The following is a 72,089-nucleotide window of genomic DNA, read 5'->3' as shown; positions in this document are numbered from 1 at the left end:
TTAAGAATGGTGGTGTGCTAGCTGACTCTTGAGTATCAGCCATTATTTTGCTCCACCCTTATGACCAGAAGCAAGAACTGAACGTATATGGAGGCCTGACTCTCAGGGCTGTATTTCTACAGTCATCATCTGCTGCTGGGTCAGTTCCATCCACCTTATCAGTCATGCGTCAGTCCAGGCATCAATGGTACCCTTTCTTTCCTGCTTCACAAGTCCTGCCTTAGCTACAATGCAAGTGAAGTAGCTACAGGAAGGGTCCCATGGAGCCTGGAAGAAAACCTTTATTTATTCTCTCATATAAATCATGAGAGAATTCTCTCAAAATGGGCCAAACAAGGAAACCATTATATATTATATACGTATATGTAAATTATATAAACATATGTAAATTGGAGACATAGGAAACATGTTATAAAGATTATAATTTTTTAACCTTTGTAGGTTGTTTTGAGAATAAAGGTTAAATTTTCTAATCATAATTTACAGCCAACTGCTAAATTATATTGATGAACTTATTATTGTTGTCATTGTCTTTGCAATCAACATCTTACAGACAGACTAGAATTGAATTAAAAAGGACTATTTCTATCCCCCCCAAAAATGAATGAACTCAGGAAAATAAGAGGAGATATTTAACTACAAAGTTGAAATTTTTAAAATTCAAATTCTAGGGGAAAAAATGTTTGCTTTAACCATATTCTGGTGTACAACTTACAGTTTGGGCTATCTGGATGCCATCGGAGGGAAATTTTGCTTTCATCTCCTTTTTAACTAGAGGGTCATCATTAGAAGAGGCTCCCTACAGAGGCACAGGATTAAGACTCTTATTTTGTTTTTGAATAATCATACAGAGATATTGCAATAAACTTCCCTGCAGTTTTCAAACCAAGGTTTTAAAAGCCTACTCAAAATATGGGGTATTTTTACCCATTTTTCTCTAGTGCTTAGCAATTTCTTCCTTAATGCCCCTTTATGAATTTTTGTGCTAGCAAAAGCCTTTTGAACAACGTACCAATAGCCAAAAGGCGAGAAGGATTAATTATCCACTCTGACACCTCAGTGTGCATCCAGAAAGGAATCTGCCAATAGGATGTCAGGAATATTTATAGGAAAATCCTGATATTTCAACTAATCTTGTTGGAGTCTGGTATCATTTGGATACAAATATTTAATGAAATGTTGTGATAGCTGAAGTTGTGTTCCCACAACCAGTCGTGGCTGTAGCCCTTTTTTAGAAAACTTTTTCTATCTGCATAAAAAGAGTTGTTCATTCCAGTCCAAGACGTAATGGTTAGATATCAAGATTTCAGGAACTGCCACTCAACTTGCAGTTAAGCCAGTGCCTGTAGGACTAAGAAATCAGGCAACATGTTAAAAGTTTATAAGTCTGCAGTGGCTGGCCTCCTTCGTAAGACCAGGAAAAGGTTTACTAGAAGTAGGAGGTATGGAAACTCCACCTACTCTTTATATTTAAAAAAAAAAAAAGACTTTACTGTTGTTAAAAGTAATAAGTGGGTAGAAAATGAAATGAATCAGACAAAAGATGCCCAGTGCTTATACAGTATTATAGTGTCTAATACAAATGGACACGGAATAACTGCTAATTAACTTCCCCCACCCTAAATTGCTTTTGAGTAATGGTGAATCAGCCTCTATCCTGTTACCCTGTACAAACTCCAACCTATATGATCAGATAAGGAATGGTATTAACTAACTCAAACAGGGAATAAAATCAGAGCTTCCTTGACAGGTTTGACGTAAATGAATAGGAGAATTTAAGACAATCAATTGTCTAAACTTTTCCTTAAAGAGAAGATGGATAACTTATCTCTTTGAGCAGAATAGAAAACTACATACGCTTACATTAATAAACAAGGCTCAGATAAGGAGTCTGATGAGATTACAATTAATAAAGGGACAGAGACACTGTCCAATGGCTCATTAAGTGTGGACACTACCAGCTAAGTCTATTGCTTTTCTAACTGCTCTCCTAAGAGTCTAACAACGTGAGCAGTGACTTTCTAGCCACCTTAGAACTAAGAAGTCACAGGCAATTATGAATGATCTCAGTGGGACAAATCAGTTTTTCCCCGATCATTCATTGTGACTGTAGCTGTCCTGGGAGATGACAGGATGACTTCCTTATTGCTCACATATGCAGCACTAAATAGAAGACATTAAAGTCAGGCAGGCTTGAGCATCCCTAATGCCTTCGGTACTTTCTCTCCTAACAGGAGATTCAAGACCTATTCAGCAACAGATAAATCCTAGGGAAGGGTTATTTAAATTATTGAAGTTTTTTTTTTTTCTTTTTCCTGATGTTTTTAAAGGAAGCTTTACTCAGTGAGTGGATTGAATGAACTGGGAGCTATAGTCACTCCTGCTAACTCTGCTATTTCAATTATGAAAAATAGGGGCTTTCTCTCTGTCTGCAATAGGAAAGTGTCTGAGACTTTTATTCATATTGCTCTTTATTTAAACTAAGAATTTTGGAATTCAGCATAAAAAACATATAAGTAATGTGGAGCCAAATTTTTCAGTGGTCTCCATTAAATTTTATATGTTGGTTAGCACTGATAGCTAAGATTACAATAGTTAATTGTGGACAGATCTAGCTAATTGCTCAACATAATAAAATGGCATGTCATCATTTAGTACCTTCATTTTTACAACAAAAATAATTGCTTGTATAACAAGAATGCATACCTTGGTAATTGACCTATAAATTATCTTGCTTTCCAGAAAAACACAGTATGTATGAAACAGAACATCAGTGTTGAGTTACAATCAAATTGATGTCTTCATATCACAATGAGAAAAATGTCATAATATCTAAGAATTATTCAAGCATTACTACATTCCTAGGACTGTCCAATGTTCTTTCAATATATTAACTTACTTCATCTTCACAATCCTCTATTATTATCAAATTAAGTTTAAGCACAGAGAAATAAAGTGACTTGTTTAAGGTCACACAGACAGGAAGTTATAAAGCCAAGGTTTAAACTTAGACTTTCTGAATCCAGAGCATATTTTTTTTTCAGTCATTCATCACCCATTTATGTATTTATGCATGAATGTGGGTCTTTATATTGCATTATAATTTATATACAGTGAAATACATGGATATTAAGTACACAGTTAAATGAGTATTGAAGAATGTGTACACCTGGGCAACCACCTACCCAATCAAGATAAGGACTACTTCCATTACTCCCAGAAAGTTCCCGTGTATCCATTGTTAGTCATTTCCATAGCACCATCTCACCACCAGAGGCAATTACTCTTCTGATATCTAGCATCATAGATTAGTTTTGCATGTTAGTAATATTCATGTAAATGGAAGGTTGTAGTATGTACTATTTTGTTTCTGGCTTCTGTCACTCAACATAATCTCTGTGAAATCCATCCATGTAGTAGCTTCCTGTCTTTTTCACTGCTGTGTAGTATTCTGTTGTGTGATTATACCTTAATTTGTCTATTTCCTTGTTTCATTTTATTGCAGAAGAGTAGTCTATTATATAGTTGTACCTCAATTTGTTTGTTGATGAAAATTTGGGTTGTTTTCAGATTTCATTTTTATAAAAATAAAGATAAAGTTCTCTTAACATTCTTGCACAATTTAGGGGGACATACTTTCTTGTGTGTTAAGTAAATTCTTGTATGTGGAGTGGAATTGCTAGGTAATATATATTTAACCACATAAGAAACTACCAAGCTGTTGTCCAAAGTGGCAGGACCATTTTGCACGCCCAGTAGCAGCATATATGGGTTCCGGTTGCTTCATAGCCTTAATAATATTTGGTGTTGCGGGGACGTCACTGTTGCAAATTGATTCTGCTGAAAACATGGGATAACATACATGAACATATAAAAATTATGTCGGGGAATAAACAGCTGGTGAAAATAGCTTAACTTTAATCTTTGTTTAACATCCTAATTCCAAACCTTTGATTGATATCTCTTGCTTAGTCATCCACAAATTATTTTCTTAGCCCTATCTGTCTTAAAAAAAACCTCTAGACAAAGAATAGAAAAAGAATAAAATTGGGGACCAAGTTATGGAGCCCAATTTAGGAGTTATTTCAAAGCTACTGAGTTAAAGCTGTACAAAGCATTTCTATCTCGACGCGTTTTGCACAATCATAAAATAAAGCTCAAATCAACTCATTCTACTAAGTTCCAGAGTAGAAAATCAACCATTATAGCATAAAGATACAGGTGGTAAAAATATACATTTGAAAACTTTCACTTCAGAGGGAGACCACATGAATGCTGATTACTCTATGCAAGCGGTTTGGCAAGTAATATACTTGACATAAGGGCAAAACTGTGTGGGTGTTCAGATTTCCATGAGGCTTTTGGTCATAGGTAATAAATAATTGTCTCAAACTCGTGTTTGCTTTGAATACACCTAGATAAATTTGGCTAGAACATATACTTTTGCAATTATTTCAGGAAGGAAATGACAAATAAATGAAATCTATGTCCTTAAGTCAACCAATTCTACCCTGTAAGAATGATGCATAGATTGATATAAATGGTTTTCTAATTATGTGAGAAAAACACTATGATTTTTCTTTCCGAGGCTCAAAAGAACATAATTCAGTCTGGCAGCTAAAATTTTGAAGTCAATTTGCAAAAGGCATTTAACTAGCAGTTAATAATCAGTGACAGGCTCTTTGAATCTTTATAATATCAGTAATAAAAGTTTTTTCTCTTAATTGACCATATTGTAGCATCTTCCTTTTTATAGAAAACAGTCACATTTTAGTGATCTTGTTAAAAATAATGTTTTTATGTTACACACACCAAAACTTCCATAAGAAATTAACAAGTTTTAATGAATTATATATAGTCTTCTTAGGGTTTGCTGCAAATTCTTAAGAGTACCAAGAGAATAAAAATGACAGACAGTTTCCTAAAATCTGATTTTCTAGAATATGTCATTTTTTTATGGTCATGCAAGTAAGTTTTAGTACTTATGAATAGTGTTTTAACAATTAACAGTTTAATTAGCAAAATAATGTTTCTGAACAACCAAAGAAGTAAGCCTGTTTTAAATATCTCACTTGCCTTTTAAATTAGAAAACCTTATTATATTTTCCGTATCCTGGGACACTCACTGCATGAACCGCACCCTATGGACCTTGCTAATTAGCCCCCAAACGTTTCAGCGATTGAATCTACAACTGCTGACTCAGATGGAACTCCAGTTCATCATCTTCCTCATTTTCTTCCAACATTCATGTTCTTCCGTGGCCTTATGGACATTTATAGTTTCTATGCAGCCCATGTTTATCACATATCATGACATATGAAGGCAGAAAGCTTTTCTTTTTAAAATAAGTAACATCTCTATCTTATATACGTTGGTGTGAATGAAATATGTATTGTGAAAAGCTGATGACACAGACAGTAACCTACCTTTGCATTACCTTTCAGTTAAATCAGTCATTCTTACAGACTGTAGCTGCTACATGGTTCTGTTAGATTTCTATTTCATTGCTGAAAAGTCCTTAAAGATACCCACTTTAAGCATTAATGGAGAGTTTTCTTAAAAAAATAAGCCCTATACAATTTTCACCCATCTTTTCCATAGCAAAAATTCTACATTTTTTTTTAACATGTTGAAACAAGTGAGGTTTTTGTTGGTTTGCTTGCTGGTTTTTCTAGAGACCAAGAAGGATGATTGGCAGGGAATTGTTTTAGCAATCTTTGACAATGGACTGAACGAGCCTAGTGTCCTGTCTGTACCAGGATATAACTAGTGGTTCAGTGATCAAATTAACTGCCCCAGGGATTTTGTGTAAAGATAAGTTTCTGAAGGTCATTCTCCATTGATTCTGATTCTGAAAGACCCAAGTGAAACCTAGGACTCTGCATTTTTAACAACCTCCCAGGCAACTTTATAATCAGGGTAGTTAGCAGCCATCTTTGAAAACACTGAAAAATCTGTAGTATCGGCACAAGCAAGATCGAGTAACCACAGGAACTGACTGGCTAAAGACAGATGTAAGGGGCTGGCTCAGAGAGGTTGCTGTGATGCTCAACACCAGTCTGAATTCTTCCTGCCCTCTATTTCTGGTTCACTTTCCCTTGGCCGCCCCTAAAATTCACCCTTCTCTTGTATCTTGAGTAGGGGAGGGTAAGTGGCGAATGTCTCAGGCAAAAAGAAGCACCCATTTTGTGATAAGGAAGTGGTTATGACTATTGGTGGATACACAGATACATACGCAGGTTCGGGGAGGGGTGCTGAAGTTGAGAAAGGAGGCAGCAAACACCCCCACCTGGACTGGTCTGAATGGAACGGGCACAAAGGCAGGGGGTATTGGTAGAGGAAATCCAGTCGTAGTAACCCTCGAATTGGGTCCCTGCTCTGCACAAGTCAACAGAAAAATACCATACAAAAGGAATGAGTTCTGTTTCTACTTCTTATTACAGCCAGCATTTGACCACAGTTTGACTCCTTCCAGACCTCCCGTAAATTTCAGGTCCTGTGATTGCAAAACTATATAAATATATACCTTTAAAAGTGGAAATTCTTAAAGGGACTCTAGCCTTCTCCTGAATCTGTAACCATCATCCCCTTGATTTTCTTACTCCCAAGTTAATGCATCTGCCATCCAATTAGCAGCTCATTTAACTATACACCTGAGGCTTTTGCTTCAGAACTCTTTTGAAACAATTAGCCCTCTACTGAATAGTGTAGTGTGATTATAATTAGGTGGGAGACACAGAGAACCATGTGATTAAGCCTTTGTGAAAACTCCCTTAATGGAAGTGGGGGTCACAATAAAGAGAAACAAATGAGGATAGGATAAAGGCAACTTGTTTTTAAACCGTGGGATGTTCAGTACACAGCACTCCTTACCTTACTTGCATTACTTATATCAATGCGTCAAAAATAAATTTCCTTATATATCACCTCCCGAGTACCAGGACCTTTAATGTTTTGTTTGAAATTATCACATATTTTGGTCAGATGGAAACCTGTAAATCGTGCTACCTCTGCATTTCAATTTTCTCTCGAGTTGGCTGAGATTATCTGTAATAAAAATAGTGTAGTTTTTATAAAACAGAGTGATTTTTACATATAAATATGAATCTAATTCCCCTGTAAGTTTTAGAAATTAATCGAAAAATGTGCTTATATTTTCACATCTATGTGGATATTTTATTCTGACCTTTTTTTTTTAATATTAATCCTTTCTACAGCAGTGCTTCTCCAACTTTAATGTGCATAAGAATTGTTTGGGGATGGTTTTAAAATGCAGAATCTGATCTATTAGCCCTTTAACTTTGCATTTCTAACAAGCTTCTGAATGACGGTCATGTTGCCTGTTCAAGGACCATGCAAGGCTCTGTCTGGAATGTATCTCTTAAGTAGCCAAGATAGGTTTTCATTGAAGAGAAACATTCTTTTCTAGTCTAAATTTTATATTTATGAATTATGAATTATCATTGGAACAGACGGAGGCTACGTTAACAAAGAAGACACAGATGAATTCTAGTCTTCTGCAAGTTTCTAAACTTTACAACACATGGTATCTTCAACTGGCTTTAAATTTTTCTGATACATGAAAAAACTTATTATTCTTGCTATTTCAGATGGAATGTTTAATTAGAACTCATTTTAAAAATACAAATAACTTGACCATTCATCCTCTCACTCTGAAGCTGTAATCATCTTAATTGCAAAACCCATGAAGTATTTATCTGATCATTGAGGTGTGGAAATGGGTGAGGATAGGCCCTTTTTAATGCCCTTAAATTTGCTAGTAGTCGGTACACAAATACATCTTCTCTAGAGAAGAAGCAACTTAAATGTGCTAATTTGTAAAGGATAGGACATTTGACTTGGTTAACTGGCTGATGCAGGAAATGAATGGCGAGAGAAAGAGAGGAGAAACCCACACATGGTCATAAAAAGGGAGGGGTAAGAAGAGGAGTGAAAAAGAGAAGCCAAAAGTGAGAACCAGTGAAACAGAAAACACTGGGGGTGTCTGACCCCGTGGGGGCCCACAAAGACGTGCACATAGGAGGTGTAGGGATTTAAGAACTTACTCTACTTTCTCCATCCTGGAGAAATAAAAAACCAAGGGGAATAAAACTGTTTTCTTCAGTGAACAGTAGAGTTTAGGGGCAGAGCTTAAATTTCTTTGGAAGTGAAACAAATAGAGTCTGAGAAGACACAATTCAAAGAAAACCAAGAAAACATGGGGCTTCCACTGGGGAGGGACAGGATTTCAGCATCTGGGCAGAAGCTTTCCAACCCTGGGAATGCGGGGTAAGAATGAATGACCCTGTGCTGGGCGCCCCTGGACCATGTCAAACCCGTATCAGTGCGTATTACATAATTTATTCCTGGAAAATTATGTCGCTGATAAAAGTGTGGACACTATGCAGGAAGAGACATTCAGTGTTACCCAGTCCAGTTCTTGCAGGTTGTAATTTAGTGAACTAGGTCCCCCAAAGGCTAAAGGACTGATCTAAGTTCATATTTAAGGCAGAGCTGATTCTGAAACCCAGTTCTCCACACTCTGAGCCCTGACTTGTGCCACAACATCAAAAACCCATGCACTGAGTTACACTCAGGCATGAGATGAGGCAGATTAAGGATGAAGAAGAGAGAACCACTTTTGCAGGAAACCCCTCCAACTCCCCCTGCCGTGCCAGACAAGACAGCATGACCTGACTTGTCATCTTATGTGGCCTTCAGGGCTCTCAAGGAAGCTGTAATTAAACAGATAGAAATACAACAGTTAAGATGAGCCTCTATCATCCTCTTTTTCATCAAGATCTCAGTCAGATTTTAAATCATATTATATACTTGATAGAGTCAGATATAAATTTATACACGTAAACACTTTTGCTATTACTATGGGTAAATTTTTCTTTTGTAGACAAAGACTTTTTAACAGTATGATCAGCATTTTCAGTAGTAGAGATATGTGTTTTATTTCATAGAACATTCTTATTTTCAGAACATATCTTAATATATATGCAGTTTAGAAGAGTTCTAATCAACAATTCAAAAAGCAAAGCCTTGTTCTAATATGACATAACGGTGCCTAGAATATGGTAAGTGCTATGTAGCATCAGCTATTACTATCATAAATCAGATTATCTAACTTCTTTGCTTAAAAATCTGCTGCCTTCCCTATACCCTCTTAATGAAATTAATTCGCTGAATTATGTCCTCAGAAGTGTTTGCACAGTTTAGTTCTGCTGATCTCTTGAAACCTCTCACTGCCACCTTCGACCTCACTACTGCCTGGCCACATGAACCTTCCTTCAATCCCTCCAAAAATCAAGTGCCTTTGAACTTCAGGATCTTTGTAACAGCTGTGCTCCAAGTATGGAGAGTTCTTTCTGTCATGCTCATCCCAGCTAAATCCTACTTCTAGTTCATATTTAATAAAATAAAAACAAATTTTCTCAGAATATACCATTCTTAATGGCCAATAAGGACATGAAAAGATGCTCAATATTATTAGTCATGAGGGAAATGCAAACCAAAACCGCATTAGACACACTGTATACCAACTGGGAGGGTTAAAATAAAAAAGACAGATAACAAGTGTCACTGAGGATGCAGAGCAGTTGAAACCCTCATATATTGTTGGTGGGATTGAAAATGGTGCAGCCATTTTTTTTAATGGCAATTTTTTAAAATATTAAATGTAGAAATACCATATGATCCAGCAATTCCACTCCTAGGTATAAACACAAATGAAATGAAAACTTAGGTGCACACAAAAACCTGTACATGAATATTCATAGCAGCGTTATTCATAACAGCCAGAAATGGTTAACAACCCAAATGTCTATCAACTGATGAATGGTTAAACAAAATATGGTACATCCATATAATGGGATATCATTCAGCAATAAGAAGGGATAAAGTCCTGGTACATGCAACAATGTAAATTAACCTTGAAAACATTATTTTAAATGAGAAAAGCCAGTCACAAAGGAAACATAGTGTGGTTCCATTTACATGAAATGTCTAGAGTAGACACAGCCATAGAAGCACAAAGTAGAGTAGTGGTTCCCTGGGGGGTGACAGGGGTAGGGGTTGGGAAGCAACTAGGTACTGGGGTTTCTTTTGAGATGTCAAAAATAGTCTCAGATTCTGGAAATGGTTGAATAACTCTGTGAGTCTACTAAAAAACACTGAAATGTGCACTTCAAAAGGGTAAACTTCATAGTATGGGAATTATGTCCCAGTAAAGCTAGGGTTTTTTTTTTTAAGATTTAAAAAATACCCCATTCTTGAGTTTGGGATTGGCAGATACAAACTACTATGTACAGAATAGATAAACAAAGTCCTACTGTATAACACAGGGAACTATATTCAATGGCTTGTAGTAACCTGCACTGAGAAAGAATATACATGTATTATATACGCATAACTGAATCACTATGCTGTACCCCAGAAACTAACACAACACTGTAAATCAACTATACTTCAATTAAAACAATGTTTTAAAAAGTACCCCATTCTTTATCACGGTAGCCATTCTAACAGACCAGGACCACGTCTGATTTTTCTTCCTTGCTGTGTTGTATCACCTCTGCCTCTTATCATGCCAAATACGTAGTAAATGATCAATATTTACTAAAGAAATTAAAAGGATTCTGATTGGTATGTATAAATGACAGTGATGATGTTTATGACATTAGGAAACAGCTATTAGCTGTTTGTGCCTAAATGAGGAAACTGAAGTTAACTTTGGTAACCTTGAAAGCCAACTCTGTTTCTACTTACTTTAAAATCAAACTCATTTGGCATTATCTGACTCCTGTAGCAAGTGAGGCTATCTACAACGTTCATTTCTGAACTAGCTTCAGAGAAGCAAAGAATGTTCTTTGCAGTCAGAGAGTAATCTGAAGCGTCATCGTCCTCATGACACTATTGACAAGGACTTCTCAGCCTCAGTCTTCAGGCAGGGTTTTGGCCTACAGAACACAGACATAGCTGGGTCTTTGCTTTCCATCAAGGTGTCCTTTGTTCTTTCACATATTTACTCATTCAGCATCTATTGTGTACACCCTTTTTCTAGGTGGTAAAAATATAAAAACTAAAATCGCCATATGTGCCCACTAGAAACCAAAATATGTCCTCAGGAGGCAGATAAAGGTTTGAGATCAATTTTAATAGAGTGTCCTGCTGGAGTGTGGAGGGAAACACTTGTAAAGAAATGCCTTAGTGGTGTTGCCACATCTGCCACATAATTCCAGCCAAGTAGAGTATGAAGTACCATTCGTTTACCATGTAAGACATTTTAGTAAAGGCCTACCGTGCACCAGGCACTGTCCTGCTGGAGAAATGGCAACAAAGGGACATGACTGCAACCCCTGCCCTCACTGGAGTAACAGTGCAGTGGTGGAAGGTGAGTCCAGAAGTTCACAAGGTAAAACAGACAGTATTCCAGACAATGATAAATGTTGAGGAAAAAATTAAGCAGGAGAGCAAGGTAGGTGGCGGGGACAACAAATTTAAATAATGCTCAGGGAAGATTTTAATGAGAAGGAGATATCTGACCCAAGAATGGAAGAAAATGAGGTGGTGAACGTGGTGAGCTGTGTCGGGGAGTGCCTCCAGAAAATGAGGGCAAAAACCCCGGTGTCAAAGGAACAATCAGGGAGGCCCAGGTGACTGGCGTAAAATGAACGATGGAGAGATTAGTAGGAGAAAAGGGTCAAAAACTCTAGGAGGGGGATTCAGTCCCATGGGCCATTATACAGACACTGACTCTTACATTGAAGAAGATGGGACGCCCTGGAACATTTCAAACGATGATTAGCTTCATCTTACGATCTAGCAGATCACGTTGTTGTGCTGGAAACAGGTGATGTGGGGAGGGGCTGTGGTGGGCGTTGAAGCAGGGAGACTTGTTGGGAGGCTATGGCAGTAATCCAGGTGGTTTACTATCCAGGTGACCTGACCGGGGTGATAGCAATAGAAGTGATATAAAATGATGGGACTTAGGATACAGTGTGAGGCTAGATCCAAGGGGATTTGCTGATTGAGTGAGTGGGAAGGTTATTGGTGACCATAACAGGAAAAATTTTAGTGTCGTGGAAGGGACAAATGTCTATTCATAATGAGTTTAACAGAGATGGGGAGGAAACGAATCAGACAGAGATTATTACACTTCTGAAAAGTTGCTTTAAAAAGACAATAGATGGAAAGGAAGTGGGGTCAAAAGAAGATTGTTTTAATAAGGAAAACTAACCAATTTTTAATATTTATGGGAATGATCTAGCAGAAAGGGAAAACTGATGGGCGAGGCAGGACATAACAGCCAAAGCAACTGACTAAATGAGAGAGGGTGGGAGCTCATGCACAACAGAAGCAGCTGTCAATCAGGAGCCAGGACACGTGCACCCGAGTTTCACAGCAGCACTATGTGCAGTAGCCGGGACATGGAGACAGCCTAAGTGTCCATCAGCAGATGACTGGATAAAGAAGCTGTGGCATATTCATACAGTGGAATGCTACTCAGCCATAAAATAATAAATAATGCCATTTGCAGCAACATGGATGGACCTGGAGATTGTCATTCAAAGTGAAGTAAGCCAGAAAGAGAAAGAAATATGATATCATTCTCTATGTGGAATCAAAAAAAAGACAAACAAACTTATTTTCAAAACAGAAACAGACTCACAGACATAGAAAACAAACTTATGGTTACCGGTTGGGAGAGGGGATAGGAAGGGATAAATTGGGAGTTCGAGATTTATAGACACTAACTAACATATGTACAATAGATAAACAACCAGTTCATACTGTATAGCACAGGGAACTATATTCAATATCTTATAGTAACTTATGGTGAAAAGAAATATGAAAACGAATATATGTATGCTCATGTATGACTGAAGCATTGTGCTGTACACCAGAAATTGACACAACATTGTAAACTGACTATGTATATATATATCGAGAGAGAGAGAGAGAGAGAGAGAGGGAGACAAAAAAAATCAGGAGCCAGGATGATGGATCCATAATGAAGACGGGAAGACAGAGGATGTGCGCTGTGGTGATGTAGGTGAGGAAGAGTCATATGGTTTGGGAGAGTTGTTTCCTTTTTGTTCCTGTTAACTCCTGAAACAGGAATCAAGGTTTTCATTGGAGAGCACAGACAGTGGAAGCAGAGGTGGTCATGTGAGGAAAGAGGTGAGGGTAAGAAGTAGTCATCTAGGGGTGAAGAGAGGGAGAGAACTCAATGTCCAAGTATGGCAGCAAGTGGCTGAGGTTGTATGAAGGACATGATTGACAGACAGTCAAGGATATGAGAGGCCAGAATATCACACATGGTTACACTGAAATCAGTCAACAAGAATCATAATAAGAAGAGTATTATAAAAGACTGTAAGCCAGAGCTAAAAATCTTCAAGTTTTACTAAACTGTTTGGTTTGATTTTAAACTTCTGTTTTTATTTTTATTGAACACTCAATCACAATTTTGAAAATGTTTCTCCTTTCCCAATTACTGTCTTGCTTTCTTTTATATTTCTTTAAACAATTAAGAATGGGACTTTATGACCTGCCTGTGACTAGCATGTTATATAAATTTGTTAAGTTATAAAGCATACCCTGTAACTAATTCAAACTTGAAACAGTCACTCCGTGATTTTTACCTACAAAAGAACAATTTCCATTGGCTGGATGAGGAAAAAAACCAATTTTATTTCTTTGATTCACATTTTTAGAGGAAAGAAAGTTTTGAAAAGATATGACTGGTAAACGTGTACACATTTAAAATGTTGCACTGAGTGAGTTCAGTGACTCCAGTGGGTGAATTTCCAGCCAGAGAAAAATGTTAATCAAAATAGTCAAAAAACAGTCATCAGTGAAATCCATCACAAACCCATCATTTCACATGGGGCCATTAATCTTCAGCAAGATGCCAACTTGTGCAGCACATGAATATTTGGATGTGAGAGGGCGTCATCTATAACACCCAGTGTTAATAGAAAACCGTCAGGCTTATGCTCGATTGCCCACTGGTGATGGTCATTGATCTGCTCCATGGCGAGACAAAGACATATGAATTTTGGATGCCATTTTGAAACAGATCTCTACAGGCTGCGCCTTGAGACCCCTGCAAGGTATTAATCAATTGCCACCTAGTTTTAGTTTCAGATGGTTTAGTCCTTTCCAAATTGGATACTAGGGAAGGGATGTATCAGATTAATGAGGGATCTAAGTTGATATTGAAGTGCTGAAAACTAAACAGCAGAACAGATACAATTAGTTTGGGCTCTATCTCAAGTCTAATGGCTAAACCAAGAAATACAAACCAAACATAGTAATGTTGATTAACAGTTGTGGACCCCACTGGCCAGCACAATTCGAATACCTTCTTTGTGAGGGATCACAACTTAAAGCCTGGGGAATTGCCTGTACTGTGAGATCTCCAGAATTAATCTTTAGTCCATACATGGCAATGACTAATCTTGTTTAAGGAAAGCATTTTCATTTGCTATTTTTAGAAAAAGAAATTTAATGTGAAAGAAACTGAGGACCATTTTACGATGTGTGTCCACTAAGAGGACCAAACAAAAATTCATCACGTTAGAGAAAAACGTAAGCGATGTAGGGAAAAGGAAGCTTGATGAACACTACAAATATGTGTGAGTGGGTGGGGACAGGCATAGCGTATGTTTAGAACACATGGCCCACCACCCATTATTTCCATCTGCAACATGAAAAAACTCCAAAAATAAAATCACCTGCTGTTCTAACAAAATCTTACTAAAATTGATGTAGTAAGTAAAATAACCATCATGAATAGCTTTTCTCCAGTTGCATGTGGGGAGACTAACATTATCTCATGAATACTGTACGATGTTACACATTTGTGGTGAAACAGCCCTGGTCAGTTCGGGCTGCTGTAACAAATTACCACAGACTGGGTGTCTTTAAACAACAAAGGTTTATTTCTCACAGTTCTGGAAGTTGTAAGCCTGAGATCATGGTGCCAGCATTCTGGTGAGGGCTCTCCCCTGCATTGCAGATGGCTAACTTCCCACTGTATCCTCACATGATAGAGAGATGAGGGAGCTGGCTCTCCAGGCTCTTCTTATAAGGGCACTAATTCCATTCATGAGAACATCCCTCCCATGACTTAAATCTCTCTCAAAAGCCCCGCCTTCAAACACCATCACACTGGAGATTAGATTCCAACATATGGATGCAAACATTCTATCTATACCACGGCTGTTGATTCATGGGAGAAACCAAAACAAAAATGAATTATAACCAAAGAGAATTATCCAAGGGAAAAATGGGAATTAGAACAAAGCCACTGGCTCAAGAATATTGATAGAGCTAGGAGGAATGAGTCTGCCAAGAAGAAACTGCTGGAGGAACGGCTTATGGAGTTTGACCCTGGGTTGAAGGATAAGAAAAAACCTGATTTAGAATGCACTGCATGTGGAGGTCGGGGTGAGGGGCCACCTGTGCAGTTTTGTTTTGTCCTGCTTTTCCTTGAAGCTGAGCTTGTAGGTGCAGAGATAAGCATTATTTTAAATTAGTTGCTGCCCTGGAACCCAGTCAGAAAAGGACCTTTGTTTTCTGCCAAACACTGGTAGCGAAGGGCAGCGGACTAGTGGGACAATACACAACAACCAAGAATTCAGAAATCTAATTTAATCTTTGCAACAACACTATCCACCTGTGCACCTGCCTACCTGCGTATACTCTGAGAACCAACATTTCCCTCACTGATTCTCTCCTATTCATGAAAGGTCAAATATATGATCTGGAGGCACTCCTGGGGAGTCGGTGAGAGGAGGTTGAGGGAAGATACAGGAAACTACTGTTGTGCAGCTTCTCAAAATCTCCTAATCTTCATTCTGGATACATGGGATAATTACACTTTCTTACCTCCTTAAGGTTAGAAATAGCCATATGACTTTTTTTTTGGAAAATAGAATGTGAGTGCAGGTGATATGTGTCTCCTCTGAGCAGACGCATTTAGTTGCCCTTGGAGATGCTCAGAACTCTCCTCTGTGGCTGCTTAAACCCATGTTTTAATATGGAGATGCCAAGCTGAGCCATCCCGTGGAGGACAGGAGCCTGGGCAGGGAAGGGGGCACCTTTGGAGATCGCTGACATTTGGAAGTTGTTTACTGCTGCACCATAACCTAGCCTATCCTGAGTAAGGCAAGCTCCAACTTCCCTAAAGACTTGGCATACACAAAAGAAACACCTTAATTCCTTGGCATCAAAATTGGTGGACAGTTATGTTGGCAGGCAGGTTTATGTTAGAATAAAGCATTTTGCAACTTTATCACTGAAGTTTACTTTTTTTTATTAGTTTAATAATCTTTAGTAAAGCATAGCACTCAGTGCAACTATTTAGTGAAAGTTGTGTCTGATAAAAGCAATTCTTGACTGATTATGACATTTCATATACTCACCCGCCTCTACTCACTGGGTTTTCTTTGAATTGCAAGTCCTTTAAAGGAATGTCAGTTTAGCCTACGATGACCCTAGGAAGATGTCTTCCCTACCCTTTCATTTAGACATAAAATAGGACTGTAAGTTCATCTTCTGCCTTGAATTCATTTCATAGGACTTCTTCCTAAATATTTTTGCTATAGATCTGGGGTCCAGAGGATGAATGGGCAAGATAGTCAATGCCTTCAGCTTTGTGGGTCATACGATCTGATCTCTATTGCAACTTCTCAGTTCTGTTGCTGTAGCAGGAAAACTTCCATAGACAATACATAAACCAATAAGTAATTATGTCTATTTACAAAAATAAGCAGCAGGCAGATTTTGGCCCATGGGCCATAATTTGCCAAATCTTGCTTTAGATATTACCGCCAGTTTAAGTCATATCCATATAAGTCCATATTATCAGCTATCATTATAGCATATTTTGATACTATATTAATTAAATCAAATTCCATCTGACAACTTACCACAATCATGAAATAAAATACATACCTTATCTATAGTCTCGACTTAATATCCATTTTTTTAAAATAATTTCCCACACTACTAGTTCTGTAGAGCTAGATGTAAAAAAAAAAAAAGAAGAAACTAAAATAAATGTTCTACCTTTGTAGGATATTCAAAGCCCATTTTTCTCTGTTATAGTTAAAATGAACTTTTTAAAAAAAATGGAAATATGTTTATTTTTGGTTCCCCACAAATACCAAGAGATAAAAATCTCAATGAGATAAAGGAAAGAAAGAGATAACAGTAGCCACCGCAGAACAGAAATGGATCTGTAAAATTGTTTTCAGAAAATGAAATCATGGCTGACATGATCTAACATCTCTCCACCTGGAAAACACTAGCCAATGCCAAATTAGGTCTCTGTTTATTAGTTCAAGATAAAACACCACTAAAATGTCACAGATACAAGAGACTGTTGGAAAGAAGAGAAATGAAGGAGAAAGGAAAAATATATGCATATATATCTGAGTCTCCTAGAAGGAAAACAAAACAATTGTATTCTTTTTTAAATTCCAGTCTCAGATTAACTTATTTTAGTGCAATGTATTTTGAATTACTGTGCAAAGAAGCAAACAAGGAAGCCAGCTATGTCAAATGGATTCAAGCACATAATAATAAAAAGAAATGAATTATGATAAGACCCAAGGCTATTTTTGTTTCCTGCTTCAAGTAGCATGTGTGTGTGTGGCGGGGTTGGGGGAGGATATACGTATCATACAATAGTGTGGTGTTTCAGGGAGCACTAGAGCACTAATTAAACTCAATGTGATTGGCTTATAAAAGGTGTATGTATGAACTTTGTCTTTTAATGGACTTGGTTAGTTTGCTCCTGAATATACTGGCCAGTTGGTTTCTAAAGAAAGTGGGATAAGTTCTCCTCTTGACTGCTTCATTGCTCACTTGGGATGTATAACCAAGGACAAGACCTTATTGAAAGGGAAGAAAATTGATTGATGCTGATGGGAATGGTTCAGGCATGAAATGGATTGTAATGTGCCCCTGTGTCCCACCAGCATGTGGAAGTGCTTCTGTTTTCGAGTGGTCTTGACTGCAGTGTAGCTGTCGTGTAGCTGGGGAGGTCACTGAGACACTGGAGCAGGACTGAACACAAAGTGGAGTGGCCAAGAGAGGTGTGCGTAGACAGACTTTGGATCAATGCTGGCTCTGCCCCTACAAGCTACGTGAGTTTGTGCAAATTATTTAATTATTCAGACTTTTGACTTTCTCAACTCTCAGGCTGAGCTGTATGAAACTGCCAATATTTGACAGTTTTTAATTTCCAAAATTGACAATTTCATGATCCCATGGCTGTGATTAAATGAAATGTTTCTACAAACTTACAGGTACAGTATAAGTGCATTTATAATTTTTTGCTTCCTCTGAGTAGAATTATTGATTAGAAGGTATTGAATAATAGTTTCAATTCATCAGTTTAGTTCATTGATTTATATAGACAAATTAATCATTGATAATTTAACATTTGTCATTAAAGAAATATAAATTGCATTATGGAATAGTTTGTTTAGTCATGTGTATATACTTTGTGGTCCTGGGATCTTAAACTTGACTTCATCACTGGTAGAGCATTTACCAATAGTCCTGCCATCAGGTTGGATGTGTTCTGTCCAAAAATATGCTCCCCTGATATATAGTCTTAGTACAGGTTGATGCCAGTCTTATTCCAGGTTAGCTTGCATTTGTAAAGTTAATTTAATGATACTGGCAGATTCTGCCAAGATGTTCCAACAGTCTCATGCATGACTTCCATCTCCATCCTCAAGCTTCTAGGTGTAGAGCAGAGCTCCATTATTACTCGGAATGGAATCTGTATCTTATACGCACATGCAGCTCCAGTAAAACCCAGCAGTGCAGCTCTGAAATACTCAGATGTTTGCTTTAAAAAATGTACATTCATAAAGTTATTGAACTCTTTAATTGAGTGTATATTTTTACAATATTATAAAAACCTGAGGATTTGGGTCAGTTATCCATCTGATGTGTCTTAAGGCTGAATAAATCCAAGATGAGAGTTGAGTGCTCACGTGGGGAGAAGACAGAAGCCTGACACCAGAAAATGGTCACTAAATCTCTAGGGTCATAAGGAACTTCTAATAGGTAGTTTTAGAACTGAAGAAGCAAAGCATAATTTATAACTAATAATGAGATGGGACAGATTTGCTGATGGTGTTTTTAACTACCATTAAACCACTTAAGCAGTCAGCTTCCATTGGAATATGGCAAGTATATTTGAGTACGTGCGCCCTCCTACTCAGATTTCTCAAGATGCTTTTTAGATACTCTATTAAATTAAGAACCCTCAAGAAAACCATTTAAAATCAGAAGTACACTTGCCCCTTCTCTTTTACATGTGGAGTTTACTGAAGGTGACATCAGTGAGAGAGGCTATAAACCTCAACAGTTTAAATCATACACTGATTACAAACCACAGGATATTTTGTTACTCTTTCATGCTCATCTATTCCGGAGGTTGCAGATTGTTCTCTTGGAAATAACTAGAGGTGGAACCTGAACCTTGGTAAATTTTCTGAAGCTCTGAGATCCATTGGAAACTATTCTGAGACCAAAAATCTTGACCAAGTTCTAAGAGGAGACAAGTGTTCATCGACACAATTTCCCTCCAGACAGCCTCTCCTTGTCTCCTAGTGACCTTCACCTACCCTTTAGAGTCCCAGGGTCCTTCTCATGCCTTAAGCAGCCATTGTCCTGAATGGGGCTTTGGTATCCATTTTGAATTGTACATATTACTTTACAATTATTTTATTGTTTAAAATAACAGTAGCTAATAAAATAAAGCACACTTTTCTTGGTAATTATTACATTTTATCTTCAGAAGAAAGTCCAAAAGAGTGACTAATGATGTTAAGTACCTTAATAAGCTGAGAGGAGAAGATATTTACAAGTAGGTATCTTGAGGAATTTTTCAAAGCACCCTATTGACATGGTCCTATATTTCTGCCTTATGGAAGGTCACGCCTGTTATAAATCAATCAGGAAACATTTGTTCTGTGACCAGTACTAAGTAAGGTGCTGTGGAGCGTTACAGCATAAGATAAACCTCTGCTGAGAAAATATCCAATTTTCCTTGACCCTTCTAGATCTCGCAGTGTCATTTGGGAATGCCCAGCTGCTGGAAGAAAATTGCCCAGAAGTTAAAACTCGCAGCTTGCATAAATCTAAGCAGAGGATAATGGGAGCCTTTGGTGTTTTCCGCTGTCTAAAAATCCAGCAGAGACCTTATTAAGAAAGCAGAGGTTCCCAGAATAGCTTCATGTAGAGCCGCCCAATAAAAAGAAGGGAGGAAATGTCACAGAAGAAAAACCTAGCCATAATAATGTCTCTTACCCCAACTCTCAGCTCTACAAGTATTTTATGGAGTAAGCATTTGAAGAGATTTGGGAGACGGAAGGAGAATTCTGTTTTCTTCCTTCTTCCAAGATTGTGCGCAGCCATCCTCTTCAGCCCTCTTCATTTCTGGGCGTAGTTTAGCTTGCTAGTCTAAGCCTGAGAAATAGGTCCAGCAGTGTTGAGTCATTGCCTGAGAAGTTCTCCCCAGTGCTCCCCTCTATAATGAAACTCATGCTAATATGCATAGCAATGAATGGCAGCATGAGTGGAAAAATAATGTAGAAAATGCAGCAACCCGTGGAGTGCACAACTGTGAGTAGAGTGCACTTATTTACCTGCAACGAGGTTATGGGCAGATAACCTTTGGTGGAACAGAAATGGCAAACAGACCACTGTGAGACAAATGTTATTAACAAATGGGTTTTTTTGGCCTGCGTAGTATTAGATTACAAAATATTTTTTTTAACTTTTTGAATTCATTGCAAACTAACTTCATCTAAGAATCAGGATTTCTAGTTCTCTTGCAGATCAAGCCATCTGACAACCCTAAACCTGCATTCACCCTCCTTACTACACTAGTCGGAACAGAGTATCAGGTGCCCTCCTAGATCAGGCACATTCTCTCCAAATTGCTTCCAACGCATCCGTCTTATTCGCTCCATGACCATGCACCACTTTTCTAGCCCCTGTCGGTATTTGATATAAATCCCCCCAATGAGAACATTTTGTGCCTTTGAGCATCATCCCATGAACCAACTGTCATCTTGCTCAGGTGTCTCCAAAGAAACGCTGGCTCTAAACCTATAGCCACTGCCTACCTGGGGTAGCCTCCCCACTGGTGGAGCTTGTCCTAGTCTAGGCATTGGCTTGGGAAGGAATAAGAGAGCCAGTCATTGGTGTTCCTGCACTTGAAGTGCTTAGCTGATTGGCATCCTGCCTGACAACCCTGAATGTGCAGAAGTACATACATCAGCCATGGGGTAAATCTTTCTCCCACACTGAACACCTGATGAATGTCATTGATTTTTCTCGAACTGCATGTTTAATGTGTCAGGCACTGAGTGTTGTGTTTTACTTAAGTGATGGTTATAATAATAATGACAACTACTTTTTGAGCACTATGTCCCGGCCATCTCATACTTCTTATTTCATCTAGTTTCCCTAACAAACCTAGAAGGTAACACAGGGAATACCTGTTGTTTTTAGCTGCCCAGGGTCCTTTTGCCTTCTCTTAGTAATAATATCCCTGCTTCCCTTGAGCGAATTGCCCACCCCTTCCAAACTCAACTATAGCAATCTTGGCAGGGCTGTCAGTCGCAGTACTCTCCCATAAGCCACAGGGTGGGCATATGATCCAACCAAGGCCAATGAAGCTCAGCTGAAGATCTGAGTCTTAGCACAGTGGTACTAGCACAGAAAAAAGGTTTGATCAGATTCATCTACACGATGCCTCCCAGAAAAGACCTCATATTTGTTCCTAATCTGGATCCCAGAACTACTGTGGTTTCTGTATTTTTAGATGTAAGCACCCTTATCCTTTCAATAAATTTATTTTTTCATTTAAAATAGCTGGAGAAACCTTCCACTGCTATAACCCCTTGTGTTATTGTGAGATAACTGACTTGAAAAAATCAGTTGCATTCTTTAGAAGGGCAAATCCATGACACAGTTAGAAAGGCGTACAATATGGAATTAGACATATCAATAGTTGAATCCCAAGTTCAGCTACTTGTTTTAATCCTGAACAAGTTATTTTATTTCCCTAAATCTCAGTTTTATTATATGTAAAATGGGGATAGTGACACTCTAATGCTCATCTTTCCAGATTGTTATAAGAAATTATTTCTATAATATACATAAAGTAAGTATTTAAAAATGACTGTAGTATTACTTGTCGTCATTTTATGTTCTTATTATTACTTTCATTATTCGAAGAGTCATTCCAATAGACCAAGCTCTGGCAGGCTTTTCAAAAGGATTTAAACCAGTGTTTACTGCTCAGTTTTCATTATATATTTTCCTCCTTGAGTGACAGAAATTTTTTTTCCTTTTCTTATTTCTAATTTTCATGGCCATAGGAAGAAGGCATTTTATATTTGCTCCGGACATAGATCTGAACCAGTAGATACATGACCTGAGAAAATGGTTTATTGAGAGTAGAGCAGTAAGTGTTATAATTTCATAAAGAAATTGATAGGCTAAATTAACATAAATTTTGTCCTAAATTTGGTATGAAGAACATTTAGAGGAGAAAATAATGCTTGTTCACATTCTAAACTCAGGGAAAAATAAATAAAGAGGAAAGAGAAGGAAGGAAGGAAAGAAGGAAGGAGGGAGGGAGGGAGAAAGGGGATAAGAGGAAAAAAGAATAAAACAGAAATCACTCAAGCTGGAACTTTCACAACAGAAGAAAATACCAGATTTAGTTAGCAACGTACCCAATTTGAGATAATAGTGTGATTACTAAAAAAAAGCTAGTTAGTTTAGGCTGCATTATCTAAGCTATATATAATATGTGAATAAGGAGGTTCACAATTTATTTTATTCCTTACTAAAACCTCACCTAAAATGTTGGGATATTGTGTTCACTTGGGATATCACATTTTAAGGACACTGTAAGTCATAGGAATTTAAAAAGAAAACGGGAGAATTTAACTAAAGAAAAGCAGGCTTCAAAGTGACAATTTAAGTATATAAAGAGCTGCCATGCAATACCCTGTTTACGCCATTCATATGCAGATAGTAGGGTCAGGGTGAACGGGCTGCTTTAAAGCAGATTTAGACTTTCTATGACAAAATGATTTAGAGATTAGAGCTGCCTTCCTACAAGATGTGAAACATTGTATTTTCCAAAACGACCGCAGTATTATTCCTGGTCCTATATCTTCCCCAAGACCCATACCCAGGTCCAAAACTGCCCTCCCCATCAGGAGGTAGATCTCTAATCCTTGAATTTAGCCAGGTTTGTGACTGCTCCAGCCCACAGAATAGAGTGAAAGTTACACTATGTGATTTCTGGGGCTAGGTTATAAAAAAGCTTCCATTTGGCTCCGCTCAGGACACTGGCCCTCAGAACTCAGCCTCCTCTACTGTGAAGAAACTCAAGTCACATAAAGAGGTCCCAAGTAGGTATTCCAGCCCGTTGCCTAGTTACCGTCTTACCAACAGCCAGCAACAGCCAGGTGTGTGAATGAGTGATCCTTCAGAGGACTTCCTCGCCTACCCTTTGAGTCTTGCAGCTGAAGGTACAGACATCCTGGGTTGGAGACAAGCCATGATTAAAAGAATACAGAGACAGAAATTTCGACATGAAGGTGAGCCCTGATCCTCAGCCTTCAGAAGCATCATGTTGCTCAGATTTGCAATTCTTTTCCTATCTCTTCTGTACCCATTTCAAACAAAAACCGATCCTAATGCCCTCCATTTCAGCTGCCCAAAGAAATAAAAGGAATGCTAGAAAATGAATGAAGAATTGGTAACTACACAGTGAAGTTCACTGCCTCTCTGAGCTTCACATGGGGGTTCTGAAGGGCCAGGAGCTTTTCTGGGAGCTATTCCTCACAGAGCTCAAGGAAATTTTAGGGTTCTCCAAGAAAAGAAGTCCCCCTTTGGCTGTCTGTCAAGAGCATTTCTAGAGAATTGGGACAAAATGGAATCCTTTCATGCAATTTTGATTTGATTTTAAATTTACCCAAACTTAATAAAAATTCTATATTGAGGTTGCCCAGCTGCATCTCTATTTTTTTTTTAAAGCAACATGTTGAATTCCTATGGAAAAGAATATTTTTATTCAGTTTGACAGGTTCGGTGTTTATTCTTGTCTATATAGTTGATATTGACTATTGTGGCAAGGTTTACATTCTTGTTAATACATCAAAACAATACACAGTTTTTCTCAGATATTTAATTAAAAGCAGATATATTATTCTAAGAGAACATAAAAAAGTGTGTCTTCCTAGACAACAGATTCAAGGCTTAAATACCTGCCTATGCAATCATTATTTTCATGATATTTATTTTTAAACCACCATATATTTAACTTATTTTTAAGAGGGAAGAAGCATGAATTTTAAAGTATTAAGTGTTAAGACCTAGTTTAACTCTAAGCATTATATGACTTAAATCTTTTGAAAATTTTGTTTGAATCATATGGTGAGACTCCTGCCTGTAGAACTTTTGATAATTTATTTTAATCTTCCTCAGCTAGCTTGGGGGAAAAAAATCAATGTTATACTATAAGTAGTAAAAATAACTTAAAATTAACCTTAAAGTCATAGTCAACAGAAAATTTTTAGGGATCTTAGATGAAGAAATAATTTGCATGAGGAAACAAAAATTACAGAAACTCACGAGTATTTTTTTGTGATATTTTACTAGTGTGTTTTCTGAGATATGTTGGAGATGATTATACACTTTTATTATTAAAGATTTAAAAAATATCTACACTTCTACTTTACTCTTTTAACATATGATTATAATTTCTATTCTCTCATTTGATTAAAAACAGTTGAAAACCAGTGATTTCTGTGTTAATAATAACCCCTTTTACTCCTAAGTAATGTTTTCCTCTCATTATTTCCTTACCCTGCCTTGTTAATGATCAGTTTTGACGGTTTAAAAGTTTTTCCCTAAGGAAAATAAAACAAAGAGGAGGAAGAATTTAGCTTGAAAGTGTAATTCTGTATTTTTCTTTTTCCAAATGATGTTGACCTAATTTTATGATACCCACTTTGCAAATTATAACAAAACCAAATTCCCCAGTGATCTGAAGTATCAGAAGGAAGTACACTGATACTGCTCAGTCTCTGGCACTACGTTCTTCATATGTTATATCTAAGACTTTATTTGATTGCTTTAATTAAATTGTACAGTGGGCTATCCTTATCTGTGAGTTTTGCATCCACAATTCAATGAACCACAGATCAAAAAAAAAATTTTTTTTTAATTCCAGACAGTTCCAAAAAGCAAAACTTGAATTTGCCTTGCATTAGTAACTATTTACATAGCAGTCACGCTGTATTTACAGCTATTTACATAGCATCTACATTGTATTAGGTATAATGAGTAATGTAGAGATGATTTTAAATCTGCAGCAGGATATGGGCAGGTTATAAGCAAATAGTCCCTTATATGAAATGGTATAGTATTTACATGAGGGACTTGAGCATCCTGGGATTTTGGTATCCAGTGGCTCCTGGAACCAATCCCCTGCAGATACTGAGGGATGACTGCATGAGAAGAAATGCCATTCTTAGGAAAATGTCTATGTCAGTATCTTTTGTTTGATGTCCATTTGTCTCTCCTTTGAATCTAGTGATGTGTTCTCTCTGGGGCTCTTCTTGTGTCCTCATGCCAGGGGTGAAAAGAATCTCCTTTTACCTGAGGTAGAATATGACAGACACCACTAGTGTTAATGAGCTCTCATTCTTCTGAGTTGGTCCTGGCAGCATTTTGCTTTAAACAAAGTGTTTTGCCTTTTGTGCCATTTCCTTACATTTGGAAATAAACTTCTAATATCTAAATCTGGGAATTCATTGTGTTTTTATTGTTTTATTTCTCCTCCTATCCAAACCCATTTCTGAGAAAAGATCTATAACCTTAAATCCCATATATTAACCTCTCCCAGAAGTATCTGCATATTAAGATTTATATTTTTAAGTTTTATAAAATTTTAAATTGCAGATAATAAAATAGGGGAAAAGCTGGGTAGGGTGGTAGATGCAGTTAAGTATTTTTACTAGAACTCTTCCACCTAGTCCAAAAGCCAGTTTTATACATAATGATCACAGGCATGAGCCATCATTATATGTAAATTTTGTTACATTACAGGAATGACTTAAAGACTTAAGTGCCCCTACTTTAAAAAGAGAGAGAGAGAGAGAGAGAAACAATGGGACCCTTTGAAATGCAGAAGTGTGAACACTGAGTGTGGCCCACACCAAGAGAAACAGTAAACTCAACCTACACGGAAAGTCTTGAGAAATGGGTTAGTGAGTTTCCTTACACTTATAAGTAAGAAATTTCAATAGAGCACCTGCAAGTCTGGAAACTGATGGCATGCCCTGTTCTGCAGTAAGATAGAATAGCCTCATGGGCCTAAAATTTTTCTGGGTCCTGATGTTTGCAAAACTTTTAAGATTAGGATGGACAGCAAGCTTGTGCAGTGATCTGAGCTCAAGTGATCTGCCATCCATTTGCTTCCCCAGCAGGTCGGAGCCCAGAGGGAAGATTTGATTGGGTCCAGGTTGCCCTGTTCAATCCTGGACTGTCCTTCCTGGGAAGGTCTCTGCTGGGCCGGTGCCAGGGGGATGCTCCTCTGCTGCATCAGTACCAGACTGTTTAGGTTTGCCTTTGTGACAATCTTTAGTTTGCTGCTAGAGAGTTGAACTCATTTATTCCCTACATGTTTCAAAAATCATGGTATAACTTGAACTAAAATGAACCACTTGGAGTGTGTATGTGTTAGGATTCTGCAGGTGAAGATAATATAATATTCAACTAAAAACCAGCTTAGACACAAAGGGAAATAAATATATTGGCTCACATTACTCGAAATCTAGAGAAAAGGTGTGCACTTAAATGAGTCTTTTATAATTTCTCTGCTTTGTATCTCTGCTCTGCTGCTGTCTCATGCCGACTTTATATCCAGGTTGGCTTCTTTAGGATAGCAAAATGGTTGAAGCAGGTTCAGGTCGTAACTCACAATTAAAACTGTCCAGAACAAAGTGTTTCCCCGCTATTGAACCAAAACCTGGATGTGACGGGTGAAATAATGACCCTCTCCACACATGTTCATATTCTGGTCTTTAGAAGCTGTGAATATGTTACCTTCTGTGGCAGAGAGACTTTGCAGATGCGATTAAGGTTAAGAATGTTAAAATGGAAAATTATCCTGGATCATTCAAATGGACCCAATCTAATCAGGGTCCTTAAAGCTAGAGAAGCCTTCCCAGCTGTCATCAGAGGAAGATATAACCACAGGAGAAGAGTTAGAGAGATGCAGGGTTCCTGGCTCTGAAGACTGAGGCAGAGGCCGTCACAAGCCAAAGAATGCAATCAGGCTCTAGGAAGCTGGCAAAGGCAAGGAAAGGGATTTTCCCCTAGAATCTCAAGAAAGGAGTTCAGCCCTGCCAACCCTTTGACCTTAGCCCAGTGGCAGAGGTGTCTATTTCTGGCTTACAGACCCTGTAACAGAATAAACTCATATTGTTTAAGCTATTCAATGTATGGTAACTCATTACAATAGCCATGGAATACTAATGCACTGAATTAGGACACGTGGATTGGACCAATTTGAACCTGCTGTGGAACACATCCCAGTGGCAAGGGAAATGACACAAGCTGGTTAGTGACTGAGGCATGAGTGATGTAACCAAACAAACTGTTCTGGAGAGAAAGATGGAATAAGAATGAATGAGCCTACCTTTGTAGCTGGGGGAAGCAAGGCACATGATCCAAGACTGTCACACTGCAAAGAATAGAATGTGGGTGGGCCGTCTACAATACACACTATTAAGTGCTCTGACCTCAGGTGGGACATGAAACTGTCAGATACTTTTAAGAGTCCACGGTCTGTCCAGCTCAAAGTTTACTCAGAAATGTGATTTCTTCTGTTCTAAGAGCGGCATGGATTAATTTTTGTTCTGCGTCTTACAACTTCTCTTGATCAATGTATTTTCAATGTCTGAGGATGCTGTAATTCATCACAGGACCTGTCTGAAATGAGGTGAGTGATGTTGAATGCTTGGAAACTGCTTGCTTGATGCCTAATAGAGGGAAAAATGATTCAGTGGAAGAAAAATGAGGCTGAGATGCAAGTATGACCAACTGTTTGTGGAGGTACAGTGTTTTTATTACCTAGAGAGAACAACATAGGGCCATAAACTCATGACAAAGTATTGCAGCGACTTGTTTAACTGTATTATATAATCTGTAGTTCACTGAAGTCTTTCAAGAGTTCTTTAAATATTTGTGAATTAACAAAGCCCTGTTTTCTAACTTGTTTATGCCTTAAGCTTCCATTCCTGGCATATAGTAAATATAAACATGTGCTGTTGTTAATGCTATTTTATCTCTGTAATGAGGATCTGCAGTATCTGAGATGGCCCTGAGTTTCTTCCAGAGGAACCTGGAGATGTGAGGAAGACTATTTCCCTCTGAAGGTAAAATTAATGTCAACCCTAAATAGGAAGCAACAGATCATTTCTTAGACATGTAGGAACAGTAAACTTGGCTAGAAACAGCATTCAGTTTAATGAGTGAAATTAACACAAAAGTAAAATCTTGCAGCTTATTTACCGCCTCCCAGAGGAGAGAATCTGAGGGACATGGGCATCTCAGTCATGAAGGGACTTTGCCCAGGTATTGCCATGGCCTAGAGGAACTAGCCATCCAGACCTGCCATTTCCCTTCACTCACCAAGCACCCACGTGGTGACTACTAATGCAAATCCTCAGGTCCCTGATGCAGGACACAGCACTGTGGATAGAAGACATGAGAATGTGTATACACCCCAAATATACGAATCAGTTGATATCCTACCCCATCTCAGTCAGTGACTTTGTGAACCCAGGGAACATTGTCTCTTGATTTATACTGAAATAGTTCAAGGCCACGAGACAGACTTTGGACTTTGGCAGATTCATCTCTGCAGGACCTCTTACCTAATGGCACTCAGAAGGAGTCTACAATTTGTTAAATAAACTTTGGAGATATAGCCTAACAGTTTCTATGGAGAAGTGTGTATAAATTTACAAATCACTAGTTAAAAAAATAAAAACTGCCTTGGGATAATATTTTTAAAGTCAGGAGTTGTCTGTATGTATTCTATAATTTTAGGAATAAATATTTCTTTTATATTCATGAAACTTAGTTTACCATGGCTAATGGCTATGCCTCTGTATTTTTCAAAATGTTTCAGTAACAATAATACCTTACCCAGGTTCTCAATCTGCTTGATCTGCCGCCTCTCCATAGCTTCCCTGGGACACCTGGAAATATAGGGGGTGGGGATGACAAGGGAGGAGCTTTATCCTGTCACAGCTACTGGGAGATGTTACTGGTATCTAGGTCTCGGGGGAGGGCGGCAGAGGGGGTCAGGTATACTAAACACGCTGCAATATTGGGAAAGTCACACACAACCAAGGACAAAGAACTGTCTTGTCCTGTGTCAGTTGTATTTCTGTAGAGAAACACTACTCCCAATCTCTTCTGATGTAAGGATTGCTGGTGACTTTCGGAAATTATGATTTAAGACAGCAAGACACTGGAGGTCTAAGTGCATTTACCACAGCTAGATCAGGAAACAGTATGACCAGTTTAACTTTCAACTTCTGTTTCATTGTATGTAGCAGTGTGTGTGTGTGTGTGTGTGTGTGTGTGTGTGTGTGTGTGTGTGTGTGTGTAAATGGCTTTGTATGAGTTTGTTTACTCTCTAAGAGGCTCTAACCATAAAAATTATTTTCTCTTCTTCTTCAAGAGAGCCTGAACGGAGCCTGATGACATAGTCCTTGGGACTGGAGGAAATGAACTAAAGATCTCGTACACTTTCTAGTTAATTTGATAGATCAAAATGGCCGAGTCAGATAGCTCACCTTGGCCACAGGAAATTGCAGCACTGGAAACAAAGTCACGGTTCTACGATTCTAACTCAGCTTTGTCTGGATGAGTCATTCTGTTGTTTTAATTATTCACATAACACTTCTTTCCAGTAGACTTAATCATCCAAAGGTGACAGTGTAGGGGAAATCTCCGAACACCCATGCATTTTCTCAAGTCGATTACAAAGCCCAGCATTATACGCACACTTTGCTGATGTAGAAATAGGTTGCCATACAAATAGGGGCTGATCAGATATCAGAGGGAGCTGACCATTTACACAAAGGCATTCATTCTGGGACCGATGCAGCTGGATCTCACAGGCCTGCTCTAGACAAAGACTCTTCAGCTAAAATCCTTTACGAGTGAAGTTTGAACAATCACACAATCAGTTGGCATTACAGCATCCAGTCTTTTTAAATTCGGTGACCAAAGATCAGTCCCAACCAGTGAACTTTCTAATTGTTGCAAATGCCGTGTAAATGCCTGGCTTGTCCTGCCCGAAGGTTTTCAGGAGATAAAAGTTAATTCAGAAACAAAGTTTGATGGAAGTCAATGAAACCTTTTAAAGAACTACTATTGAGATTTTTTAATCTCCTGCCAAAATGAAAAAAAGAAAAAGTTATATTTCTGTCCAGCAATCTCAAAATCAGCAAGACAAAGAAAAATAATCCAACCCCCAAAGCCAACAAAAGGCCCATTTACTATCTGACACCCTGGGTGGACTTTGAAGCCACACTTCTCCAACAATCACTGTATTATGCCCATAGAATAATGCCAACCTGTTAATATGGGGTTTGTGCAATCAATTTGGAATTCAAATCAGAGTAAATAAGGACAGAATGCTGCCCCAACACCAAGTCACTAAGGCTAAGCCAAACACAGAGAAACAAACCCAAAAAATTCTTCTTTTCAGGAGTAGCGAAAGCAAGATTAAAACTTAATAGAATGGAACTCTGCCCACAATAGCCTCACTATTTGGTACAAGAGCATCTTTTCAAAATGAGAGAAAACATGACTCACATGACTTTCAGGGACTTAAATGTGATTCTTGATGTCTCTCCTGTTCATGTATAGATAATTCACAAAAGAACATATTTGTCTTTATCAACTGTTCTTAAAATCTTGAAACTTGAAGAGTCAATGTGACAGAAACAAGCTGTAGAGAGCTTTTAAATGTGTCTATATATTTGAAATGTATTTTTCAACAAAAACACGGATGTGTTTTTAGAATAACTAGAGCATATAGTCATACCTCCCAGTATAACATCTCCATTAGCAAAATGCTTCATGATTAAGTCACTCTTCCATTGCCTTGAAAGCACTGGTGATCAGAGCCCACTCTTCTTGGTAAACGGAATTAGAAACAGTAAGATACTCAGGAATGAAAGTCACTAGTGGAAGAAGAAGGTATAAGAAAAATATGATTATGTCGTTTTTATGAACTCCTTTGAAAGCTTCCCTCATAACCATCACAACTTCTTCCAGACACCCCAAAAGTCCCCTCCTCTCCTCTCTCTTGCTCTTTCTTTTTCTCCTCAGAGACACTGTTCCCTTAAACTTCCAAATTCTGTTTGAGGCAAAATTTCAAATTTTATCAAGTTCATGATACTTTATTTGATTAGGGAAAAGAAATTCTGATAGATCTAAATTTCTAAATACATTAGCAACAAAAATACAAATAAAAGGAATAAAATTGTGAAAGACTTTTTGTCTTAAAACTTAGGAAAATAAATAATAAATAGGAAATTTTAAAATATCTATGGTAATACTTAAATTTGGCATATATATATATATATATATATATATATATATATATATATATATATATATATATATAAAGAGTAAAACAAACCAATCACTTCCCTGTCTCTATAGCAAGGCATTCAACTCAGAAGGTTTCTATGGATTTCACAGAATGTATTGCATATGAATTATTTATGTCTCTTAAAAATTGAAGAAAAATATTGAAATGTTTGTGGAATTGACAATAATCGGACCAACAGGAAATGAAAATGTCATTTAACAGTCCTGCAATTGATTAAAGTATTACTAATTCAAGAGAATGACCACTTTGAGATTAATTAAGCTATACTATTTTTTTAAAATCAATCTTTAAATTCTGAGCACTTGAGCCAAAAGAATGCTAATCCTCTACAAATTTATAGATGCAGTGGAACATTGATTCAGCACCAGAGTTCTAGGAATCAGAGATCTCGTAACTTGATAGTAACAACTATCTTCTACTTACATCATCACAGTCTCTTCAATTAATGACTTAGGATCCTATTTCATACTGCAATATTTGGGGTGAAAGTGTGGAAACACAATTCAGTAAAATATAATGAAAAATCAAGACAGAATTGTGAGGCTTTTATATTAAAATACAAAAGAAAGTCGGTTTTCTAATAACAATGGTAAGTAGTGTCCCGTGAACCACAGAAGGGCAGTCTCACATTTATAAAGTGAAGTGATTCTACCTGCAGGGAGCTGAAACCCTTTGTAGATGAACAGCAATTTGTTTCATACAAACTCTGGTCTCACACTCATCCCCGCCTGCCTTTGCTTTTTGCGTGTGAGGACTCCTTGGTCCTTCTTGGTTGCTGAACTTGCTCTGTGTCCACACAGAACCGTAATACACTACTTTCCTCTACCCAGGCTCTTCCTCAAGGGAGCTTTCTCTGACAGCACCACTAGGTCAGGGTCCCCTGTAACTGACTCTCAGAGCATTTTTCTTTCTGAACTTTTCTTTCTCAGCACTACTCACATTTCCACTAAATACTTGACTGAGGGAATAATGTTTAATATCTGTAGGCATGGCACATAATGTAAACTCCAAAAGGGATTGAACTGTCCTGGAGAATGTCATTCTAAGTGAAGTAAGCCAGAAAAGAGAAAGAAAAATACCATATGAGATCGCTCATATGTGGAATCTAAAAAATGAATGAATGAATAAATACAAAAGGGATTGAAGTGTATCTAAACCATACACTATTGTGTCCCTGGGATTTAGCAATGTCTGGCATGCAGGTGTTTTCAATTAGCAATCATCGTGCCTCAGATAAACCTCACTGGCAAGGATGCTGTCATTTAGCAAAGCTGGCAGTAGGTGTTTAACTGAATGAATGGAGTGAATGACTGAAGAAATAAAATATCCAAAGGATTATAGTGGCTTTTAGGGTCCCTGGACCTAGTGACTTTGGGATAGAGAAGTCTGAAGATTCCATTGTAGCACCCAGTCTTTGTAATTTGTCTAGAACATATATACACCCTGATATGGCCATGGATATTTACATCATTTGATTAGTGCTGGACTGCTAATTTATGGTCTCAACACAGTTACAAGAAAACTATACTTTCTTTTCCTTTTGTCACTGCTTCTTAACTCGGTCCTGGTTTTCCATCCGTATTTTTGCTACACTGTAGTTTCTGATGTTCTTTCATTGAAAGACTTGTTTATCCTTTCACTGAGCAAGTATTTTTTTGAACACCTACTATGTGTTATCTTAATCAAGACAGTATTTCATACATTGCTGTGGGTGTACTGGTTAAGTAGAAAAGAATTATTATTTATAAACCCTAGAAGGAGACTTTCTATTCTTAGAATTCTTATGCTAAGTCAATATGCCACCAGGGTCAAATTATGTGACCTTGTTTAACTCAGGTAACTTCTCAGAAAATCAGTTTTGTACATAAGAATAAAGAAAGAGCTGGTTAAGTAACACTGGAAGAATTTGAGATCACTTTGAGCTCTAAAGTAATGTAATGTCAGCCTATTGCAGGCACCATGTTGAATGATTTGAGTTCAAAAACTGACAATATAAGTAGCGAAGCAAAACCGGGCTTCAGTAAATACTCCTTAATTGCTTTCACTAAAAGATTGGAACAATGAAAATATAGCATGTATTTTTCTACTCCCTAGGAAGGAGAGAACACTCATAAACCATAATAGTTAAATTATAGAAACTTTTAATATGCTTTTCTTTCCTCTTTCTTTACGAGAGGGTTAGCCAGAATCAGACATACTGGGAATATGCTGCCTAGAAAGAGAACAGAGAAAGTCAAACCAACAGAAAGGAACTGAAGAGTACTTTAAAATGCAAGATGAATTTAAATTACCAGGAAGAATCCTTCACCTGTTATCCTGGAGAATCCTTGAAGACTTGGGAAATTGCATCTATTTTTAAAATGATGGGGAAGGATTAGAGGTGAAAATTTCTTGGTAGAAGTATCTTCATCGTTTCTTAGAGGATTCAAGCTCCCTACCAACCCATTTTTAAGTTCAGGACCAGGTGTAAATATAGGGGAAAGGAAGTTACTAAGGGACACATTGTATGAGAGTACAGGGTGGGGGGGGAGGGCAGGACCTCTCATGTGAACACAGAACATTTCGAATGCCAGAGACATAAAGCTATACCCCTGTATAACATGGTCTCAACACATAGATCAGTATTCTCCATGAGGCTTCTATTCGCACATAGCATAGGAACCAATCTGGAGTATTTATTTATTCTTCAATCACACCCCGTGATGCTTTCCTCTCTTTCTTTGGTTATCTCTCTCCTCTTGAAGTGTCCACTTCTCACAGTACCTTTCATCAACTCCTTGTGAAGACCTGTCCATCCAGTTATCTCCTGAAACCTTTCATGATTTCCTCCCACCTGACATGCTCTCTCTGAATTATCACAGCCTAACGAGTCCCAGCCTATCTGAAGTTGTTTGTGTATTTTGTTTTATTCCCTTCTTCTCATCCCACCCCTGCCTGGTTTTATAAATTCTGACACTAAGGTCTATTTACTTTTATCTACTGCAGGTTATAGCACAGAACCTTTCCTACATCATGTGCTGAATCAATGTTTTTTGACTTACAAAGTTAACTAAATATTATGAGAGACATTGTGGAATTATCATTATTGATCTGGTTAGCAGCCAAAACCTAGTTTAGGCATCCTCAGTTTTCTGAAGACCTCCTACAGGGATCTGTCAGAGGACAAAGGTGCTTTGTTCTTATTCTCTCTCAAATTCCTCAGAATACAGAGAGTAGGGGTAAAATCCCTTTGAAGAGTACTGGACTGGGGAAAAGGAGATATTCTGGGCACTGTCATTTAGTTAATCTGGGTTTCATGCAGAAGATAAGTGGTTGTACTAAGTACCTTTAATTTTTCTAGCACTGGAGTCTGGAAGAAAGAAGGTGCCACTCAGTTATGCTAAACAGTGCAGAAACTGACAAGCAGAAAACACATGGGGCAGTTTCCAGTCAGAAAATTGGGTTCCCCTATATGATTTTTCTGAAGACAGCAGCATTGCAACCACGCTGTGTCACTTGGGTTACTGCTTCTGCTGCCTGATTTAGACACGTGTCCTGCATGGCAGGCATCCTACACAACTACTTTAACTCGAACTCCTTAAGGGATCATATAATTCAAATGGAGAGGGTTAGTTTTTTGTTAGGAGTTTATGGAATATCAATTTAAAGATAGTATTTGAATATTCAAGTGTTCTAATTAAGAAATATAAGTATTTTATCATTCCATTACTGTCATTTATTTCTTAAGTCACGCAGATTTAATCAAGTTCATTTTTTAAGAAGAGAAAAATTTAAGTTCAAAGGGCTTCACATAGAATTCATGGTGTTTCAAAGGTCAGTGTTTAGATGAAGTCAGATGACAAGTTCATTGCTTTTTTAGCGTTTGGTTCTGCTTATAATTCCTAATGGGAAAACCAGTAACTCTACATGCTAGTTCAGAGATTAATTTTTAAAAAAAAGTTAGTTTCTTCCTACTCTATTTATTCATAGTTTATAAATATTTGGAAGTAATTTTACATCTCTATCTGAATATTAAAAATAAAATTTTTAACATACAATATAGTTTTATGAATCATGCATATAAAATAGTACTGTTAGGAAAACTTCTTTATAACATAGTTATTTCCTGCCTTAAAGGGAAACAGAATTATAAAACACTAAGATGATTTTAAACTGTGCATAGAATCAGTAATTGTGTACTTAAGGCAATTAAAAGATTTATTGAATGTTGGTTAAAAGTAGATTGACAGTGACATTAAAGAATAAAGTGTCATTTATTTGGTGCTACTTTGTGATGCTTCGTAACTACAACTCATCTCACGATACCATATGCAATATACTTTCAGTCACAACTCAAACGTAAAATAACCTACAGAATCACATGGCTATTATCAATATACAGTGATTATATTTTTAAAAGAACGAAAGAAAGTTAGCAATTAAGTTAAGGTGCAGTCACTTTTTTTCAAATAAAATATTAGCACCATACCAGATAAAATTATCTAACTATTGGCCTCTTCATTCTTCTTAAATAACTAAATATAAACTTTTTTTCAAAGCACAAATATTAATTTGCAAAATCAGTTCTACAGTAGTTAATATTTCTCTCCTTTTTTTGCATTTTTTTCCCAGTAAGGAAAAATATGAAGTAAAAACTTTCACAGGATATGAAAATCAAATAAACAAATGTAAGCAAACCAAAGGCTCTTTGTTCTTCAGCAGTGAGTCCCAACAGAAGCAAAGGTGGACATCTCCCGGCGGATGGTACTGAAAGGCGAGAGCTCCAGTTCCGTGGTGTACTCGTTGTCATTGTCATCGCTGGTCACCGTTGAAGACTTCTGGATGCACTCATCACAACAGCAGCAGCAGCACTCCATGAAGGCCCGACTGAACGGTTTGCAGAGACAGAAAAGGAGGACCGGGGTGACACAGGACTTAAAGAACAAAAGGAACTGGCTGATGATATTAAGAAGGTCCATTGTCTGCTGGGAAACCCCTGTGGCCATGTAGGCAGTTACAATGTTGCAGATATTTTCAGGAATAATGCAAAATCCATATAAGATGGTCAAAGCCACGACTGTACAGTTCATCTGGCTTTCTAGCTGAATCTGCCGCTTATTCCCCCGGGTGCAGGCTTTCTCGGCTTTGCGGATTTTCCTGGCAGTCACTAAAGAGCAGGTGATGGTGAACAGGGTGGGCAGACAGAAGTAGCAGCCGAAGTACCACCAGAGCCTCGCGCTGTCGTAGGTGAGGGCTAGGACGTAGATGGTGTCCGGTAGGTCCGGGGAGATCTTGATAACGCAGCGCTCCGCAGGGGCTCGCCCGCTAAAGCCCAGCTCCTCCTTGCTCAGCTGGCGGAGAACGATTTCCGGTAGTGCTAACAGGAGCGCGCCCACCCATATGACAGCCAGTTTGGCGGTCGTGGAAGAGCAGTTCTCTATCATTTCATAGTACATCTGTACGTTGGTGGCTGCCCGGAAGCGGTCTATGCACAGAGCACATAAGGTGAAGGTTGTGACTCCGAGAGAAGCGACCTACGGGAGGAACACGGAACACATTCATCCTGGGTGATCCTTGAAAGATCAAAACATTAGGCAATAAATGTAGATGAGCAAAAGTACCAAAACACACACACGCGCGCGCGCACACACACACACACACAATTTCTTGGAAAGAGGCATGGATAACTGCGTGGGTGACTTCAACTGAATCCCTGTAAGGATAAAGCAGAAATAGAAGGAAGAAAGAAGAAATATGGTTCAGGGTCATAGAGCCAAAAAATACTAAAGCTGAAAGGATTCATAAAGGTCAGCTTGTCCAATACCATTTTATTAGAGATGAGAATACAGTGACCCCAAGAATTTCCATACCCATGGAAAGGTCTGCCACCAGATGATCTAGATATGGAGTAAGGGCAATTGCGTGCACTCCATGTCCATTACTGAAAAGGATGTGATGTTTTCCAGGGTGGGGGTCAGCAGTATGCCTGACACACAGCAAACATTCAAGAACTTACTGTTTTGAACAAGCTAGATGCGTGGAGATCTCCAATTTCTCCTAAATGCCAAATCAAGTATTTTAAGATTATTTTCAAATGCATACACTTATGGAAAGCAAGAAAGGGAAATTCTCCAGAGGTCAAAATCAACGAGAAAACAAATTCCAAACAGATCAGCGGCCCCTCCCTCTCCACGCTGCACATTTGCCCTAGGGGTATCTGCCAGTTCTGATGAGGGTCCTAAGTTGGCTTTAGCTAGAAGGATGGTACCAGGTGCCCAGTCACCCAGAGGTAGGAAACAAAGGGGCCAATGTGAGTGCGGATTAGTTCCAAGATCCTCTTATAAATTTGGAATTCTGCAAATAGTGACATCTTTCAGCATATAAAGAGAAAAAATGGAGGGAGATAGTGGAGAAATTTGTCTGAGTTAGAGGATTTGAATCTAAGCATATTGGGGTGGGGGACGGGGAGAGAAAGCAAATTCTAATCAGGCCAGAATTTACATTGGACTAGTGTCAAAATTCATACCATCTATATGGCTTAGAAAAACCCTGAATGCCATTTAAAATCATCCTTGGCACCTAGTAGAAGCAATCACAAAACCTTCATAGAAGAATGCATTTTAAAACCAAGCCTCAGAGAAATTCCAAAAATAAAATTCCAGGGAACATGATTCAGAATTAAAAATCACAATATCTTTAAACACATTAAAAACACAATGTATTTTCCAAAGGAAACATGTCATAGAATCGGACATAAAATCAGTATATTTATCATGAAATAAGAATTCTTATCAGATTTAGATATACCATATAGTGAAAGAATGTCAAAGAAAATAAAAGATACAAAAAAACCCCATAAAAATATGTAAAAAGGAGCCAAATGGAATGTCTGGATATTCCAGCCATAGGAAAATTTCAGATCAGAAAACTCTTTGACACTGACCATGGAGAGCACTATATCCAAACTTAGATATGCATGTGGTCCAGACAGCTAAGTAAATCAACAATTAAAGGTTAAGAACCAAAAATGTGTCCAGATTTTTTTCACACAGAGACTGTTCCAGGAATATAAATGTATATTCTTAATGTGAACATACTATCATCCAATAATCTTATGAGAATCGTACATACACCCTAATGGGGTACAGAGACATACGTTCAACACAAGCACACATATCTAGATGACATTAATGTCTAAATTTTTAGAACTCAAAGAGATCATGTTGACAAAAGGAAAACCATTTGTCATAACAATTTTAGTTCTGAAAACATTAGTTGTTTATCTACTACATTCAAGCTGTCACTCTTCCCCAGAACAATGGCAACTTGCCTTGTGGATTCTATGAGAGTTCCAGCGTCAAATATTCTCTCTTCTTACACACTACACATCAGTTAGTGTCTACTTGTTCTCACGCATAAAATGAGGACACCGCATCCATGCCCTGACTATTCTCATAACTGTTGAGGGAGACAGTCTGAAAATGATATATGATGAGGGGTTAACTGTATAAAAAGCAAAAAGGAAGAAGAAATATGACTAATAAAGTCTGGATCAGGGAAAATCAAGAGGTTGTGGTTGAACTTATAACCACAATTCTTATTCTACAAAATCATCATCATGTTTCCCATAAACACCAGGATAAGAAATATCAGTCTCATATGACTACCATAAAAAAGAGTCATCACTACATTCATCTTTTTAAAACTTAACTTGCAACTTAATGAGTTGTTCACCTTGATAGAAGTGGATTTTGCATCTATGCTGAAGACTCAAAATAATTCTAAAATTGAAGTCCACACTGTGCAACTGTCTTAAAATCAGATTATTTTAAATGTCAGTAATTTTTTTAATGCCACACTTTGAATGGAAATCTGAGAAGGACTTGTGATATTCTAAAGGACTGCATCAAGCAGTATTATTTGGAAATTGCTGTCTTTTATTTTACAGATTTTTGAAAGTTTTTGTTTATATATTAGCTTTTCAAATGCTTTGATTCATTTCTCTATAGGAATGTAAAACAAACAAAAAAAATTCTCACTCTATCAAATATACACAAAACCTCAGCAAGGCTTTCTGTGTCATCTTCACTGAGGCAAATCTTGTGCACGTTTTCTTATCACTTTGTATTCTGAGTCAGCCACAAATACAAAGCTACAAAGGTTTATGCTGTGCATTCCTTTTAAATTATGAATAACATTTCTATTAAAAGGACAGCTTGGTGATATGAAAATACTAGACTCCAAGAAGAAGCAGTCTCTTAGAGGCTTGGAACATCTTTCTGCCTGGTAATTTTCTATCATTACTTACAAAGAACACAACACTCAGGAGAAAGTATCTTCTTCCCAATTAATCTCCCTAATTTTGAATCTAGAGATTTAAAATCTGGAGCAACTATCACAAGAGCTAGCATTTGCATACCTATCTCCAAGTCTGTTACAAAGCATTTCATGAGAGGTAATAGCAAATAGCAAATGAATGTGGGTGGACAGGTACTAAGACAGGTGTGTTAGATCATCACTCTATAGATAGCATAAACTGTGCTGCATATCTACTCTTAATTAGAAGATATTCACTGCTTCAAAAAGCAAAAAACAAAAAAGTGGGGGGGCGGGGGATAGTTTCTAGCTTCCGTATAATTTGTCTCACAAGATTAAAAAAAAAAAGGCGGGACAAGTTTTAAGCAAGATTTACACGTGTTCCAATTTTGCGTTCAGGAATCCTTCTATACTGTATCTTATTTGAAGATGCTCAGTTCTTCAGCCATATTCCCAAGAGCTTTAGTATTGAAGATCTCAGATACATCTGACCTGTAATCCTCTTGACGAATCACAGATTGAGGGAAACTTCCCAGTTGTCATACACAAATTTCAGGAAGCTTCTGCGTCCAGTTTCCTATTTTCAAATTACCCTTGTCTCTGACAGGATTCTCTGCAATCAGGATCCAGCTGAAACAGGGTGAACTGTCCAAGAAGGTCACAAGAGCTACACAAAGTATTGTTAAAGGAGCCGCTGAGGCAAACGCTGCCCCAAATGCAGATAGCATTAACTGCGCTCACAACGCAGTTGCCAACAGCAACCGTAGCCCGAACGCCAGTCCTGGAGAGCTACCCTCTCCTGCTGCCACTGCCTGCAGTGTTTTTACTCCAGATATTTTCCTGTAAATTCACTCATGCACTAAGCTTTATGACATGAAAGAGCAAGAAATGTAAAAGGTCCCCACTCAATACTTCCCCGAATTATTTATAGAAGGCTGAAAGCCTTTGTAAAGAATTAGATGCATATATGTATCTCAGAAATTAATTGATAAAAATCATCTGGACAATGGATGGTGGGCTAATTTCTGCTTACTCCGATATGGAAGCTAGCCATGGAATTAAAATTGCTAAACGCTGGGGTAACATGAAAAGATTTCTGTCACAATTTTTAAAGATACCTGTTTACATACAGCTCATTAGAAATTCTACCAAGATGAATGGTGCAATTATATACAATTATAAAATTGCATCATGAAGGTTGGATCTTCTGCATTTAATGACCATATCTGATTGCTAAAATTCAATATCACTACGAAATATGCTCTTGAGAGTAAAGCTGTTAAGCGTTAGCCTAGATGGGTAGTTCTTTGAAGCAACATCCTGAGAGATGGAATGAGTGAGATGCAATCTCTTATTAATTAAAACTGCAACAGAGACATAATTAACATCAACAAAAGCAGAACTGTAAGCACTTTGAATAGACAAGACTATTAATTTTGAGAATCAAGATCAGAGAAAAGCTGGAAGCAGAAGTCTTACTATTTGGGAAAATAAGATATTGAGCATTTGGAGAGGGCTGGCATCAAAATATAGACACCAGATAATCAAAGTAAACAACTCTAAAATCTTTTTTTTCCAATAGCAATGTTCTGCTTTTCTCTGTGTCTTGGAGTAACAGCAGATAAGCTCCTGCAGGTCCTGCCCAGTCAACACCCAGAACAGGGACGCTGTGGGCAGCTGCAGTCACCTGCGGTCACCTGCAACATTGCTTCAAGGCACCGGACAGGCACAGGGCAAGTGAAGACCCTCACGTGGGAATGTGACAGCTCTCTTGCCAAAATATTCACCACCTCGTTCAAGTTTCTAACCCAGTACAAACATCCAGCCATGAGGAAATCTGAGCCACCATCTTCACTTAGTACTACATTAAATCCCTGTTCGTTCAAAATGATGTGCAGAAAGGGCACATGGATACTTTATGAAAAACAGTAATTTATGGAAATCCCGTTGTAGCTACTGCTCCATTTCTCAGAGGCTTACTGCAGACAGACAAATAAGAGACCCATATGAACGAGGGTATGCTGTGAAGGTACAACTCATACCAAATAAACAGTGTCTGTTGCTAAGCCTTCTGACGCACATTAGGGATAACACTGATGGGGAAAGAAAAGACCGATGTACTTCCAAGCAAAAATTCTTTCATATGAAATCGAATCTACATGCTTAAGTACAGGGAAGTGACGGGGATACACTGATTTTTATAAAATAGGAAAATTTCTAACCAAAGTCATGACAACTATACTCTAGCCTAGCTTATATTTTACCTCAAAAGGATGTTTAAGTGTATCTATTTATGTGCTGGCCTCTGTATACAAGTAACCCTTGAAACAAGGGCATTATTGTTAAGAAAACCCATTCATTTGGGCCATGAATGATAATCTATTATAAGTCTGCGGTTACAGACCTAACAATCAGTCAGGAAAAAAGCAGGAGGAGCACAGGGCAGAGTTTCCTTTGAAACCCTAAATGGCTTAAGCTTGGGTGCCTTTGGCCCCCTCTTGCATTTTCCATAACCTTATCCTTGCAACACTTCGGGGCAACTTCCCCACCAAAGAGATAACTTCTTTGAGCAGCAGTGGGGAGAGCGTGTTGCTCAGAGCCACCGTTTATAGGATCGCTGTGAATGAGATGGCCTTTCTCAAAAGGTCTTCATTTCAGAGCGCAGGCAAATCATGGTCCTGCGGCAGTGACACACTTCCCTTAGTGTTTCCAAACCGAAACGGAGTGAGTAGCAGAGATGTGCCTCAACCCTCACAAGCACGCACACGTCTCTGAAATGAAACAGAGCTTTGCAGAGAAACTCTTCCAGCGTCAAAAAGAAGTCTTCTTACCTTTACCAATATCACTGAGCTTTAACCCGCTACACCCACGTATTATAAATATTCATTTATTTCAATTATACGCAGCCTATTTCATCTATACATGATTTCCAATGTCACCGAAAAAAAATTTGAAGATATCAGCTGTCATTATTGCCTCATTCTCTTCTTTCCTCCTTCTTTTTAAAACTTGGTAACAAGCTCTTACTTATTTTAAAAACAATGGAGACTATTTAAAAGCTAACATATCATTCCCCAAATTGTCTTGATCCTATAAATCTTTCTTTATCTTTATAGTTTCACCTTGACATTCCTACCAACTGCAACCTCTGACTTCCGTAGCACAGTACATTCCTTTGCAGTCAAAAAAAAAAAAAATCATTTTACTACAATTTATCTAAAATGTCATAATTTAATTATAAATGTGTCAATGCTCATGAGTATAAAAAATGCAAATGAGGAAAGATTAACATCATTTGTTCTAAAATGGAAGCCACTATTGGGATCAACAGGTCTTAAGGAATTTATATATTCCATATTTATTCTCAATAATTAGAAATTCTTTTAGAAATGTAATAGCTCCCCCAGGCCTGAAGTCCAGTTTTCAACCCTTGGTATTATTAGGATGTTTCAAATCAATCTTAAAATGAATTGGACTTCCTGATTTTCACCTAGGGGTTCTGGTGACTTTCCAAAGAACAGTAACAAATTTTCACTTATTCTTCCTTGTGACTCATGACATTGATTTGCATGACCTAAACTAAAAACAAAATCAGAGATGGCCTCATCCATTTGTGGTTGAGTAATTATGATTTGAATGACATTGAGAAACCACATTTTAAGACAAAATTTCTCTGCTTTTAACCAAATTCTACTCTTGGTGGTAGGTTAAGGAAGTACTCCTTCTTTATTCATCCCTCTTATGAAAAGCATGTATCTCTAAATCTCACATCTTATTGTGAATTAATTAATAGACGCTTTTCATATACAAGAGAAATTTGAACCAAGGAGAAGACAGTGGAGGTAGGAGGAAAGTCCCGGAAGACAGGGAGTGATGAGGATGGAGTGAAAAATGGCAGCCTTGAGTACAGTCATAGACCTAATGGAAATGACTCATTCCAGGCCAGGATCAAATCAGCAACCTTGGCCTCATTAACGCTATGAACCATTCAAGTGTGCTGACAGATGACACTGAACACTAACATAAATTCACAAACTGAAAGTATTCTGTCTCAAGAATAAGTCTGGAACTGTGATTATATCCTGTTTTTATGGAGTTTTATGGAAAGTCTCTCTACCTACTTTACAAATAAAAAGACCCCATATCTGAGGGTGTAGCAATTCCATTCTCCACTCCACCTTGAAATTTCAGATGAGATCATCTCTTCTGGCACAAAGAATACCATTTTCGTAAGGATACTTAAGAGTTAGTCTTGGCAACAAGGTTGAGTTAATTATGGGAACTTGGCAGGTCAATTCTTGGTAAAAATAATGACAAAGGATCCCTGGAGGATGGGAGCAGAAGTGCAATGTCAGAGACAAAGATGGACAGATAGGCGCCTGTCCATCTCGCTCCCTACATGGGCCATGTCCCAGACTCAGATCCCTGTGCTTCCAGTGGGATACTTTTAAAGCTATTAAAGGTAGGATTGTTCTGTCAAAGCCCATTCAGTTTAAGGGTGAAGGGTAAAGTGGATCCTCGCCTCCACAGCCTTCAGGAGACTCATAAACTCAGATTTATTTTGCTCATACAGAAGTATTTCTTTCTTGCTGTTTAAGGATGTTTCGTTGATATAACCTTGAGTGCTTTGATATCTTGGCAGCCCTCAGGAAGTGAGCGTGAGTCTTCTCTCTGATTGTGGGCTTGAGAGATTAATCCAATTCTCAGGGAAGTCTTTCTTTATGCTTCCCTTTGCCTGACTCTATAACAGGGTCTCAAGTATGTCCCTTGTCAGTCTTTCCTCCTAGGTTCTCTAAGATCAAATTAAATAATAGGTATGTTTTTGAGATTTGGGGAAGAAAAGGACTCAATTTAATATACTGCTAGTACATTGCTAAATAAACCATTCATTTAAGTACAATTTTAAAATTTGATTTACTTAATGTCCTTATGACTAATAATTCTAAAGCAGAAATCGTTATCTCAGGCATTGTATCCTAAATAATAATTTAATACTTAATAGTATTTAGATAATTCTGTATTCTAAATGAAATTTCTAGTACTGTCCTATCTGTCAAATTATCTTATTGGCCTCCTATCCCAGGAAAAATTGAGAAAACAAGAAAGCAAGAAAACAAGAACTAAAAGATTTTCACAGTTACAACTTTTCAGCATGTCTCTAGATTGTATGACATTTATAAAAACTAATTATAAGAATATGATTGAAAAAGAAGGGGAGGGAACATAGTTTTCACTTGAATTTTGCCATCTTGGGTCATAACTAAGTATAATTGTGAGCTGACCCATTCCAGGGCCATTCCTGAACTTCCGTAAGACCTTGTATAAATGTCTAGTACAGTATTCACCAGACTGTAGAATGTGGTTTTACCTGCCTATAACTTTACCACAACTTCTTTATCCAGTCATCTGTCAATGGGCATTTAGGTTGTTTCCATGTCTTGGCTATTGTAAATAGTGCTGCTATGAACATTAGGGTGCATGTAACTTTTCAAGTTAAAGCTCCCTCCAGATATATGCCCAGGAGTGGGATTGGTGACCATGTGGTAACTCTATTTTTGTTTTTTAAGGAATCTCCATACTGTTTCCCATAGGGGCTGCACCAAATTACATTCCCAACATTCCCAAGTAGGAGGGCTCCTTTTCTCCACATCATAACTTCAACAGCAGTAACGAATCTACGTTATCCATCTCTGGAAACTTTTTCCCCTCTCCCCCTCCTCTTTCCACTCCTGTTCCCTCCTAACATAGCATCCAGCATAAAATAAAAGCCCAATAAATGTCTGATAAATGAGTGGATAGTGAATAAATGAATGAATGATGACATACATGGAAAAGGATTATAGAAAAAAATGTAACTCAGTTATTGGGTGCTGCTTTTTTATGCATAATCCTTAAAAGCTGAATGCCAGCTAATATCTCTAGAAGACAAGTAAAGAAAAATCCATGCTCCTGTTTATACTTCATTGACAAGCTTTAAAAAAGGATGACATTCTTATTACAATCAATGGTTAAGAAAATTTTTAGAATTTCGTATTTGAATATCATAAAGCTTTTATTTCTCCTGTGGCACCCAAATTCAGTAAACTTCACCATACACTGTTCATGAATAGAGTTTATACATACGAGCACACTCTATACCTTTTTTTCTTTTCTGCTGGAGTTATTGGCTGAATATTTTCACTTGCACGGTAATGGGAAAATTATTATAAAGGGATTAATAGGAAGTCAAAAAACTTTGTTAAGCACCATTGTCATACAGTGTGTCTATTTTCCCTAAGAATATTATCAGTAACTTTCAAACTGCTCACAAAACTGTATGTTTTGAACTAAAAGCCCATCAGAATATCTAATGGCTGATCGATCACTCAGGCAAATTCACTACCTGCTGTGACAAATGTGCTAGTAATTGAATGTAGGAGTTTTGGGGAAAACTGTGTAGAGTCGCATGCCTCTATGCTAATATCATCTTCGGCTTCATTACCGTCTTTCTGTACCTGTCAGTGCCAGCTACACTAGGAGGCAATGAAAAAGCCATCTGCTTCCCTGAGTTTAAAATTAGTATTACTGAAGCCATTGAAGAATCTGGCTCTTTTCATCACAAAAGGTTCTAGACCATTCACAAATCATCCTTGGGCCAGAGGCCCTGGTGGGATGCACTCCTTTATCCACCCTCCATCCTCATGCAGGAATCTTGTATCCCAGAAAAAAAAAAAAAAATACAGTTTGAGCTGATTAGCTTAGAACTATTCGAAGGCTTCTTCCCTACCACACACCATGAAGGTATGAGTTCTTTAAACTAAGGAGAAGCCTATATATCAAAACTTCAATAAATATTCCAACAGAAACAAATGTTTAGCAGTTAATCTGGATCCGATGAGAAACTGACTCTGGTTGGCTTCCATAATTCACGAGCTAAGAGCTGTTCCAGTTGCCATGTTCAATGCCTGAGTTACTTGGCTTTAACCATCTGTTGGAACCGTACGGGAACTGCGTGATAGGGTCCTCTGCCATTCTCCTACTGAATCCCCGACCTCCATATCCAGACCACACATAGACTCTCCCTCCACATACAATTGATGCTTTTGGTATAGTGTTTTCTGGTGACTATCTGAGAAACCAGTTTAAAAGTGATGTGTCTGTTAGGATGGCCACCAACCACCCAGATTTCCTTCTCTCCTATCCCCCTTTCCTACCAGTCCATCTGCTCTTGGTCCTTAGGGGACTTATCACTAGGCCACAGAGACACCATACTCCTGGAATAGAAAGAAAGAAATTATCAACTACAAGAGTTCTCACTGTGTCCCCACTCCCAGCAATATTAAATATAATAAAACTCCCTTTCAAGAGGTAGACTCTGGAAGCTGGGTATTCTCCTTAAACCTGATGTCAATAGACTGAAATTAAAAAGAAGAGCTGAAAGCAATTTGCAAAGATCCATAATTTCTGCTGAAGAAACACCTTCTATTTTTTCACAAATTCAGTAAACTTCACCATACACTGAACTCAACTCTCCCCGAAATTCTACTATCTCCTTAAGATTATGCTCCAATTCAAGTTGTAGAAAAAAGAACTGGGGTTGGAAAGAAAGAGAAGGAAAAAGAGAAGGTGGGAGAGAAACTTTATAAAGATCAATAAAAATCAATTGTGAATAAAATTTTTAAATAAGAAAAATTTTTTTAAAAAGACATTGAAAAAAGCAAAAAAAAAAGACAAGAAAAGTGGTAAATTATAAATTGATTATAATTCAATTATTATAATTATAAATCTATTATAAATCAAATTATAAGTCAATAGGAGGGTGTGTGGAAGGAAGGATAGCCAACAAATAAAATACAGGAGGCTAAAAAGTAGAGAAAAGGCAAAAGTAAAGGGAGACAAAATGTCAAATAATTTTCAGAAGTCTGGTCAAGAAGACAGAGATTTGGAATGAAGGCAAATTGAAGAGAAAGTTTTCAAAGATATAATACATTTGAAATGTCCTCCCCAATATAAAACACTTTGTAATTTTAAGAACATGGAATATAACCCAAATGACTTTATTTTCATTAAAATAGTCACGTTTGGCACATTAAAAAGGGCAGTTGCCCCACATTATTGCATTTTTTTTAATTTAATGAGCTACCAGCTGTGGAATTTACTGTCAACTTATGGGAAACAAGATGAAATTTAAGACTGTAAGAAATTATAAGTTTTATCATATAACAAATGATGTTAACTGGGCTTATTATTTTCTCCTGTCTGGTGGATATAAAAATCTTCTTAAAAGATGCCAAGGAGCAGAAAGAAAAAGAAAACACTGATCGGACATTGTTTTGCCTCATAGATGTGCGCCTAATAAGCAGACGCCAACATCAAGGGTTGAGACTAAGGGTCTGGTTGCCATTGACTAGGTGTGTACGCTTAGGATGGTAATTTCTCTTCTCTGAGCATCAAATTTCATCTTTAAAGTGAGAGAGCTGGGCTAGAATGCCACCTGGTTCTAATGTAACACAATTCAAAAGCCCCCATAGTGGATGCTGTTGCCTCCTCCCAAAAGCCCTTTAGGAATGAAATGCCGATTCTTCCAGCTGCTGGGACTATCGGTGGTTGATGGCTCCTAGCTGCATCCCTCTCTAGGAATTGCCCTTGAGCAAAGAGCTCCACCTAGCTCAAGGTTATGTCCCCTTCCTCGGAGCATCCAACGATGGGTGGGTTAGGGGATATAGAGACAAGGCCCTCTTGCTCCATTCAGGCATCCTTGTAGGACCACTCCAGCTCCAGAGCTCCCTGTGGTGTCAGCTGAGGTCCTGTAGCATCTGTATCACAGTTCAACTCCTCCCTCTGCCCAGTCCTGCTTCCCTCATTCCCTAACAGGTGTTAAATGTGAGCTCACACCCCAATAAACTTCCTGAAGCAAATCTCCACATTAGCATCTTTTTTTCCAGAAACCCAACATGGAATAGGCATTAGATTCACCTTACTTCTGTGAAAACAGCAGTGCCTCCTGGAGGCAGAAATTTTGAGATTTGAATTGTATTTCCAGCTCTCACAGTCAGGAAGTATGGAGCTGGTACTACTGTCCACAACCATTTTCACAGAGCCTGCTGAAACATTATTAAATTATTTCAGAAGAATAGGATTAAGTATGAATATAGGAACACTAAATCTTAAGGTTTTTACTCATTATTCTAACAGTAAAAAACATATATGATAGTCTAATTTTTCAAGCAAAAAAAAAAAAAAAAAATGAGTGAATCTTTCTTTCCAAGCCTTCTCTAGGGAAAAAAAGCCTCGTACCAATAACTAAAAAACAGAGAGGGTTATAAAGGGGAAAACACAAAGAGTAAAAAATAATCATTTTAGTAATAATAAGAGGTAAAACAAAATATTCTTAAGGAACTGATAATAATTTAAAAATGAAATACAAATGAAAGAAAGTGTATATTTTTAAATCCTCAGAATTAAGAAGAAAATTAAAACACATACATAATAAATACCATCACTCAAAGCTCCTAAGTCTCATTAAACTAACCAAAGTTTTTAGATTCTTTTCCAATTGTGAATGGGATTCTCTTCAAGTAGCTTTTCAAGAACTTTGGTAATTTTTTTCTTTCCCCAGTTTCTTTCTTCTGTCCCCTTTCTTGTTTTTCCCTCTAAGGGATGAAGGTTTCATCCTGTCCAGTATATTTAAGACAAGCCAATATGCTTCCCTCTAATTGGAGGTAACTCTCCTGTTCACTTTATAGTTTATTTTTGTCTCTTTCTTGCATATGTCAACTTCTTCTGCATTATTCAATCAGAGAAACCTTAAATTGAAATTGACCTTGAAAAGGCAACTGGTAGATAGATATTCTTTTCCATAAATTCAGCTACCTTTTCTGCAATTCAAAAGTGAACTGTCTACCAAATAAACTAGATGTTTCAGAGCCGCTTGGAGCTTGGCAACAAGAGAAATCCTAGATCTTGGTAAAGTAGCAACAGCTGATTTAGTAAGCATGGAATGATCCTGCATCTGATCCCTGCCAGGAAAACAGAGGGTCTTATTTACTGTCTCCTGCCTTGGTCTTTCTAAGTAGGTACTATTTGCTGTTTACTTATTTTCTAGCTTTAGGCCCTGGAACAATGTTGAACATAGTGTCACTGGCCCTGGTGCCAGACAGGATCAGGGGCTCTGGGATATTTACAGTTTCCCTTCTTCTGCTTCCATAAATGAAATGGGCAGTCTGAATGGAGGAAATCAAGGGCCAGCTGGCTAAAAACACAACTGGCAACAAAGCACTTGGGCTCCTTCCAAGAGCTGGTGTTTAAAGAGAGGCCATTTAAAGAGCAAATTCCAGCTACCACAATAATGGTAAGGACACTAGCTGTAGTATGTAACAGCAAAATTTTACTCAAAAAGATTTTCATTTCCTAAGTTTGGAAACTATTATATGCCCTTTTCATCTTAAGAAATTTTCTAGTCTTAGAGTCAACCCCTTAAAATAGCCAACCCCTTCTACCCTAACAAATGACAAATACATATTACATACTTCAAGAATGTTAAGTTATGTGCTATGATGTACAAAGTGTTATTTTTGCTTAAGCTCATTCATACAAACTAAATAAAATTGTTACAAAATTGAGAAGAAAAAAAACGGAGAGAAACAGAGATGACATAAGAATTTAGATGGGATAGTGTGGCAGGCAGCCAAAGACACAACTAATTTGGGAGGTTACTAATACATCTTGAGGCCAAGTGGCAAACATGGAAAGGTAGATTTCCTCAGTTAAACAGAATATTACTCCAATTTTGATATTTAAGGAAAAAAATGTAATAATCTTGGGGAAGAAATCACATTGGAGTACTAGAAATCTATCAGATAAATGTTACAGGGTTTTTTGTTTTTTGTTTTTTGTTTTTCCTTGCTGGGTTCTAATAATGACAATCATGGACTGGCCACCTATTAACCCTAGAATCTCTGATAGGTACCAAATCAGAAATATATATAACATCATATTCAGAGACAGAAATTTAAAATCTAAACAATTCTATATATTATGAGATCTTAAATTATTTCATAATCCAGGAGCAGATGAGTTTGAAGGTGAGTGGACAAAGCTGCTCAGGTCCACCCCTGCACCCATATATAAATGCCAATATATATAAATGATCGGCAAGAGAAATGGGAGGAGGGACCTAGAGAAAAGTGAAAGGGTTCAGCAGCCATGTGGGCGCGTGGAGCAGCAGTTCTGATGCTTATAAATCCTGGAAATGGGAAAGCCAGCAGCTTGAGACCCCCTGGAAGTCATTACCTCTATATAGGGCACGATCTTGCAGGAGAAGTCCTCCAGCAGCCACTTCTTGGTCAGCTCATGAAAGATGACGAGGGGAAGGCAGAAGAAGATGATAAGAAAGTCCCAGAAGGCCAGGTTGGCCAAGAGGGAGTTGGAGATACTCCGCATATAGTAGTTGTGACACACGATGCACATCACCGCCAGGTTGCCAATGATGCCGGTCCCAAAGATCACCACCGATAAACACATGACCGCATAGGCTCCGTAGGACTCCTGGGTCAATGGATAGAAGGGGTTCTTCAGTCGCAAGCGCGGGTTCGTGCTGTTTCCCCGGTGGGGACCCTCGCGTTCGTGGACTCCTTCAAGAGAGGACCCATTCTGGGCCAGCGCCCTGCCAGGGGGTGCAATCATCCGCCCTTCGTGCCCCGACGGTCCATTGACCATCTTGGATTGGGGGTCGTGGTGGGAACCCTGGAGTTTCCCGGCTCTCCTTGGCCAGTAATAAAGGTCGCTGGCTCCGGCTTCTGTCCTCACACTCTGTTCCTGACTGTGCCCGGAAATGCCAGCGCCTCTGGGACCCTTCTCCTTCTCCTCTGAGGTGTGAAGGAAGAGTTGGAGAGCCGTGGGGCTCCCTCTGCCCAGAGTTTCAGGGGGCTCCTGATTACGGGCACCTTTCCACCTCCAGGCGCCAGGTGGCCTGGCTGGCGGTCCCGAGGGCTCCACTGCCCACGCCTCTGCCCCTCTGCCTGCACCTGGGTCACCGCCCCGGGCCGCCGGTAGGTCCCATGAGGGCGCCGCGCGCACCGCTGCCTCCTGCTCCTCCTCCCTGGGCGCAGGGGTTGGCAGAAGGTCTCCTGCAGAATTTCCCGGTCCCCAAGAGTCCCTGCTGCGACGCTGGATCAGTGTAGATGAACAGCTTTTCCCCAGGCAATTTTCGTTCCTGGGCGCAGGGGCGAACCCGAGGGCAGGAGAAGCGGAAACCTTGAGCAGTAGTAAAAGCAGTAGCCGCGAGGTGCGGGCGAGATGTGCGCCCGCGGCCCGCATGGCTGGGCGAGGGCGCACCCGGAAGCCGCGGCTCCTGCTTAGGACCTACACCTGCTGCCTAAGTTGCCGCTGAGAGTTAGACACATGTCACATACTAACCCACGCCCCGGCAGCGGGGGACGGAAGATTACGGGGAGGCTGGGGGATGGGTCTTGGGGTCACAACTCGCCCCTTCTACAATCCTTCTTCGTTTGGCGTCCTGTGCATTTCTCAGCCAAATCCAACCCGAGCGCTGCGTATCCCCAAGGTTCAGAGAGGGAATAGCTGCTCCCGGTGGCTGACCTTGAAAACTTGCAACCAACACCTGCTTGTTGATTAATGTTGCAACTGGGAGAAGCCCGGACGAAGCCCCACGCTCCTCCCTGCCTTGGGGTGGTTGCCTTCTTGGTAACAGTTGCTCTGCCTATTTACATCCTTTCGATACTGCTTTATCCAGTAGCAAGCCGAGGTCGCTCAAGGGAAAGAAAAACAAGTTCCCCTTCTTCAGATGACTAGTAGCCACAATCCCGTTCCCGCTCGCTGGAAACAGGTTGCAAACCTCCAGACACCGCGCGGATGCCCGGGGAACTCTTGCCCCACCTAACCCCAGCGACTCGCGAGGTTACTGCGGCCGAGGAGAAGCGGGATTCGAAACCCGCGGCCACTGCCAAAGTTGTTTCTCCGCTCGCTCAAAGTTGACCAGGGGGCGGCGCGGGCTGCTGGGCGGCGCGTCCCCGCGGAGAAGGGGATCGGTGGTGGGGGTGGGGTGGGAGAGCTGGCTCTTTTCCTTCGTGTACGGTGCCGGCAGCCGCAGGAGGTTGTTGTGGCGACAGCGGGCGCAGCCTGGGCGGAGAGTGTGGTGCCTGGAACCGCCGCGGGCGAGGCGGTGCATGGCCGGGAAGGGGGAGGTGGCCCGGCCTCTCCCCGCTGCTCCAGCCGCCGTGCGCGCCGGCGAAAGCCAGCGCTCCGCTCCGTGCCTCCTCCCTCTCCTCTGCTTCCTGCGAGAGATGCTGGTTTATGGGGAGACGGGGTACCCTGGTGGCTCGCGGCTCACTAAAACCACACACGTTTCATTCAAGCCCTTTGTAGCGGCTTTCACTCGTCAGGCGCTAGAAGCGGCGAGGGAACAAGGGCGGAGGCGCGGAGCCTGCGCGGCTCGAGGCTAGGGATGGGCGGGACATGTTAATTCCCCAGATGTCGGAACCAGCCCGACCGGTCCCAGAGCTGGGTTGCGGGGAGAAGGGGAGAGACCTGTGCGTTCGTTTCAGATTCTCTGTGGCCAATGCGCGTTCCCAGGCCCCCGATCCCCGAGGGAGTGGTAAGGTGAGGCCCTCACCTCCTTAGGTATGGTCCAAGAGCTGAGGACGGGAAAGAAAGGAAGCTGAGAGGCTTCGCATTTTAGCGAACGAGCAGTTCCGGGAGTGGGACGCTGAATGAGGATGCTCAGGATGCGTCATTGCCTTTCACACTGAATTAGGGAGTTAGGAGGCATCCTACCTGGGGTTACTGGGGGTTACTTTAGAACCACTCAGAGCACAATGAAAGTACTTCTGTTTGCTGAAATAGTGGGAAATGACAGGGGGGGAATTAACTTGAGCAGAACTTCCAGCATGGCTGCCCAGGCTTTTTCCAGCCTTTATATTATAAAATCCCCACACTCCGACGACAGCTGTCAGGGTATAGCTAATACAACAGACAAATATCAGACAAATTGATTAAGAAAGAGCAAGTGATAGAGGAAGAAATAAAATTTTGAAAAAAGAGAACATTTAGAGAGACAGGCAGAAATACAATGTGAAACAATGCCAACTGTGGTAAAGCAGAAGGCCTCCTTCCAAAGATGTCCGCATCCTAATCCCTAATCCCTGTGAAAACGTTGCATGGCAAAAGGGACTGTGCAGATGTGACTCAGTTAAAGATCTTGAGATGGAGAGTATCATAGATTATCCAAGTGAGTCCTTTGAAATCACAAGGATCCTTGTAAGAGGGTCTGAGTGAAGTGAGGCCCTGAGTTAGAGTAACGCTGGAGATCTCTAGAAACTGGAAAAGGCAAGGAAGAGGCCCTGCCTGATCATTTTAGGCTTCTGAACTCCAGAATAAGATAATGACTTTTTGTTTGTATTTCTAAGACACTGTAAGCCACCTGTCAATTACAATAGAGTTTCTGGAAAGAGTACAAAAAGATACTTTCCTGTTGAGCTTGAATTCCTTTCTGGGCAGAGGTAGAAATTAGTGACACATTAATGTTATCTAGAGTAGAAAGGATAGAAAAATAGCTCACATGTATAACCCAAACTTCAAATTAGTGAGATGAGAGGGGAGGCAATCTCTCTGGTTTTATTTTGGTAACTTTTTTTTTCTTGTTCACAACTAGCCCAGATTACCCACTCCTGAATTTTTTTTTTTAAACCAAATACTACAGTTAAGTAGAAGCTTTCTCCCACCCCATTCCCATCCCTCTATCACCTGAGGTGACTAATATTCTGAAGTTGATGTGTATTTTTTCCATCCATATATTTTATATTTTTATGATAGATCATATGACTTACCATACTGTTTGAGATGCTTTTTAAGACGTGCACAAATGTTAGCATAGAATAGCTAAGAATTTTATTTTATTCCCTTACATTTATAATTCTGAGATTCAGCCTTTTGATACAGGTAAGTCTGGTTTGTCCTTTTTATGAATGTGCTATAATTAATTTTTGCATTCCTATATTGATTGCCATTTGTGTTGTTCTTCCATTCTTTTTATTCTTAAAAACAAGCAAAGAAGTTTCCTAGTGCCCTCGTGGAAGATCTCCTCTAGGTTTTATACTTAGGCACGATATTTCAGGTTCAATACCATCAACTTTTTAAGGTATTGACAAATTACTCTCTCCTCCAAGGGCAGAATATGAGAACCCCCTTTTCTTCCTATTCTTTCAAACAGTTGTTCAGGTATTGTCATTCTCATTAATTTTCACCAGTCTAATGGAGGTGAAATGGCTTTTCTTGTTATTATCATAGCAGTTCTGCAATTATTAGTGAGGTTGAGCATCTTTCCACATTTTTCATTGGAAATCTGGGTTTCCTCTTTTGTGACATCCCTGATCCTATCCTAGATGGACACTGGACCTCACTACTCCCTCTGTGCCACAGCCTGCTGCAAAATGGGTCTTGAGTTTTAGCTTGTTGATGGTGTTCTTATTGGGTCAGAAATATACAACTTTTAGACATACTTCTCATTATTGTCTTTTATACTTTTGCTTCTTGAGTTGTGCTTATGAAATCCTTGCTACTCTGATGTCATGACATTTTACTAAAAATTCTTCTCAACATTTTAAATATTTAGCTTTCATATTAAGGTCCCTAATATGAGGTAAATTTTATATGTACTATGAAGAAGGATATATATTTTTATTTTTCCCTGTATGGATGGCCAATATTTTTCAGTACCATTTATTGACTAGACCAACCGTTCCCACCATTTGTAATGACAGTTCTCTAACTTTATTCAAATTCCCTCAAAAGTTTATGCACGCTTTCCTGTTCTCTGTCCTATATCATTGATCTATTTGGCTGTCCCTATATCAACATCATGCTGTTTTCATTTCTGTAGTTATTTAAGTGTTAATAGCTGGTAAGGTACATCTAGTAGCAATAAAATTTGTTAATAACTTTAAATTTTATGTGTAGACTTAACTAATCGACAAATAACACCACATTAGTTTCTTTACAACAACCATGTGGCTTTTTGTCTCATTTCATTGGTAGTTCCAGTACAGTGCTGATTATAGGAGGTGATCCATGTCTTGTTTAGATATTAAAGGGAATACTTTTGATATTTTGACATTAATATTTGTTGTATTTTATTAGTTAATATTTATTAATTAAGCAAGCCTCTTTTCTATTTTTAGTTTGCTAACAGTGTTAATAATGAATGATGATTACTTTTAACCAAGTGTTTCTCCTGTATCTGTTGAGATAAATTTATCTTTATCCTTAAATATCTCAATATTATAAATAATTTTTTAAATGTTCTAAATATTAAGTTATTCTAGCATTCCTGGGATAAGCCCTATTGTATGCTATGCTATTTTTTAGAAAACAGGTGGTGCTGAATTCAATTTGTCAAGATTTACTTTGGTGTTATTGGATATGTGTTTGTAAGGATTCAAAAATCACCTTATTAGAAAGGCTTTCACTGACCATCCTTATAAAAGAAAAAAGTTCCCCATCTATTATTCTATTCTCTTATTCTTGATTCCCTTACACACTGTGAAATGAAAACAGAACCGAGGTAGCCAGCTTGGAGAATGATTTAGGAAAATCCTGTGCTTGTCTGCAATGATGCTTTCTTATTCATAAGTAACCCCCTCCTTAACCTGAACAATGATGTCTTCCAACTTGGATGTGCCATGCTTTGACTCCTTAAGTAAAAGGCTTATTGTGACCATGAATAAAATAGAGATACTCATACACCCTGTTGGAGCCTGGGACAATGTCAATCATTTATCTTTTGGGAAACACAATTTTCTTATCTGTAAAACAGGGATATTCATACCTGCTCTCAGCTCTGCCCACCCAGTTGTTATGAAGATTAGGCCAATATGAAAAGACTTTATAAGTGTACAGTATTTGTGTTATTGTTTTTAGTGGTTCAACTATTTGTTGCTATTAGCAAAATTTAAATGCCATCAAGAACATAAAAGCCTTGAAGGAGATCATGCTGATAAATGCAAGTCTAAAGTAATACTGAGCTGTAATAGAAAAGAAACTGAAAAAATATACATATGTATGTATATGTATAACTGAATTGCTTTGCTGTACAGCTGAAACTAACATTGTGAATCAACTACACTTCAATAAAAAAATAAGAATTATAAAGTAATAGGCTTATTATATAAGAAAATTTGGAAAGCATTCACCACAAAAGAAAAACAAATGTCTTCCAAATCTCTCCTCAAAGATTATCTTATATCTAACTATAATTTTTGAATGGAAATAAACTCATCTATTTCAGTAGTTTCTGCTTCAGGAATATAGATCAGAAAAGATGTTGGCTAATCATCGTCTAGTTTACATCAGAGGTTGTTTATCTGTACAAGAACTGATTTGAATATGGATTTTTCTGTGTCAGGATTCCACAAGGTTTATAATATATAATATGGACTTGTTTTATATACAAAAGAGAGCATGTAAATTATTACCTGTCTTGGCATTTCTATACGGCCTATTATACTTCATTTAATGTTTGGTGTGCTGAAATAAGACACATTACAAAATAAGAGAAATTACTATTTCAAGTTCTAAGATACATTATTGAACAGGAGAAGTTTTACTTGGCACCCAATTCACTTTTCGAATAATTTTCATTCCTTTTGTTTGGCTTCAGAGAATTCAAAAGAATATTCTCTTCAGAGAATAAAAAAATATTTTAACATACAACCAGTAGATTATTGTGTTCTGAAATTCAAACTATGTCTTTTTACAAACGGTTTGTGGTTGCAACCTCTCTCTGTCCCTAAATTATTAATTGTTAGTTTGCAGCCTCAATTGATTCCCTACTCAATCCCCTCCCTGTTCCACATATGAGAGCCCAGCTAGAATTAATTAATGGGAAAAAATGGTACTGTTTGGGATAAAACATCAACATGATCATGTCTATCTTAAAAATCAGGTATCAGTACTAAGGCATGTAAATTTTTAAAGGAAACAACAATAATTAAAACAGTCCTTTATTTATGACAGAAAAAAAATGTAGCTTTTGGGCTACATAAAATATGTTTAGGGAACTATACTGTATAGTCAAGTCTTTTTTTTTTTAATCAGAGAGAAACTTGAATGTAAAAAAGGGTAAAATTAAAGATTAATTGACACATATATAAACAAGCATTCTAACCTTTCTCAGCTCTTTAGAGGTAAATTCTCTGTGAAATGCAGCCCCACCTTTTGGTGAAAATCCATTAAGAAGCAAAGATACTTACTTGGCACTGAGTCAATATGATATATCAGTGGACCAGACCACCTCAGTTTTAGTCCCTCATAACTTCTCAAATAATATATTTTCCCTAGCAATTATATTACATTATTTGTAAATCCTGTAAATAATCACAGTAGGCAGAACTTTTCAACAGTTATCCAAAGAAAAGGTGATACTATAAAGATACACATTTTACTTCCTTTTTGCTTTATTTGGATCCAAGCTGTATGTTGTATCAATGAGATTGCTTCTAAGATTCTCCAGAGCAAACCACCCTATTCTACTTTTGCTTCCCTTCTAACCAAGCTTCATCCTTTAAATCGGTTTTCTTTGTAACATTGATACTGAATAATACTCAGGTATAAAAGCAGGTATAAAAGCAAGTCAAGCCACAGAAGCATTGTCTTTGTTTAAAATTTTTAAATATTAGTAAATTTGAATTTTTAGCAAACTGACCAGAATATAATTTTTCTATACAAAGCCAGAAAGGAAGAGCATGCTTTTCTATATGAAAAGTGAAACGCTGAGATAGTTGGAAGGGTTTTTTTTAAAAGAATGCATCATTGATTTGGCTCTCTTGGCAACCTATTAAATTTTAGCTCCAGCAAAGAAATCGATTCAATGGACACATCTAAGCCTTGAGCCTTGGCACTTTTAGCCATTATTTTCTTGATTAGTAGTTGAAATATAAATGGTGCCAAAACAAGGTTTGCTTTGTGAATCATAAAACTCTACCCTAAAGATTGGTCAATGAAAAGGAAGCAATGGACTTTTCCATTTTATAATCTTTCTGATTTGTTTGTGTTCACTCTTTTTAGAAGGAGATCTGCTTTCTGTTTATTTTTAACTTCGTATGCGGAGAGGGTGGGACTCGGTATTATCACAACAACAAATTGATCTGATAGCACAGAAATTTTGAGTGGTCAAATTAATATAATGTTAAGATGTGGCCCAAGGTAATCAAATTTGAATGCTTGAGACTACTAGTTCTCTGGAGGTTGCATTTTCTGGTTCCTGTATGCAGCTCCTTCCGAGGACCCAGCTGATCCACAGACTGCTTTTTCAAGACTAGCTTTATGTTCATCCTTTTATGAACTCAATCTCCTTCTCTGCGCATCCACCCTCAGGAGAAGGGAAGTCCTTCATTTCCACTTTCAGATAACAAAGAAGTCAATTGTCTCCTCCTGTATTAGAGAGGACATTTATGTGATAGTATGACCAACGCCCCTTGCAGTGGTCTCCCTCCTAAGAGAGGTGCCCCCTGGTGTTCGCAAAGCTGGCCTCTTTTAGGACACGGAGGGTGGGGTGGTTTCCCTGATTCCGAGATGATTTTAGCTCCCTAAAAGAAGGACGAAAGAAGAGACACTCACTCTCTGCCTAAACTTCCATTAATGGATATATTGGACTTCATGAAATAATTTTATTTATAAAATGAGAGAACTTGGCTGCTAAAAGAAATTAAAGATGAATAATCCAGTACAACCCCTTCCTTTTAGAAACAAGGAAATGGAGGCCAAAATGGGGAGGTTATTTGCTCTGTATCATGCAGTGCAGTAGAAATAGAATTTGAACTAAAACCTGAGCTTTCTGAGAGTGAAGAGGACAGGACACTAGTCAGTGGTTCAGAGAGACTTCCTGACAGAGGTGGATGGTAAAAGGACAGGAGGGTAGGAGTTGGTCACTGAAGCTGGAGGAGAAAGAATCCATGTTGCAAGCGGAGGGACTGGCTCCAGCAGAGATGGGAGATGAGAAAAAGAATGAAATGTATAGGACAACAAGCAGTTAGGTATTGCTAGGAATAAGGTATGAGAATTTTTGTTCTTAGAAAATAACTTGATGTCAATTTTGTTTTTTGAAGAGCACTTAATTTACAATACTTAGGGATATCTGACTTAGAGATCTACCTACTCTGGAATATTTAAATATGTATTAATCTTCCATCTATTCAAGAATCCTGATGGCTCACCTCTGAGCCAGGAACTGTGCTATGTGTGCTAGATGTATAGTGGTGCGCAAGCCACTTGTGATCCATAGGCTCAAGGAGCTCCTGTTAGAGCAGGCAGATAGCTAGATATGAGCAGAGAAACGGGGACACAGACCAAATGGCAGGCACTGGGCAGAAATGAAGGGCACAAGCCAAATGCAGGAAAACATACATCATGTAAGCACCAGGGGTCCCTGGCAGAGAAAGAAAAGCAGGAATCTTTGGGCTGATAAGGGGCCACACCTTTTGGCCTGGAGACCAACAAAGAAAGGTGAAAAAAGGCAGGAATTTCTTGTGTCTGAATGTAACCTTTTGCTCATTATGCCCTCATTTCAATAAAATTAATCTTGCAGATCAGAAGTACCCATCATGCACCGACGCCATGACACTTACGATCCAGACTAAATAAGGGCAAAAATCCCTCCTCTCTTTGGGAAGGTGGAATTGGGATGATAATCAGGAAATACAACCCCAAGCCCTTGCCTTCTCAATGAATATTCTGCCTATTTAATTTTACACCTTATGTAACTATCTTGCCAAAGAAATTCAGGGCAGCCTCTCATTGAGAGTGTTCTATCCATCCTTTGATAAATATTCACTTTGTTTTTTTTTAACCTCTACGTCTTGTCTCTGAATTCTTTCTGGGACGGGACAAGAACCTGGAACACTGGTTGGATCCACCGGCAACACTCTCACTGTAATAGAGAGTTCAGTCAACTGAGCAGGCATTTACTTAGAATGTACGATGACAAAATCAGCTCTAGAATAGGGAAAGTGGGGTTGCTTATGAAAACATAAAGAGGTGTCTTCCCTGAACTGGAGGAGGGCTTGAAGTAGATGGCCTTGAAGAAGAGAGGAGAGCTGGGCATCCGAGAGAAACTGGGGCAGAACTGAAATCCGTGATGAGCGTGATGGACTTATCACAGTGGCAGATTGTGCAGTGTGGCTGGGAACAGAGATGGAGGTAGCAGTGGGGAGAGACAGGTCAGAGGCAATAAGGGGACACATTACAAATGGACTTGGGAGCCAGCGATTTTCAGAGAGGAGAGTCCTGCGAGGAGGCCTTACAGATGGGAGTGAATGGAGGCACAGAAAGCTGATCTGAACTATGATCCATCCTTTGTCTCTGTGGCTTCCATCAGTCACCTTTTTTTTTTTCTTGCTTCCAGCATCCCGGCTGTTTTTGCCCCTCAAATATGTGATACAATACACCTGCCAACACCTTCTGCATTTACACATTAAAGAATTCAGTCATTAGAGGGAGAAAGATACTGGCTTCCCCTTTTTAGTTCCAATATCCTTGGAAAGGACCCCTCCACCCATCAGATGACCACACCAGTTCTCTTAGATGTGGCCAGACGGTATGCACAAATTGAAACAGACAGCTTCCGCAGACACCTGCAAGCTACATTATGCAGAGAAATGAGTTCACAGAAGAATTGTGGGGGCATTTCCCAGTAGGAGACGGAGTTCTGACCAGGAAAAGTCATGAGTGTTCACTTCATTGACTCACAAGGTCGCCATAATGATTGAAAGAATAATATATGTAAATTCAAAGCACACCTGACATGCAGTGGGTACTTAGTAAGTAACTGTTGTTTAACTGATTTGTTTTAGTGCTTGAACGACAATGAAGAGACTGAAGTTTTTACAAGGACCACTTATTTGCTTTACCACCAGCCACACACACTTTTCTGGGAGGTATACCCACACACCCACAGGGTTTTTTATCCCAGGTCTTCTGAGCTTTTATCCCAGCTCAGAACAGTTTTACCTGACTCTAGCACCGAGTAGGGGAAGAGTGTAGAGAATGCATTTCTCTTTTCCAGGCTTGAGGTGAAGAGAATTAAAACACATATAACATTTAAGAAACACTTGGAGATTATCTAAAGGAAGAGAAATGATCAGAAGAAGTCAGTCAAACAACAAGAATCCATTATGCACCATTTATGTGAGGCTGTGCTAGGTGCCTGACCAAGTGAACTGAGCCAAAGTAGTTCCTAATTTTAAGTGGTCAACAGTCTAAAACTGGACTTCAGAACTATATACAAGACACTGGAGGCAATAACACAGGGTACATTTATTTCAAACAAATCCTGAAATTCTTTTAACTTCAGGTGCCATTTTGAAAAAGCATTGTTTTTTTGAAGATATTTTGTTGTTCTATAATTGCTTATAAAAATTGCTATAATTTTAAATTATGAGTGGGAAATGGATTAAAGGTGCTAGAAATCTACCACTTTAAATAGAGGAAACTACATTTAGGAAGAAAACATACCCTCAGACTGTTACAGCATACTCTTCACCTAGATCATAAACAGTAGACTTTTATCAGGTAGCGATGTATATTACAATATTGAGAAGACAGCTGGGTTCTAATTCTGACTCTACCATTAACCACCTAGCAAGGTAATCTTGAGAGTGTCTCTAACTTTTCTGCACCCATGTATCTTCATTTGTAAATGGTTAAGGCACTGTTAAAAGAATATAATATTACAAAAAATAATAAACGTTTTACACGTTCATGTAATTTCCATATTAGTGACTCACATCCTTTATAATGTTTACGAAAATCTCTCTTTTGTACAGGGGTTTATGGAAAAGAAGGAAATCTAGAAACTCTAATTATAGATCCAACATCACTACTAGTATTTATTAGTTATGACAGGAATAATGGTTTATTATAAGTACGTATAGTTATATAGTTATATGATGCATGCACTATTTGCTAAAAACATGAACTCCATTTAAAACCATTGTCTTGTATGTGGTCCAGGCGTAAAAGAACTTTATGGATTTAGAATGATTGAAGAAATGATTGAAAAGAATTATAGTGATTTTCCAGGTGATGCATTGTGTGTATCTGGTTTTAATTTTCCTATTTTTTTCAAATGTCACTAACACACTATTTTAAAATAAAGGACAAGTAAACTTTTCAAAGAAAATTGTTCAGTTAGAATTAACCAAACTGTTGGATTCACTAATGCTTTTCATTCCACCATTCCAAGAATTGTTCACCCACAGTTCTTCTGTGAACGCACTTCTCTGCATAACATAGCTTGCAGGTGTCTGCAGAAGCTGTTTCACAACATGGGCTGCCAATGGCCCGCCCAGTCGCTGGTAGACTATTCTGTAGGTAACCAGGCACTCTTGCTCTCTTCCTGGTCCTTCCTGAACTGTGTCGCTTACCAAAGGCTAAACAGTTGTGTTTGTTTCTTTAGCAGCGAAAGCCAGTTGTTCTTGCCGCTGTAATTACGTAGATTAACATCATATAAAATCGAATGAGATGTTTTTATGACCATGAAGGTGTTGTGTCTTTGGATATTTTATAAAGAACTGATTAAAATGCTGTTAAAAAAGGTGCAAGTGTCACAACTGTAAAATATTATGATAGAAACTTAGATTGCTTTACAAGTGTTAACTTCTTTCTCTGCTCTAAGGAATTTCGAACTGGAAGCATAAATGATGCATTCTGGGCGTGGTTTGCATGAGAAGGAAGATGAGGACCTTCAAGCATAAGACATCACTCAGATTCCTGGCCTCATCTCAAAACAGGTGAATAAACAGTAAATTTGTGTGTCTTAGACTAAAATTCGATATTTGAGGTATGCATTAATCACTTTTTAATGATTCCCCACATTCACTGCTTTCTTAGTGATGTAACCAACAACAGGTTCTACTCATTAGATGAGAAACTTTCTATTATAACTATTTATTTAAATGCTAGTATATTAAATAATCATTCTGGCTCCTTTCCTACTATGTCTTATGCTTGAACCTCAAACATTTCTGTTCCTTTCAAATCCTTCTTTAATTATCAACGAAGCATAGATATACCCTGTACTATAACATCCTTAAAGAAAAAAGCCTAAAGACAATTATCTCAGAAGTCCCCATTAACAATTTGCTCTTAATCCTGATTGTTACTCTCTCACTACTGTTATTTTCAAGGGAATTCATTCTTGGTCAGATTAGTCCACTCACCCAACTTTGTTGCCCCACACAGAGCAAAGGATTGTTACTCCAGTTTATAGTTTTGGATATTAAAAAAAAAAATTGTCTTGGCCAAATTAAATGAAGTGTCACCACTTTTCAGAGTGGTGTGTTAGGTGAGAAATATACAGATATTTAACTATTTAAAGTGCTTGGTAATTCCACAAATATTCATGGACTATCTTTTATGCATAGAACAGTGCAGTATGTTGTATGCACATTTGAAAAAGAAAAAAGGATCTTAAATGAGGTATTTTGATATGCTATTGTCCTAGCTTTAGGGAAGATTTCTTTTGATGATTTTTCAACCAAGAAATATGAAATAAACATATATAAAAAGTGACACGAAATAGTATAGCTAAAAGATTCTCTGATAATAGCATCTTCCCTGAAAAATATGGGGGCAAATGCATTGATTTTTTTAAATGGGCAAGAAAACTAAAGAAAATTAAAATGACAAAGGAAACTCTCAGGATTTAAGTTAAAGGATGTTGTTTTAATCTGTAATCAATATCCTGACAATTCTTCATAGTTTCAGACTAAAACCTGTACACAGAAACAATGCTTGACATATTTTCTCAGTGCGTGTCTTCAGCAATGCGTGGTTGCTAATGACAGCATTTGCTCATGAGTCTTCCCTGCAGGAGAGCTACAGCCTTTGGGGTGGAGCATTTTCTATAACAGCAGACCTGCCATAGCCGATCTGTCAGGGTGAGTCAGACAGGCATTCTGTTCCCTGAGGATTACAAGGAAACAAACAAAAATTAAACAAAATGCAAACATTTTCATCAAAGGCACTCGGCAAATTAATAGATGCCCTAAGGAATCAAAATCAGAGGCAGAAACAAATAGCACTTCATTCATTGAAATCTTTAAATTTCAGTATTCCAAATGGATAAATTAAACCATCTAGTATGCCTCCTGACATCCAGTTGCACAAATATACGAGCTGGGAATTTGGCCAACATTCCACGTTTTCAGACACTGCTCATATTCACTTCCTGCGAATATTTTTCAGGCTTCTACTACTCCAAGGCACAGTGCTGGGCACTGGGGGAATGTAATGGTGAGCAGAAACTCACAAGGATTTTCTGCCCCACCAAGCCCACCATCGAATGCAGACCGGGAGGCAGGCATGGTAATTTAAATGTTCACACAAGCAAATGTGAAATTGCAGGGAGACAAGTCTGATGGTGAGCTATGTGATGTTTAGACTCTGTGGTTGCTGTATTTTATAGAATCCTGAAGGTCAATGATGACTTCGGTAAAGAAGCTCTGGAGAATTCTTGGAAGTTAACCACTCAGCAGGGGAAGGAGGGATGCTCCAGGCAGAAGACTATCCATGTCTTAATGCGTGGTGGCAGGAGAGGGTATACTCAGCTGAGCGACTGAAGGAGGTCACTGTGGCAAAGCAGAGGGTGCCCAGGCATCGTGGAATGCGATGGGGCTGAGGACAGTGTTGGAACTGGATCAGGAAGGGCCTCATAGGCACGGTGGAGGGCTTTGCCTCCATCCGGAGATAGATTGTCAACAGAGTTTTTCAGGTGTGTGTGTGTTTCTCTGCATGTGTGTGTGTGTGTGTGAACATGAAGGTTGTGTGTGTGCTGGTGGTGAGGGTGTCATGCTATTTGAGTGGCCTGGCACGATCAGGTTTGCTTTTATACTCTACACTTTATTTCATCATTTCTTAATTTTACCAACAGACTACAGTCCTTTATAACAGTTTCTTCACACGGCAAGAGTAGTTGGAGTTGAATATAAAGTGCTTTTACATTTAGATTGAGGAAAAGACAAATGTGGCATCATAAATAAAGAAAATATTAAAGCAGTAAATACAAAACCACAATCACAAGTATTGCATGTTTTCATTTGTCACGTAACACAACTGAATGGCTTTTTAAAATGTGTGATTTGTAGTCAAAATAGTATAGCTTGCTATTCTTAACATGAAGAAAATCAAGAGAAAGCTCATTCTGACTAAAACCAATTAAATATTTGTGTAGTCATTTTTTAAGCATATACACTTGTTCCTGAGAAAAATACGGAATAGGATATTATATAATCACCAGAACTTGCTACATTCAAAGGTTGGGAATATGAAAAATCTGAATATGCAGTAAGTATAGAACACTGTATGATAACATACAGAATTACACAATAATAATAACTTGCTGTTATGAGTGACATTAGCAATAAAGAGAACCCAGCTCATAGGTTTCTGGCCAATATTATTCATGTCATGGAATTCCAGTTTTTAATTGATGGGTGCCCATCATGGGCTGGGTGCTTTAAACATTTCTATGGCGAGTCTTTGTGAGCTAGTTTTCAAGACGGACCCTCATGGAGCTAAGCGCAGGCGGGCTGAAGCCTGATCGCGGGTAGTAGAGCCCCACTTCATCCCACCTCCATGTAAACACTCGGGAAGGTGCTAATTTTGTTTTGTGCTAGTTATTTGCACCTAGTCAGGAGGCAGGCATGTAGCCAGCGTTTTCAGAGCAGCCCATCTGATACCAGTAGTAGAGTATTAAAAATGAAAATAAAAATAAAATATAAAAACCTTGAAAATGGCACAGGAAGCTTCTCCCACCTAGTGGGACACTGCTACATTCAAGCAGTGTCCCACCTAGTGGGACACTGCTCCATTCAAGCAGTGTCACCCGAAGCTGCATAATCCCACGGGGGGTGCAGGGGAAATATACTGGTCTCCAAAACCTCATTGGGTTTTACCCTGCTTTATGTAAATGTTCTCTGTTTTTCCCATTGCTGTAAATTTCCCAACCATTTGCCACTAAGACCTTCCATCTTTCTGTCAATCACATTACCATCCCATTGTGACAACGGAGAAATGATCACACTCTCTTTAGAAATGAAGACACGGAGACTCTGAGCATCACAGTAACTCATCCAAACTAGCAAGCGATCATGTTGAGGTCCTGATGACACAGCTGTGTTCTTTGTGGATGTCACTGTTGGAAAAGGTCAGGGAGGCTGATGGAACGGTTATAGGGTGAGCGTTGTGCAGAAAAAAAAGAAATCAGCTTCATAAATGTGTAACTGTGACACTGAGTCGAGAAAATTTAGGTTTCTTTTCATGTTGCACATAAAAATCATACGATCTTATGAATATATTTATTTCACCATCAAACTGTCAGTTCTACGACTATGGGAAGTCTGTCTATTTCATTTATCTGTGTGAGGCCAGCATCAAGCAAAGAGCCATGCAGGTAATAGTCATATGATATATACTTAAATTTTCAAACATTCAAAGTGTTTTTATTCTGAATTATTTCATCATTTAATTAAGGTGAAAAGATGATGGTTGGCATTTGGGGGATATATTAAAAGTGATGATTCTGTGAGGATGGTTTTGGATGAGATTTACATGTAAACTGGGGAACTTTGAGTAAAGCAGGTTGTTCTCTGTATAGTGAGTGGGCCTCATCCAATCAGCTGAAGGCCTAAATAGAACCAAATTCTGCTGGCAGACTTCAACATCAGCTCTTCTCTGGGTCTTCAGCCTCTCAGACCACCCTGAAAATGTTTAACTTGCCAGCCTCTATCATTGTGTGAGCCAATTCATCAACAGGTTTCTCTCTCTCTTCTCTACATAATTATATTCTCTCTCTCATATGTATATATACACACACATTCTATTGATTTGTTTTCCTAGAGAACACTAAGTAATACAGTCAGTATTAGCATAAATTTCTTAGGATATAAATGTTTCAGTATTTGCAAACTTTGTAATCTTTAATGGTGTACAGACTATTAAAGTGGGATAGAAAGAATATGGAGCAGAAAAGTCATGGGATCATATCTAAGATTTTTCCATTTCTTCACTCATTCATCAAATACCCTCAGGCACTGTTTGGGGAGCTGAGAACATACTGTGGAGAATGGGGCTCACAACACATTCCTCTCATGTCCTTCCATTTTAGTAGAACAGATGGACATACATAAGTAAATAAGTAAATGAACAAGCTACTCTCAGAAAGTAACAATTACTACCAAGAAATAACAAAATGGACAGATACGATGGAGAGTTCTTTAGATTGGATGATTATGGACGGCTTCTCTGAGGAGGCAATTTTGAGTGGAAAGCTGACAAATAAAGAGCCTGCCATCCCAAGACCTGGAGGCGGGACATCTCAGGAAGAGGAAACAGCAAGTGCAAAAGCCCTGAGGCAGGAAATATTTGCCCAGGGAAACTTAGACAAATTACTGGGCCTCTCTGAGCCCTGTTTTTTATCTATTAAGTAAGGGTAATGAGATATCCTTAAAAGGTTGTTGTCTGAATTAGAGATAACATTTATAAGGTCAAAGAACAATTGTGCCACATAATAGACACTTCAGAAACGGTAATTATTAAGGGAACACAATAGAAGGAGGAATGATTTTAACTAGGAATAGGAGGACATAGAGAAATGATTTACAGAGACATTTCAGTCCCCCCCCCAGTTTTATTCAGTATAAAATACACAATATAATTGACATACAGTGTAAGTTTAGAGTATACAATATGATAGTTTGATACATGTATATATTATGAAATAATTACCACTCACTGACAGTACATAGGGTTTCAATTCTCCACGTTCTTGCTGACACTTGCTACTATTAATATTTTTTACAGTAGCCATCCTACTGGTGTGAGGTAAGTTATTACAACTAAAGGAAGACAGTTTTTGTTATGACTATAGAAAGACATTGACCGGACTGAACAGCAACAAAAAGAAACCTTAAAAAGCAAACTTGATAGAGCCATCATGAAAGCTGTGGGTAGGATGATTTTAAAGCCACAGCAGAGCTAAATAATGTAAGATTTTCTAAGTTAAAAAAAAATTCATATGGATTTCATTCTCTGATGATGTCATTTCATTAGGTGTCCACATATCGAAATGACGTGAATCGCCTACAAATAAATTGTGACCACTTTCAATTACCCTCCATCGAGTAAAGTGATCAAGTCAAACAAAATACTGCCACCAAGAAAAATGCTCTTCGAGGCACTGACGGTGATGCTTAAGGACTTGGACCAGTCAACCTGGGAAAGGTAGTTGGAGGAATGGACACGTGCCGCTGTGTTTGCACCTCTGGCCAGGTGGAACATGTTGGCAGCTGATTAGTATGCTCCTAGCTAGAAATACATACACCTGCTGCTCCCACATGTTCTTCAGCAGAACGTCTATTAAGAAATATTCTAGAGAGACAAAGCAACTGCCTACAGTGCTTGGAGTGTGGCACTGACATTGAGTTTGAGCTAGATTTTATCACGTATCAAGTAAAAGAGTGATAAATTCAATCAACTTGGGCCACCCACGGAGATGGAGAAACATTTCCACACTAAATTTTAATCTCCAGGAGGTCAGAAGCTGGGACTGTTTTTTGACAACCATTCATATCCCTGTAGGCTAGTCCTGAGCCTGGCACTTAGTAGACACTGAAGAAATACTTACTAAAAGGATGAATACATGAATGGATGTTGCTGTATCCACCAGGTTTCCAACAGGCTACGTATGACACACCTGAACTAGGGTAATCTGTGGGGGGCTTATTGATCAAAAATCGAATTAAAAGGTATAAATGAAGCGTTGGGGAAGCGAAAGGACAGAGCAGGAACCCAAGCTAAAGAGATACTGGGAAGTAGAGTTGCCAAAACTCAGAAATAAAGAGTGGGTGAACCTGCATACAGCAGGGACCCCCCCCCCAATCACCCTCCCAGAACTCCTATTTGCTAAGCTCAGCTTGAGGGCACAGGATCCATGTTGATGGCGGCGTTCATACAGACCAGCCTCAAGGAAACATGACTCGCGGAGAGAAGGTTGGAGACCACATCCAGAAGAGTAAATAGGGACACTGGTATTGATCGTCATCTTCACAGGATGACTGCACTGCTCTCCCAACCAACTGGCTAACTGATAAACCACACACACGTGCAGTATGCATACTCACACACCCATACGTCACACAAAGCCTTCCTTTAATTACAGTGGTTCGATTGTTGTTTAAAAAAAAAAATCAGAACAATCCACCCTATTTTGAAATTAGAACAGGAAACACACAACTTTATTAATTTATACACCAAATATTTTAAAACTACAAGTGAATTTTATATTGCCCTCAATGAAGAAGGAAGAAAGGAGATAGATAAAGAAGGAGGGGAAAAAATAGACTAGAAAAGGTAGAGAGACAAACTCAGAAACAGCTAAAGGAAGATGACCAAGGAGACTCATGGATCAAGGGACTTCCAGGGGGGAAAGAGTAGTGTGAGCCTAGGGAGAGATGTCAGGGTGAGGGGAGTGAAGAACGGAAAGAGGGGGGAAGGGGAGGATGGGGATGAGGAGTGTGGAGAGGGAGCAGGAGGGAGGAGGAGGAGCCATGACCATCCTCAGACTCAGGAAATAAATGGATCAGTTGTTAGGAGCTGTGCAAAACTGCCGGATGGCAGGCAAAGCTGCAGCATGTTAAAATTGAAAAGAGGTTGGGGGAAAAATGCTTGGTAACATTTATGTATTCGTTTCTGGAAAAAAAAATCCTTGACATTTTGACTTAAGTAATTAAGTCAAAGTAATTCATTCCATTTGGAAATGAAAACTTATTTCCATGGGACAGAAATATTTCTTACATAATTTTTTTCCCTTTTAACTCAGGAAACTTGGAAGCATCTTTGCCATGAAAAAAAATAGAAGAGGTTGATTGCCCACAAACTGTTTCCCTCTCATTTCTTACCCTTTACTTCCTGGTTCACCATATTGCCTTCCTGGCCATGTGCGTGTCTATGTCTGTGATATAGTTATTAGTTTATTTATAGCCATATGTATAGATATAGATACACATATATAACATATGCTTTTATTTTTTCAAATAAATACCATGTAAGTGTGAATAATTTTAACTCCTCAAATGATTTTTCCCTTCTGCGATGCCCCGTGCTGCACATTTGCCAACTCTGCAGCCTGAGACTCAGAGTTGGAAATAAACATGGCAGTGATACAACTAATTAGCGAAGAACCAGGGCCCAGGCGTCCTTACTTCCTTGCCTTTCCCTCTAGGGCACCAACTGCCTCCCGAGCTAAAGATTTTAGTTGAAGAGTAGCAAGATGTCAATTTGCCAATAAAACGCCATTTCATTCCATTTCCCTTACTTTTCCTTGAAAACATACATACCCCCTTCCGTTATTTTCTGGATGTTAGAAACCTATTGAATGATCATTTTGACATGATAACCTACGTTTACTGATGATTTTTAAGATATATTTCTGAGAACTAACTTAATGTGAACTACTGAATTCATCCGGTCACAATTCGGTGTCAACGCTGTTTTTATTTTTAGCCTATTGCTGAAACGAAGAAATGCCCGTTGATTTGCTAAAAGCAAGAGCATAAGTGCTCTTTGGGCATTAATAACAGTGACTGGGATAATAGGATGAGCACCTCAGAGACTCTATAATGTACAACACGTAAAACTAACTCAGAAGGGCAAGATTCAGGGTAATAGTTCCATTAAAAACAGACCTAGGTGTTAGTAGTGTAGTCACTCTATAGGTGCCCAGTCTTCAGGCTGGGAGTATGCTCAGTGTTAACCAAAATAAATAAATAAATGTTTCCATGCTATCAACAGTGCTTTAAGTAAAGAAATGAGGCTCATGACAAACATAGCACAATTTAAAGCAGAATAAAAGCAATATGGGAGGATTCTAGCTGTTGAATTCCCAAAACAGAGCCAAAACCATTCTTTAAAGAGGGCAGAAGCAGTTCAAAGCTTCGATCCTCCAAAGATCATGAATTTTGATTTTGT

At 38.6% G+C, this 72,089-nt stretch overlaps 1 protein-coding gene, 1 long non-coding RNA gene and 1 pseudogene across 2 annotated transcripts; 1 reads left to right on the top strand and 2 right to left on the bottom strand.

The window, feature by feature from the left end:
- Window positions 1–35,957: 35,957 nt before the first annotated feature.
- Window positions 35,958–53,440, bottom strand: GPR37 (G protein-coupled receptor 37). The gene is made up of 2 exons (XM_010975615.3): window positions 51,345–53,440; window positions 35,958–37,291 (listed from the first exon to the last, which is right to left on the bottom strand). Exons 1-2 carry the CDS (start codon window positions 52,368–52,370, stop codon window positions 36,473–36,475), a joined length of 1,845 nt encoding a protein of 614 aa, XP_010973917.3. The 5' UTR covers window positions 52,371–53,440; the 3' UTR covers window positions 35,958–36,472.
- Window positions 40,213–40,918, bottom strand: LOC116154121 (selenoprotein F-like; annotated as a pseudogene).
- Window positions 53,441–53,475: 35 nt separating the features above from the next.
- LOC135321669 (uncharacterized) lies at window positions 53,476–66,154 on the top strand. Its single transcript, XR_010381605.1, has 3 exons — window positions 53,476–53,672; window positions 63,739–63,853; window positions 65,530–66,154. It is a non-coding gene; the product is annotated as an uncharacterized LOC135321669 (long non-coding RNA).
- The last annotated feature ends 5,935 nt before the right edge of the window (window positions 66,155–72,089 follow it).

Source organism: Camelus dromedarius, chromosome 7 (genome assembly GCF_036321535.1).
Source record: "Camelus dromedarius isolate mCamDro1 chromosome 7, mCamDro1.pat, whole genome shotgun sequence".
NCBI lineage: Eukaryota > Metazoa > Chordata > Mammalia > Artiodactyla > Camelidae > Camelus > Camelus dromedarius.
Note: the sequence above shows the minus strand (reverse complement) of the source record. Positions and strands in the feature narration are given on the sequence as shown.

Coding starts and splice junctions, on each gene's coding strand:
- GPR37 (XM_010975615.3), bottom strand. CDS start 52,370: ATGCGGGCCGCGGGCGCACATCTCGCCCGCACCTCGCGGCTACTGCTT. Junction 37,292..51,344: donor AGATCGTGCCCTATATAGAG/GTAATGACTTCC, acceptor TTCCTCCCGTAG/GTCGCTTCTCTCGGAGTCAC.